The sequence below is a fragment of the Notolepis coatsorum genome (assembly GCF_963971535.1).
Source record: "Notolepis coatsorum genome assembly, chromosome: 1".
NCBI lineage: Eukaryota > Metazoa > Chordata > Actinopteri > Aulopiformes > Paralepididae > Notolepis > Notolepis coatsorum.
The window spans coordinates 212557501-212629589 of NC_140165.1; the positions used below are offsets into that span (position 1 = coordinate 212557501).

The window sequence follows — 72089 nt, forward strand, 5'->3', positions numbered from 1 at the left end:
GATCATTTTGGCCACAGTTTCCTTATAAAATGTTTGATGCAAAACTCTATTATCTAATTAATGTTTTAGGAGAAAGGATAACAGTTTGTTTTAATCTTACTTTGTCTTATAATTAATAATTCTTTATAGTTTCTGGAGTTTAGTCTTTTGCTTCTTAATCTAAATACTTAATCTCTACACAGCTGCGCTCAGCTATTTCCTCTTACGGCCCTGCTGACGGCCCTAAACGCCCTCCGACCTTCCTGTCTGTTGGTGCTTGTTAAGTAATGTGACCAGAAGGTTCCAACTGTAACAGGGGGGGAAGGTTTGCACAAATGCTCTGGTCTATCTTTTGAACTGATCACCCACAACCTTCAGTTCTATCATTAGCATATAGTGGAGGGACTTCGTTTATGACTTTAGCAAACCACTTTGTTGGATGTCCCAAGTCTATTATTAACCAGACTGTTTGCACACTGAATCCTATTTCCCTTAGAGATGCTGTCTCTTAAATTCATTACTTAGCACTATTGTACATTTTTGATTCAATTAATTTACGACACTTGCAATATATTTTTTCTTAGTTTATATGTACATAACAAACTGGGAAAGTTTCATAGTGATATCTATTTAAATATCTTTTGCCTATTAGGGGGTACTACACTGTACTACACTGTTTGTAGTCTGTGTGTAGTTCTGTTCAGTTCAATAACATCATTATTATTATTATTCAGTTATCAGGCATGTGTTTAGGTTGTCTATTACTAATGGTTTGATTAGATATTGTGTTTGTAAATATCCGTTTAAAAAAAAAGGTATGGCATTTTACAATACAGAACATTGAAGGCGTTTTCCCAAAAATGAGTTTTAAGAGTTTTTCCTCATACTCTGAGCCAGAAATCTCCACTTCAGTAGCACTCACATACACCAAACCTTCCAGTTCTATTCATATCTATGTTCTGAAGGTATTTACAGAAGGGTTTGTTGATATCGCATTCATACCCTGATTTATATCACATTTTATCCCTAAAAACATGGCGAAATATGGAATTTTACCATAAAAATGGACTGAATGGAGTATTTTCTGATTTATGGAGTGATAAAAAAGAGTTATCCAAAATCCCCTCTGTAATAACCTTTGGCTCTAATATGTCAACAAAATGAAACTATAATTTTGAAAATGGCTTTATCCAATGTTCAGATTTCTGTCCTGGAATTATATGCAAATTAGTGCATATTTAAGTAGATAATGCCTCATTTGCATATTTAAACATACAATTTCAGAAAACTTGTAATACAAAAAAGTCTTGTCTTAATATAAGTAATCAACTGGGGAATTTTCATTGTGATATCTATTAGTTAATTTCTTTACCCTATTCACCTGTAGTGTCTCCCCTTAAACCACTGTGTGATCGTGTGCACTGAGCGGCTCGGAGCGGAGGAGAGCTCTCTGACCCATTTTAAAACCCACTCCACGCTCACTTCAAAGTCCACCGCTCCGCTCCTCGCGCCGCTTGCCCTCCGCTCCGCTCACATGCTCTGGTTGGCTCGCCATCTTGTGTCGGTACGGCACACTGCCTCGTCCCGCGTGGGCACACGTGATGAGTGGTGGTCGGTCGGGACTTCTGGGAACTCTTCCCGGCGGTGGAATGGGGTGCTAGAAAAACCTGGCCTGCGTTATACAGGCATTCAGAAAATAAAAGCTATTTACCATCTTTCATTGCTTCATCATATTTTCATTGCTTTTAGAATGAATAATCAATCAGGCTACTTTTAGCTATGCTAAGCTAAAGTAGGCTACCTTATCACAGCACGTGGGAATAACCATCTGTCTTATGCTAAGTTCGGCTAAAGTGCACTAGCATATGCGAACATTCCTCACATTCCGTATTAAACTCTCAAAAGCAGTCAATGTATATAGACCATGTTCTTATCATACAGCATATCAATACAATTGATTGGTTTGTGCTACCGGGCAGTCCGGTAGAGAGAGAGGGAGAGGAGGAAATGGGATGACTCACCTGCTAGGGTGAATCATCATCATCATCATCATCATCATCATCATCATCATCCTCATCCTCATCCTCATCCTCATCCTCATCCTCATCCTCATCCTCCTCACTCATCTCAGTATATTAAACACGGTTCACTCAGCATTTGACGTGGTGTTGTTTGCGCATAATCATTGGTTATATAAAAGGGGGTGAAAATGTATTCAAATGATGTGAAGTGATTTTCTCAGGTTATTATAATTGGCGGTGCTGGTTTGAGAGCTCCAAATCAATTCATACTGTAAATGGATTTGGCCATTTTCAGTGGCGTGCATGTTAACTTCATGATCTTGATCTAAGGCCGTTGCTAAGTAACTCATGATTATTTCTTTACTTCAAGATACGGGCAACAACAAGGAGTTCATAGTATGGGGCCACCTGGCCAAACTAACCCTGTTAGTATTAAACACAGTATACACCTTTTACTAGGGATGTGTGTAGCTCAGACAACACATTAGGAGGTGAGAACGGCTCGGTTTGTTTCCCTTTTCAAAGGTCTTCATGCTGTGACCCAGAGCAACAGGTGGGACGCAGTGGGAGCCCGTTCCTTCCTCGCTGCCTAGCAGGTAATTATCGCCGCCGTCACCCAATTAGTGCTGTATTCAAATGGAAGGGAAATTGATATGTAGATTAGGCGCCGTGCCTGTCACTGTGCAATGTGCATGCACCCCGATTTGCCACGTGCGTGGAGATCCACAGACATGCACACTGTACACACACACAGTCACAAAAGCATGCAAATGCAGACACACATAGGCACAAAAGCATGCAAATGCACACAGTCACACACAGAAACAAACACTTCCATGTCCACCAATACCCTCTTCACCCAGGCTGATGGCAGTGCATTTGGATGCAGAGGGCGTCTATGGCTCATTTTATTATTAACGTATGCCATCACACTAGGAGGGGGGGGGGGGGGGGGGGGGTCAGCGTTGCTTAGCGGCGCGAAAGCCGCCTCTAGCTCTGTAAAAATTATTTATCAAATCAACGCTTCCTCCAGCTGCCTTTACTCCACACTCTGCCATTCTGCCAGTCCAGTCAACACTCAGCAATGTGCAGCGGGAGCTGTCTCAACTCTGAGCAACATCAAAATATTCTCTCAGGCCTACAGTTGTCTGTAGCAATCAACCGTTTAAACTTCAGGAATGTCATTTTCAATATTGTGAATAAAATGTGTTCTCATTTTAATGTCAAACCATGTTAAATGGTGTAACCTAGCTTGTCCTCTTTGGTTTAGCTAGCCAAAATCAATGAGGCTATTGCTATTTTTTAGTTTGCAACGGCTGTTGTCACATGTATCAATTAATTTAGCAATCACCTAAAATGAAGATGTGTCACAGTTTGTCATATTTCAATACAGTTGTTTACAATAACTGGCATTTTACTCCCCTCAGTTCTTAAAGCAAAATGTGATATGTTTACATGGTTACATAATAGTAAAATGACACAATTGAGATGGTACTCTCAGGGGCGGACCTAGCACATTTGGCGCCCTAGGCGAGGTTCACCACTGCACCCCCCCCAAAAATCAAAACATCGCTGCGCTACCAACCGGTTAACCCTTTTCACTGCAACAATACACAGAAGGTTAACCCTTTCACGACTGTCGGTTGTGTGATAGTAAAGGGTTAACCCTCCGTCGTGTGGCAGTGAAAGGGTTAACAGTTATACAGTAAAGGACTGCACCTTTATTTTTTACAAGCAAGAACAAGAGCTAAGAATAATGTAAAGTGCACACTAAAGAATTAAAACAAATAAACAACTTAGCCAACACACAATAATAATAATAATAATAATAATAATAATAATAATAATAATAATAATAATAATAATAATAATAATAATAATAATAATAATAATAATAATAATAATAATAATAATAATAATAACAATAACACATTTTAATGGAACCTACAACATGTGTGTCCATAACATTGCAGCCCTTTTTCATACTCATGTATTCTGTATCGTTGCCTGTATGATGAGGTTGGTTGGCCCTCTATTACAGAGAGGCGTGATACACATTGGTATTTGTTTATGTTCAAAGCTCTGGCAAAGATTGGTCAGCAACCTCCTTACATTACAACAATGTTGGATCAAACTTGCTAAAAAATTACTTGCTTATTGTTTAAGGCTGTTCCAATCTTGGAAAGACTGCCTTCTCCTTTTAGTGCTCAATACTCTTGGAACACCCTTCAATGCACTTTAAATATTGATATTCCTCCAACCATTTGGACAACTCAAAACTTTGATCACTAACCATTCTACCTTGTTGTGCATTTTGTAATAGTTTTTAGCCTGAATTTCTTGTTTCTTGTCTTATATTTGATATTTTTATCTTTTATCGTATCTATTAACTGTCTAGATACTAGACATCACTGTAAATGAGGGAACTCTCAGTGTCCACTTGAATAATAAAAAAACATTGAACATTTTTGATGTTTTGGACTACAATTATGCTGCATGGTCAAAATAGCCCCTCCTCTCTCTGCCATCACCACTGCCAACCGCCACCCTTAACAAACACATTGTGGGTGTTATCCTCCTCCTGCACCTTGTATCCTGCCACTCGGCTCGCCTGTTTCACCCCTCCAGAACATCCCTCCTCCTGGTGGTGTGTCAAGATCACTTTGAGTGGTAGTCATGGTTACACCACAAACCCCCAGAACTGTAAAGAGACACAGAAGATATTTGCAACGCTGCAGATGAATCCTCTCTGTGGTCATCCACTCAATTCTCTGTGTTTCCTCAACCTGTCACCCTTCTGTTTTCATTGGGGGGAAAGTAGTGACGCTTTTGGGATCAATGTGTGTGTGTGTTGGGGGGGAGGGAACTGGTTGTTTTAATGACTTGTCATATCATATGAAGAGAGCAGGGGGTGGAGGATATCGGATGCAACTGTATAGGCCTAAGCATTCAAGCAACAACAACCCTAATCAGGGCAACGGAGACTCGTTAGCCAGACACCGGGACCCCAAATTGGACATCCTAACTCCATGCCTAATGGGTGTCCGGTGGCCCGTGGCAAAGCCTCAGAGGCGGAGATACGCTGTGCCTCATATTCCCTGTATGCATTCCCTGTCACAGCTCTTCTCATGGTGGGGATTCAAATGCTGTAGGAGGATTAACACCGACGATCCTGACAGTATCCACATAAAGCACAACAGTATCCCTCTGGTGCTACAGTCAGGGCCGTAGCTACCACTGAGGTCACTGAGGTCGTGTCCTCAGTATTTTGCCCCATAATCCCGACGGATGCTCCAGTTTATTAGCATACTTTTGCATGCTCAAGGCGTGAGCCTAAACTGTAGTCTATTTGTAATCCAATTTTCATCTATATGTTGTCACTGACATTATTTGACTCCATTTAGAGGCTGCCAAAACCTACCATATTTCAGCACAGACGGCCAAACCTATTTAAACACCACAAATGGTATTCTATAGCTCTCCGGGCTGTAAAACCTATTTCACCAGGGTATTGAAGTGCTGCTGTCCACACTCCAGTACGTAATTTGGTTGCTTCGATGTGAACGGCACAGTTTTAGGACGGTTAGAATGGGATGTCTTGGAATTCTTTCCGATCGATGCACTGCACGTGGCATTGTTCGTCTTGGAAGCGATAGTGAGTGTCTGCATCATCGTTCTCACCCTTCTCCGGCTGTCCACACTAATCCCGGCTTTTGCGAACGGAAGATGGGATCGGCAGCGTCTTCCAATGTCTTCGGACCTCAAAAAACTCCCGTGGTTCTGTGGTTTATGACCAAAGCGTGTTAGTGTAAACAAGCTACAGTAGTAGTGGTGTCGGAAAGGAGGAGCCTTGGCTCCACGCCATCATGGACAACCACTCCCACCCACTATACACAGCCATCAGACTGTATAACGCCTCACTACATTTTATATTACTGTATATTTTTGGGACTGTATATTTTAGAATGTATATACATATTTATACATTCTGTATATGTATATCTCTGACTGTATTCTTGTTCTTATTTTTGACTACCTAAATGTTTATTGTGAGCGATCTGTGGTGCAAAATTCTCCTTGGTATCAATAAAGTTCTTCTATTCTATAGGGGATATGACAAGGATGGGACGCAGACTGTAGCTCTCTTCACCACAACAGAGGCAGGTCTGTTCTTTTAATGGGTGTTTATTTGTTGGGCGAGTCTTGTGGTTCATCCACACCTTCTCGTTCCTTCTCACTCGGTGATAACTATATTTGTGAATGAACACAGTACGCAATGCGTCAGCACATTATACAGTAGGCTACATAGTATGAAACAAATTGAATATGATGACGCTTAGCGTGCACATGAAACAAAATGGATTTCTCAAATAAAATTAAATAACTTGTTGGCTGCTTGTCATGAAAATAGGTTATTGAGTCCTTATGAGTCCTTGGAAAGTTCTTTGAATGTCTGCTTTGACTTCAGACATCAACAATTGTGGCTCAGGAGGTAGAGTGGTCGTCTGGTAATTGGAAGGCTCCCAGTTTGATTCCCGCTCCTCCCGGGCAGCGTGTTGAAGTGTCCTTGACACTTAACCCCTAATTGCTCCCGATGAGCAGGTTGGCACCTTGCATCGTTGTCTCCGCCCTCGGTGTGTGAATGTGTGAGTGAATAGGTGAATGTGAGGAACCAATTGTAAAGCTCTTTGGATAATAGTGCTATATAAATGCCCCATTTTCAATTTAAATATTGTGGAGCAGCATGAGACACACCTGCTCACCTGAATTCCATTAGAGAGAGAGATGCACTTCTGTCATTTCTGCTCTTAAATGTAACACACTCGTGGGATTTTGTGCCTTATTGCTTTTAACTGTTGACCAATGAATTTACTTTTGTATCACATTATTTATCTATTTATTACTTTGTACGTGAAATGTACAAATCAATGAATTATCATGAATATGGAGTATTTATGCAACACCACTTCAGAGACTTGTTTTACAACATGATTTGTCTCAAGGGGTAGACGCCATTTTCACTGACTCATCCTCATCACAGGATTCAAGAAAGTTACAATAGACTCTAGAGCAATAGAATTATAGAATATGACTAGATGTTGCCTGTAGGCTACTCTACTGTAAGCCATTTACATTTAGCTGACGCTTTCATCCAAAGCAATTTACAAATTGTGTACTATAAGTCAGCAGGAGGGGAACATCTCTGGCAGCTAAGGATAAGTGGTATTGTTCGTCAGTGCTGAACTTGAGTGCTACACTCATGAGTGCATAGTAGTATAAACATATTAGCATAGTAATTAGTAACATAGGCATAGTAGTATAGACATAGTAGAAAAGTATATAATAGTAAAAGACCGTACGAAGGTTAGTCAAGAGGCAATTTAATCAACATAATGCTAGACTATACAGATTACAGATAAACGCAGTATTATTAATCAAATCAGAATGTCATTTAAAGTTCATCAGGGTTGGGACAATATGTAAAATCAAATTGACATATCTCAAAACCTCCAAACGCCTGTAAAAAATGTATTCTAAAATGGAATACAACAAATACAATTTTGTAAAGAAATCTAGTTTGCTAGTTAAAGCATCTCAGCAGAAAATGTTGGTGAAAGAAAAATGTGTACAGAAGTGAAGACTGTCCCCTCGCCTCTCTAATACTCTAGGCAGAAAGGTTTAATGCAACTTCGCTCGCATGTTAAGTCTAATAATAAGGTGCCCACAGGCCTTGTGACATTTAAGTGTGTGTGTGCGCGCGTGTTTATGCGTGCGCATGTGTGTGTGACGCACCGTTCTCATAAATAGCCACTGTGTGAGGTTTGTTTGTGAAGGCAGAGTCACAGGAAGATCAAAGGCACAGAGGGAGGTTTCATTAAGAATAGAGCCAAAGGAAAACATTTTAGAGTGATAGGCTTTAAAGTAAACAAAGCGCCGCTTGAGAATCACAGGCGCATTCATTATTCAGTTTCGCTTCTTTCCCCCGAATGTACAGAATACACCCATTGCTTAGATACATAAAGCATTAAAACCGAAAGGAAAACAAGTGCACTATGTGGGCTTTTGATGGGAAGAGAACCATCAATTCAGCTGATTTATCATAAGTAGAATGAACAATGTATACATATATGTATTAATGTTAGATTCTTATCAGTAGGTCTGCTGCTCTGTCCCGCTCTGTCTCTTTCACCAACCGTACAAACACAAAAAACACACTTCCATCACACACAAATCATTAGTGGTGGGTCAGATTCAGGCGGGCAGTACCCTACTGCGAGGGGTAGATTGCTGCCTTCACTTCGGTCTGTTGCCAGAAAGCGTGGAAAACGTCTAGCTTGTTGACAGGGTCCAGTGCACCAATTACTTAGATCCACCCCCCCCCCCTGAGAAATAAATGGTTAAAGTTTCAAAGAACACTAAATTGTTTTCGCCTTGTCGACCACTTAAACTTTTCACCTTTCATTCTTCACAAACGACTTGTCAAAATCAGAAATAAAAACACAGATGCTTTGTTTTCTGCCATAACTATTGCCTTGTCCATTAGCTATGTTCAACCTGGCTGGGGCTAGCCATGGTATGGTATGGTTGGGTTTGTGTCTCCATTGCGTTTCTTGTAAACGTTCTAGTTGCTAGGCAACCTTTCCAAATTCACATCACCAACTGTGGTACACAAGCTAAAACATGATGATTACAACAGGTCTGGTCAGGTTGTGAAAGGTGGCTGTCTCAGTTGGGGTCCAGCCAGATTTGGCCAGGTTCTAAAGACAATGGAAATGCTCACTGTGTGCCAGACAGGCCACAGCACAGCTAAACCTGGCTAGTGGAGACAAGGCATTAGTAGGTTGAAATTAAACCAGGTCTTGGGGGAGGGGGGGGGGGGGGGGTATGAAAGCAAACTTTAGTTTCAAAGCATAATGTCCAAAGTGTAAATACTTAAAGAAATATAAAATCACTACAATGCCACATGATGGCTGTTGGGGGATAGGGGTGGGAATCACCAGTTTCATCACGATATGATACGATATCGATTCTTTGGACAATACGATATTTGCCGATATCCCAAAGTCTGCCACGATACGATGATTCAGGTGCCTGCGATCGATATGAGACTAGATTATATGCCCATTTTGTAACGACCCCAGGCCCAGCCCTTGGTGGGCCGGTTATGATAAAGACATTGGACATTCCCTACCTCCTGACAGTGGTCTCCTACCTGGTCTCCTACCTCCCTCTAGTGGCCAGATGAGCCAGATGGTGCAGGCGGCCATTTTGGTCTGGTTAAAAATAATAGAGTTAATTTCCACTTATTTGTTATCTTGGGCCATCTCATCGCCTTCCCTCACTACCCCATCAACCGTAACACATTTAACACAATCAGTAACATTTAGATCAACTCAAAAAAGGCAACGGAAATATCATTTGACATTTTTATTTTTGACCTCTTCACAATCTATTGTTTTTAATACAAATAGACCTCCTGTTCACTGTAAAGTGCCACGTTTTGATATATTGAGCTTTAAACTTTAAGTAAATTTTTTTGGAACTCACAACACCAACCTAAAACCCCTTCCTCTCCCAAACCGTTCCTGCAATTGTTTTATGTTGCATGATGATCATGAATACATTTATTATGTATTGTATTTGTTATGTTTAAATATCAACATTATCTGTCCATCCTCAGTACACTTACTATAAATATACTATACTTCATCTGTCTTTCCAAACGCACAGACACACACACAGACAGAAACAGAGAATTCCGCCCCCCCCTCCTCTCCAGTCCCCACTCTGCTGTTCTCTGTCTATGGCTCTGAACAGGGTTAGCTTGTTATTAGCTTACGCTAACGTAACGTTAATTTCGGTCTTTAACGCGACGTGGTCATAAAGGAATGGCGAGAATTGCAAAGCATGTTAGATGCATTTAACCCGTTGCGGAATAAAACAGCAGGGATTTGTTTTGGGTCACAAAATAGGCACACTAGCCTTGCTCTGTTTCAGACGCTACTGCTGTGTGCTGTTGAGCCGAGCGGATACGACTCCACGGGATTTTCAAAATAAGAGTATTGCAATATGAATCGATCTTTTTACGTTGCATCGATCCTATTGGATCATTGATAATAGATCGATATATCGATCTGGATCGATGTATCGTCCCACCCCTATTGGGGGATAGAGTGGTCGTCTGGTAATCGGAAGGTTCCCGGTTTGATCCCACTCCTCCCGGGCAGCGTGTCGAAGTGTCCTTGAGCAAGACACTTAACCCCTAATTGCTCCAGATGAGCAGGTTGGCACCTTGCATGATTGCCTCCGACGTTGGTATCTGAATGGGTGAGTGAATGGGTGAATTTGAGGAACTAAATTGTAAAGCACTTTGGATAAAAGCGCTATATAAATGCATCATTTACCATTTACTACTGTGAAAAATATTGCTACCCCATGTTCATGAGTTCTACATTTACAGGTGTTGGCTACTAATAGTTTGATAGACTCAACTACAGACACCATTGTGTGGGAATAATGGCATGTTCCATCCAAAGTTGGAGGTCAGAAGATCCCAATTGGAAAATCTGAATTAGGACCTCAATGTACTGACAGCAGCAAGGACTATCTCGCCTGTGTATCCTATTCTAAACACCCGTCTTGAGTGCACACCGAATGGCCGTTGCCTTGGTAATACACAGGTTTTTCTTGTACATGCCTTGGTTTTTCTTGTACATTAATATTGTCGCAGTGTCTGGAATTTATTGCAGCATGTGAGACAAGGCAACAACACCATGGTTAAGTCAAATTTACTTAATTGATTGTTTATTTCTGAATGTGCTGCTTTTAGACCCAACGGAGCGCTAGCTTGCAGGTCAAGCTAACCTTAATGTAATTTGAAGTCAATCACCATCATAATTGGATGATTCATACAATAATTAAAAAGTATTGTGATCCAAGTGGCGTTGTGGGACAGCTGTTTGTACATCTACCATACAGACCATACTATGAAAAAAGGTTGCTTTTGCCCAGCATTCCCAATATGTTTGGAGGTATTTATATTTACAGCATGTGTTTTTTATGGTCACCTGTCATGCCTATTAAGTCTCATCACTGAATTGTGTGGAAAAGTGGTGCAACAGAAACATAATGGGTCATTCAACTGACATTGGGCTTAATGCACACAATTCCTCAAGTTATTTCAACCACGATTTCACACTTGTAAGAAATACCCTGTTACACTGTTACAGCCACAGCCAGGGTCTCCCTCTCTCCTGACGTCACCAGCCTGTGTCATCACGGCGAGAGCCTTCTTCACCCCTCCTCCTCCTTCCTCACCATCACGGCGGAAGCTTCCCTCACCCCTCATCCTCTCACACCCTTATATGGGCAGCATCCGTTCCCCGGATTCCCACGCTGCCAGTACATCAATCAACACGGCTGTGACGGATTCCCTCATCAGCGAGAGGATACTTCAGCCCGCAGATCCTGCTCTACCCTCATCGGAGTGTTAACCTAACTTCCTAGGTACGACAACGAACCCTAGCCTTGCAACCCTGTCCTTGTTGTTATACCTTGTGTCGTATATTGGAGTAGTCAAAGGTAGTTAACTAACAGAGAATTTGGGTCAACACAGGGAAACAAATTATAATATTGTGCATTACATGGTTATCCAGACTGGTTTACATATTCACCCTGGTCCAGTGCAGTGACCTTACATTAATCTAGTCAACAAACAATTGTTCAATATATTCAGAAGCAAGTTTACTCATGTACAGCACAATCTCAAGATGGGAGGAAAGAGGTCCAGACTGGATGTCTGGCCTAACTTCTAATACTCTCAGATGTGGGCTTTATACTAGTTATGACATCATATACTGTAATCCTTGCCTGGCCAATCAAAGTTACATTCAAAACATTGTCTGCCTCCTGGTCAGGTCTTCCAAATATGGTCATGTCGTTTTCACCTCAGGGGGTCCAGCTCACAGACACTGTTGATGTCTTCTTATCAGAACCCTCTTTTTAACATTATGTTACAATAAAACATTTCTAGTGCGTATCTTTAGTGGAATGATCTATATGTATCCAGAATTAAAACAGAGTATTCATTAACTATAGTTCAATACTAAACATTCTATATGAGATAAAACTGTACCTGTATATAACAGACTGAAACTTACTGATACTGAAACTTACATTTTATACATAAATATTGAAAAGAGAAATAGAAAAGCATGTTCTATTATCTTTATAAACAGTTGAAATTCTAATGACATTCAAATATCCCTTTTTATCTAACAAGTCAGATTAATGTGATATAGTTGTGACAAATAATACTATGATTCTTGATATATTTTCAGAGCAAGTCTGGGGTCTCGGTCAGACCAGCTGTCTCTACTATAATCTAGTCACGCTGAGGTGTGACTTTTGGTCTTCTTTGTATTGGCGCTGATCACATTAACATTCTCCATTGTCTGTGTTACCCTGAGTATAGAGTCAGAAGAGATTCCCACGTTTCCCAGAGTGAAACTGCCCCTAGGCGCTAATATTCATACATTCTTGTCAAACAAAGTTACATTTTATATTACATCCAAGTCAATTTACTACACTTGTCCTAATCCGTGTTCTCTATATGCCCAGGACCTCCGCTCCAGTACACCTCCTACCTGGACATCCCGTGCTGCACAAGGAGTGCTCCTGCTCTCATCTACGGCACACTCCTGTACCTGTTGCCCCGTGCTACACAAGGAGTGCACCTGCTCTCACCTACTGTACATTCCTGTGTCTGTTGCCCCGTGCTGCACAAGCAGTGCTCCTGCTCTCGCCGATTATACATTCTTGTACCTGTTGCACATTTCTGCATTCTCTGTAACCTGTCTGCTTGGGGAATAACATTAAACCACCCTAAAATGCTCCATTCTCTCTCCTCCTGTGTTCTGCTATTGGGCTCCGCCAAACCCCATTCTAACAGCCTGGACGTAGCTTGGGATCACATGGAGTGACCTTCCTCTGTACATTTCACTATCAGCCTTGTCAATGCCTGGTACCTAATTAAACACCCTAAACCGCCTCATTCTCCTGTGTCTTGTGTTCTGCTCTTGGGTTCCAACCTAGACGCCATCCTAACACAACCACACATAATGATAATACTAATAATATTTGTTTGTATTCATAGAGCACACTTTAAATACAATGTCTCAAGGTGCTTTAACATGGCATACTAAATACAAATATGCATCATAATAAAACATTAAAAGCAAATAAATTAAAACAATAGAATGGCCAAGGAAAGCACATAAATAAAACAGATCAGGACCCTAGGGGAAAGCACTGTGGAAGAGATGTGTCTTACGTTTTGATTTAAAAACGGTAATATGAGGCCCTAATTGCTTCTGGGAGCTGAGTCTCCAGGACGAGGTTTGGGGTGTGAGAAGCTCATTGAAGGAAGTAGCTTGTTTTTTCAATGTGTATATAATGTAAATATCGGTGGATGACAGCATCTACTCATAGCCATCTCAGAGGAGGAGGACAACAGAGAGAGTGTGTGTTAGCAGCAGACTAATAGCAGCAGATGAGGATTTGGGCTGTGCTGTTAACATCAACAGCTGATAGCCACAGCGTCAAGGTTACTCGATCTTGAGAAAGTGCATTACCAAGCCACAGCGTTTGTTTTGGGGTAAGAGGTGCGGTAATATCAACCTCGCCGTTGCTATAGTGATTTGGGTCAAAAGTGCCGTTGCCATAGTAACAGTCACAAGAGAGAGGTCGACATCGCGAGACTTGAAGACGGTAAGCTGTGGGGTCTTCAGAAGACTAGCCAGACTAAGACACGACGTGGAATCGAGCAGACGCGCTGATCAGAGACTTGCCAGCACTGTTACAATGCTGTAAATGCCTTGTCACTTCTGAGAGTGCGTTCGTGAAGAATGTACAGTAAGTTATTAATAGCCTACATAACATTATGCCTGGGGTTTTATGTTAGATAAATGTTGTATTTACAGTAGTATGTTTTATTAAGTTGTTGTGACTTATATGTGACTATAACTTGGTTTCTACTACGTTGTGTTACTTCATGCTGCTAATTGAGCGAATGCTAGCTAGTTATGCTATATAGCATGTGTTTATTGTGTGTGTATGCTAAATACTAGCCGATTAGTAGGTATATTTACCTCTGGTAATTATTTTTATATTGTCTTATTCTGTTCTTAATGTTTTATCTGGCTAAATAAAGGTTAATAAATAATACCACTATTCTCATTTGTTCATGCAAATATTCAAATCTGAAAAATCACCTATATTTGGTTTATAAATACCAATAACTGTCCGCTGTGTCTGTGTTGCCGTTCTCGATGAAGTGGTTCCATCACAACAACATCACCGACATCATATTTCCAATAAGCAGTGACAAAGTGGACTCGGTGCATCCCTGCCTCCAGCTGCAGGCACAGTGTGGGGGGCCAGCCCCATGACAAACACTACACTACACAGTGTGGGGGGCCAGCCCCATGACAAACACTACACTACACAGTATGGGGGGCCAGCCCCATGACAAACACTACACTACACAGTGTGGGGGGCCAGCCCCATGACAAACACTACACTACACAGTATGGGGGGCCAGCCCCATGACAAACACTACACTACACAGCATGGGGGGCCAGCCCCATGACAAACACTACACTACACAGTATGGGGGGCCAGCCCCATGACAAACACTACACTACACAGTATGGGGGGCCAGCCCCATGACAAACACTACACTACACAGCATGGGGGGCCAGCCCCATGACAAACACTACACTACACAGTATGGGGGGCCAGCCCCATGACAAACACTACACTACACAGTATGGGGGGCCAGCCCCATGACAAACACTACACTACACAGTGTGGGGGGCCAGCCCCATGACAAACACTACACTACACAGTATGGGGGGCCAGCCCCATGACAAACACTACACTACACAGCATGGGGGGCCAGCCCCATGACAAACACTACACTACACAGTGTGGGGGGCCAGCCCCATAACAAACACTACACTACACAGTATGGGGGGCCAGCCCCATGACAAACACTACACTACACAGTGTGGGGGGCCAGCCCCATAACAAACACTACACTACACAGTATGGGGGGCCAGCCCCATGACAAACACTACACTACACAGTGTGGGGGGCCAGCCCCATGACAAACACTACACAGTATGGGGGCCAGCCTCATGACAAACACTACACTACACAGCATGGGGGGCCAGCCCCATGACAAACACTACACTACACAGTGTGGGGGGCCAGCCCCATGACAAACACTACACTACACAGTGTGGGGGGCCAGCCCCATGACAAACACTACACTACACAGTATGGGGGCCAGCCTCATGACAAACACTACACTACACAGCATGGGGGGCCAGCCCCATGACAAACACTACACTACACAGTGTGGGGGGCCAGCCCCATGACAAACACTACACTACACAGCATGCGGGGCCAGCGCCATGGCAAACACTACACTACACAGTGGGGGGGGGGGGGGCAGCCCCATGACAAACACTACACTACACAGCATGGGGGGCCAGCCCCATGACAAACACTACACTACACAGTATGGGGGGCCAGCCCCATGACAAACACTACACTACACAGTGTGGGGGGCCAGCCCCATGACAAACACTACACTACACAGTGTGGGGGGCCAGCCCCATGACAAACACTACACTACACAGCATGGGGGGCCAGCCCCATGACAAACACTACACTACACAGTATGGGGGCCAGCCCCATGACAGACACTACACTACACAGTGTGGGGGGCCAGCCCCATGACAAACACTACATTACACAGTGTGGGGGGCCAGCCCCATGACAAACACTACAATTCACAGTGTGGGGGGCCAGCCCCATGACAAACACTACACTACACAGCATGGGGGGCCAGCCCCATGACAAACACTACACTACACAGTGTGGGGGGCCAGCCCCATGACAAACACTACACTACACAGCAGTGACCCAGAGAGGGGCGAGGACGGCCACAGGTTGTCAAAACCTTAGGTAAAGCCTGCTTGTCACATGCTGATGGCCCATCCCTTTCCTCTTGCTCCAACCCCTGCACTTTAATCCCCACAGGAGTGTCCTGCAGACCCCTCCTGATTTAGCTTCACAGTTCAGTGGAGAGGGCTTTTACAAGGACTCATGTCACCTGCCTTTGCCAACAGAAAGCAAGAGCACAGAGTATAGTGTGTGTGTGTGTGTGTGTGTGTGTGTGTGTGTGTGTGTGTGTGTGTGTGTGTGTGTGTGTGTGTGTGTGTGTGTGTGTGTGTGTGTGTGTGTGTGTGTGTGTGTGTGTGTGTGTGTGTGTAGGTGTGTGTGTGTGTGTGTGCCTGATCTCAAACCTACCGAACCCTTTACCCTACTAACCTTACTGTCATGCACTTGTCCTAATATACTAACCTACACTGTAGCACTCAACACTTTGATGAACATTGTTATTCAGCTGATAGAGTTGTGCCCTTCCTGATGACTTGTCATACAGAACTTGTAATTCGCTTTGGAGAAAAGTGTCAGCTAAATGACTAAAGGAGAGTAAGAGGTGGATAGATTGGGTTGGGTATGAGGGGTGGGTGGGGGACACTGTACAACTGTACAAACAAAACTACATTGGAATATTGACAAGACCATACTTGGTAATTTACTGTACATTGGGGGGGGTTGTGTTCGGACATTTACAGGGGCCAGTTTCGTGTTTTTTGAGAGTGTTTTTGAAAGTGGGTAGTGATTCACATTCCTTTACAGCTTTGGGTAGGGCGTTCCACATTGATGTGGCATAATTGCGAAACGTGTTTAGTCCCTTGTTTGAGCCGAATCTGGGTTTAACATGATTTGTGGAGCTCCCTCTGGTGTTGTGATCGTGGTATTCACTGACCTTTGGGAAGTATTTTGACATGTACATGGGTACCTTGGTCGTGTAGTGTATCTTGTAGACCAGGCCCATTGCAAGTTGCTGTACTCTGTTGTCTACTCTAAGCCATCCTAGGTTGTCAAAGTGGGCAGGGGTGAGGTGGGTTCTAGGAGTAAGGTCAAGGAGTAGTCTGACCAGTTTGTTTTGAGATGTTTGTAATTTTGTTTTTAGCGCCTTTGAGGTGCTTTGCTACCATGATGCCCTCTCTGATTGCTGTGATCTGTTCTAACTGCTACTGTATGTCTGAGAGACTGGGCCCTAATCTCTGTATCCTGTTGGCAACAATGTAGGGGATTTTACTCTGTGGCTACAGCCGTGGAGAGAGAGGGAGAGAGAGGGAGGGGGGTGAGATGTGTATAATATATTATGTCGTGTGTGTATGGATTGGGGACAGGGGGTAATCTTAGAGGTTCACCAGGGGTAGTCAGGCGGGTCCAAGCCATCAAACCACAACTAGGAGTTGACGAATGTGCCTGCCAACACATTTTTATAACTCTCCCCTTGAGAGCGCAGTGACCTCATGGCAAGATTCTCTCTGTGACCTTTTCCACATTTGTTGTGGATGATGTGCCTTCAAGTAGAGGATGAGAGCAAACCTCCGTTGGATTAGTACACTGGAGTAAACGGATAAGGTGACAACATGGGTTAGGTTCATAAAGGTGGCGGTCTCATGTTTTATTTAGATTTTTTTCAGTATGGGTTCTTTTTTTTTGTCTCTTTGTTGTTGTGATTTGAAATGCTCTTATCATTCATGAAGCGATATAAGAACAGATTTAGTTTTTTTTTTAACTAGCATTTCCTCTTATTTAGTTCTTACCTGGGATTCAGCAATGTTTTCTTATTGTTGCTTTTGTTGCTTTTTATTTTCTCTCAGGCAAGACCAAATTCTAAGAGTGGTCGAGAGCACTCTTACCAAGAAACTCTTTTAAACATTTAAAAAAAAGCCTACCATTCATAATAATAATAATAATACATCAGATTTATATAGCGCTTTTCCTAATGCTCAAAGACACTTTACAAAACAAACAATATAATACAATACAGTTTTAGTAGATACAATAAAAATATTAGGGCTGTCAAAATTAATGCTTTAACTCTGGAGATTAATTTAAATTATTTAAAGCGTTAAATTTTTTTTACATTAACCTATGGAGTGAAACATTTTCAACGTTTTGAACATTCAGCAGTATATTTGCTTGTTCTTTTTTTTGCATTGACTCATGCACCTTTTTGAAAATCATCTGACATGAAGATGGAAGGAACACATTTCTGTTGTTAATATGATTTATATTACTGGTAGTTCATACAAGACATTATCGTCCTCTAAGCCAATCTGCACTTTAACATAGGCCTGGGTTGTTTTTATTTCTGTTAGCGCCGCAGATATAAGAAATCAGTCTAGCTGAGTAAATGTTGATGGTTTTGTTGAACATTTGTATTTCACAGGAGAGAAACTGTATTTAAAGAAAGCCATTAAAATAGTCTTCGAATCTAAATATACTTTATTTGTGTTGATTTTAATTAATTCCATGATTACATGTTACAAGCTTCGGTTTTATGTAGAAAAATGTGATTTTTAATCTAGATTAATTACAGAAATTGTGAGATTAATTAGTTACATTTTTTTTTATCTATTGACATCACTAAATATATATAAAAAGGTGAGAGAGTAAGGAGTTTATGGGTTGAAAGCAAACCATTGGTCAATTGGTCAATCTACTTCCTGCTTGCATGCTGTCGGACGCTTTTTTCTGTTGCTCTGTCCTATCGCTACCTTAACGTTATAATTAATGATTAATTATAACCCTTCAACTCTAAATACTCAGTACGTTAACTTCCAGTTCCTATGATGGTACTTCTCTGAACTTTTAATCTATATTACTCCAATTTATTACCATAGTGCATCGTCGAAAAGACTAGCGTAACAGGATCTCTCCGTGGGCGAAGGGAGACAAAGGGAGGTGAAGGGAGTCTCTGTCTTGTCTAAACACAAAATATTGTGTCTGCACCTGGAGAGAGGATTGCACTGCTGAAGGCGAGGATATTTCATAAAGAGACAGCCCTAGACCCCGGTTGTGAAGCGAAGGATAACAAGGCCCACCATCACCAGCTAAGTGTTTAGCCTAACCTAGCCGAGCCGAACACACACAGTATGTCTCCATGCCGAGACTGTTGTGGGCACCTAAAGAAGATTGCGCTGCTAGAAACGAGGATACGCTTCCAGAGTTCTGACTCGACAATCCAATGGACTCCGGTTGTGAAGCTACCAGCGAAGGACAACAATCCAACCAGCTAAGTGACACTGTCGGTAACGAAAATGCCCTCTGGAATAGGCATGGGGCAAAGCCGAAAAATAAATCTATCCCTGGCAGAATTACGATGCCTGAAACGGCAAATATCAAGCGCCCAGAAATAAACTCAGCAACTGACTGGCCCTCTTTATCAACAAGCCAACCAGCTAAAATGGCTAATGTAGCTAATGCTAATGCAAAAATATTGGAAAGGGACCCAGGCCTTGAACTGCGCCCTAAGAGAGGGAACCTCTCCCTGAGAGAGGGAGGTTTGGAACCTAGCCCTGAGAGAGGGAGGTTTTCCCTGAGAGAGGGAGGTTCGAAGGGTCAAAGTGACCTACTACTACTGCATGAACCTGCATGGATTATACCTGACCCCCCGGCCATCAACCTCACGCCACTCGGGAAGAACGAGGCGCTGTGGAACAGTGGACAAGCCACCACAGCTACTGGCTAATGATAAAGACACCAAAGCTAATGAACAACAAGCTAACGGTAGGAAATGCCCTGGCCATGAGGAAAAGAACAGGTCGCAGCACACTGACGAACAGGAAAACATTGTACCAACAACGCTGATAATAGGTGATTCTGCTGTAGGCTATATCAACAAAAAGAGAAATACAAAGATATACTGCTACCCTGATGAAACTGTTTGTGAAATAACAAAGCCCATTACAAAGATTCTATCGGAAAACACAACAGCCAGGACATGAATCATCCACGTAGGAGCAAATGACATCTCAAATCGACAGTCTGAAAATCTGAAATGTGATTTTATTGAATTGCTGAAAATGCTGGATTCCACAAACATCGAATCGCACATCAGTGGCCCCCTGCCAACAGTCTCTAAATTTACTGAAAGATTCAGCAGACTTCTCCAGCTAAACAAATGGCTCACAACTGCTTGTGTGCTACAAAATGTCAATTACATTGCAAACTTCGACATGTTTTGGAGACGTGAACAGTTGTTCCAAAGGAATGGATTTTCTCTGAACATATGGAGTTCCCACACTTCACACATGTTCTACTCCATCGACAACGGCCTTGCAACAAGCTCTAAGACAGACAGTACAATAACACAACCTAACTCTGATGACGTCAAGACAATATAATCGCTATCGGAGGACATACAGAGCAAGCTGATTGCTGAGGTGTCGGAACGACTGGATCGGGTCGTGGAGGACATCCACAGGATTACAGCAGAACTAACAGCGCTCCGCCCCAGCTCCCTCCGTATCGATGTCAAGGCAGTATATCGGCGATCACCGTCGCCCCTCCCCCCCAGCCGTTCCCCCCCTGTGTCACGCTCCTCCTCCCCCCTCCCTCTTGATCGGGGATCCCCCTCCCCATCAACAACCCTAAAACGCAGGGCGTCCCTCCCCCCGAGCCCCCCCCCCATCTTTCCTCCCTTGTGTCACTCTCCTCCTTCCCCCTCCCTCTTGATCGGGGATCCCCCTCCCCGTCAACAACCCTAAAACGCAGGGCACCCAGCCCCCCCCCCATCTTTCCTCCCTTGTGTCACTCTCCTCCTCGCCCCTCCCTCTTGCCATGTCATCACCAAATTACCAGGCACACTTTCCCCCCTCTCCCTCCTCACCCCTGTACCAAACCCCCCTCCCCCCTCATCCCTGCTACCCCCCCCTTCTCTCCCCCCCCCCCCCCCCCCCCTCATCTCCCCCCCACCTGCTCTTCACGCCAAAAATGGTCGAACTGGTAAATGCTGGTCGGATTTACAGCCAGGAATCTCCAAAACATCAAAAAAGAACTATTCCGCCATCTTTCCTCAACAGCCCGCAACTGCAACCTCCGAAACGTCCACCACGCCCCCCACCTCACACCCAAACTACTGCTATCAATTTGTTCCAATAACAAACCATGCTGTTCCTGTTCTCACTACTATCAGACTCAAAAAGAAATGCCTGACTCGTAATGTAACACTTAGCAACATCAGACCCATCACGCTCAGCCAATGCCGGCCACACCCCCCATCACAAAATCACTGACAATGGCCCTTCTGAATTTTAGATCGTTGAGCAACAAATCTTTCTTAATCAATGATCTGATAACTGAAAAGAATTTGCAATGCATGTTCCTAGTCGAGACCTGGCTAAATGATATTACTGGTGTGACAACGCTGATAGAAGCCTGCCCTCCAAATTATAAGTATTATCGATCGGTCAGACAAGATAGAAAAGGGGGAGGGCTTGCCGCTATTTTATCTACATCGTCTGTATGTAATGACATTGACATTGGTGAATTTACATCATTTGAATATCTTGCTATTGAGCTCAAAGCTGAACTGTCTTTGCTCATCATCACATTGTACCGGCCACCAAAATACTCATCAATATTTCTGCAGGAATTCTCAGAGCTAATCTCAGTCGGTATCCTTAGATGTGAAAGATTAATCATACATGGAGATCTGAATATTCAGCTTTGAGCTAATACAACATGTAAATTACCCCACTCACCAACATGGTATGTAACACCCTAGACCATAGGTGTCAAACGAACGGCCCGCGGGCCAAATGCGGCCCGCCACGTCATTTGATGTGGCCCCCCAAGAGCTCCAGTAAAAAAAAAAAAAAAAAAAAAAAAAAGAAAAAAACATTTACATTAATCTTGGGTTAAAAAATAGCGGTGTTAAAATAATTGTGGGTTAATGCGTTAATAAAGCTTTGACAGCCTTAGTTATTACACATTCTTACACATACATGTGTGTTGAACATCTGAGGTATTGATGAAGTAACAAAGGAAAAAAGCCAAAAGCACTTACTCCTCAGACACTCTTTGACAATTTTACAGCCCAAAATACAAAAAAGATCCAGGCGGAATAGGTAACAAAGGGTTGAAGAAATATTGTCTGAACTGTCAGATGCAAGCTGGCTGTGTGACATAACCGAGCATCTCGCTCAATTGAATAAGAAGCTGTAGGGACGCAAACAAGTCCCACCCAAAACTTGACCAATATAGTTGTGAACTGAGACAACCCTTATTTTGTTATTTTTGAGTACAGTTACAGTTGTGTGTTCATGCAGACACATAATAGCAATTTCATTACGAATTGAAAATGATGGGCCCTGATGTAAACAAGTCGAAAGTCTTTCTCTGGTCTGCATCCCCTTAACAATTGTGTGTATTGAGCTGTACTGTACTGTACCCATTCTGCAATCTGTTAATTAAAGTTAATTAAACTATCTTCCATTAGTTGGATGTATGGCCTCTGCAAGGTTGTGTGCAGCCATTTGTTTTTGTAACATCTGCTACATCTGTCCCACGTGTTCTTTGCAGCTCACAGGTGTTAGTTCTGCCCCTCTTGACTGTGACAAAAAGGTTTTGAACAAACTTAATGTCATAGCTTGTATTTGATGATATTCTTCTTTGTTATTTACTTGAATGGTTTGATCATTGATTGATGGAGTAATATGGGGTTCTGATAAACTAAAATTATTTGTTAAAATAACATAAGCTAACATATATTTTTACATCTATGCAAATGCATATGCAATATGTATAACTTGAATAAGTAATAAATACAGAAACAACATGTTTAACAATATGTAAATGAGTAGCTACATTTATTTTACATTACATTAACATTTATACGGTCTTTGGCCCTTTGAGGGCAACCATAATGCTGATGTGGCCCTCTGTGAAAATGAGTTTGACACCCCTGCCCTAGACTTAGTGATGACAACAAGGCTGAACATTGATACAGTATCAGTAATCGAATATATCTGACCATCACTCACTGTGTATTCTTCAATGCTAACCTAAACTTAACAGAGACAAAAAAGGTAACCATTGTAAAGCGAAGAGTAGATGACATCGCAGAAGAGAAGTTCTCAAACATCATGAGACAAACTGAACCATCCAGCCTGGACTGTTCTTTAAACTGCATGGTTGAAAATCTCAACAACACCCTATCATAATGGATGCTGCCGCTCCATTAAAGGCAAAAAAAAATCAAGTGACAAAATCTCCCCATGGTTAAATAATAGCAGTGTTGGTCAAACAAAGAGAATCTGTAGAGCTGCTGAACGAAAATGGAGGAAAACCAAGTTCACAGTCCACTGCGATATAAGGAAGCCATGACTGCCTATAACAAAGAAATACGAGTGTCAAGAAAGGACTATTTTTCTAAGATTATCACAGAGAATGTTGGAAACTCTAGAATATTATTCTCAGCCATCGACCAGCTACTCAACACTGCCCCCACCCCTCCACAGTCATCTGCATAGCATTATTCTTCAATAACAAAATAACTTCAATTAGAGCCAGCATTAGTCCTGATACAAACATGGACACCATCAGCAAACCCTTTTTTTTGGCTTGCATTACATCAACTGAGCTTTACTCCTCCACTTCCTGTATTGACCCTATACCCACAGCATTTTTAAGCGAATATTCGAGAGTATTGCAAGTCATGTCCTAAATATTATAAATACATTGCTTCTGACAGGTATTTTCCCAGACGCATTCAAAACAGCTGTCGTAAGACCCTTACTAAAGAAACCCAAACTAGACAGTAATGTACTAACCAACTATAGGCCAATATCCAACCTCCCATTCATCAAACTGGTCAACAAACTGGTCAAAAAAGCAAGCTCTGTGGTGGGAGCGGACCTAGACAGTCTGGAGGTGGTGGCAGAGGGGAGGACGAGGAGGAAGCTGCATGCTATCCTTGAGAACCCCTGCCACCCCCTCTATGATAAGCTGACCGCAATGCGGTCCACGTTTAGCCACAGACTCATCCCCCCCCGACATACCACAAAGCGCTTTGGGCAGTCCTTTGTGCCGGTGGCAATCAGGCTCCACAACCAGGCAGGGCCAGGACGGGCCAACTGCCGTGGACTGGAGGAGCTGGGTTGTGGACTGTAACAAATACATTTAATTATTTAACAACACATTCATGATTGGACTTGTTTCTTTTTCTTTTTCACCACTTTTTAGCTCTATTTTAGTCCTATTTTAGCTATTTTTATCCCTGTGCACTTGTCCATCTTATTTTTAACACATACTAATAAGTTTATGTTATGTATGTTTTAACTGTTTTTTAAATTGCTGTTTTTAAATTGCTGTTATGCTGTTTATGCTGTAAATGACATCTGAATCTCCCCTTGGGGATAAATAAAGGTTTTCAATTCAATTCAATCAGCAAGATACCTGAAAAAATTTCTCAATACAAATAAACTCCTTTCTCAAAAAAAACAACATCGTGGAGGAATTTCAATCAGGCTTCAGAACGCACCATAGCACTGAAACTGCTCTTACAAAAATAATTAGTGACCTCAGAATAAACTCTGATGCAAACAAAGTCTCAATTCTCGTACTATTAGATCTAAGCGCAGTGTAACTGAGGGGTTACAAAAACCCTGACTGTATTAAAGATTGTGATAGATTAAACCACTGCTAATTATTATTATTATTACTTGCCAGACAGTACAGTTATAATATGGCAGACACTCAGAATAAGACGGCACGGTGACAAAGAAATATCATTTATAGTATTTATTATTATGCAGTAATTGTACAGAATGGGAATTAATGGTCGCGCTTGTATGGCGAAGAATATGAATAAAGTCAGTGAGTAGCAAAGTCAGTTGGAATGAATAATTCCTAAGCTGGGATACTAGACTAAACGCCGCCTGGCGTGGGATGGCACTATAGGGGCAAAACGATGGTACCGCTGGAGACAGGGGGTATCCTCCCAGAGATGTAAGCTCTGGAGGAAGGAAGAATGTTCGGATACTCAGTCTGTTCACTTGAAGAAAAGGGGTTCTCGTATAGATCCAGTCCTTATAGTCCAAATGCTCAGCAGCAAAGCAATAGCTGTAATCCAATTGCTCGATAGCAATGATGATAGCCAGCTAGCTTCGGTCCTCGAAGCTAGCCCGAGGTAAGATCTTCAAGGTGGTTAAATCCAAACGACAGTGGGTATTAACGAGGCTCTTCTCCACGGTAGTACGTTCCACAATCACTATAATCCAACCAATACTGGTTCTGCAATCGCCGCAGTAGGTTCCAATATGCACATGTCCAGTAGGTCCACGACTAGGCCCTCCTCGTGTACTGGCACTAATTACTAAGTCCACGCACACTTGCTAAGGTTTTACACTAGTTACTAAACGAACGAACTGCTTGGTAATGCTGCACACCGAACGAACTGCTATAACACGATTCACACTAAATGACGACTCTTTACTTCACATTAAGCTAAGTCGAACTTGACGTTACTGCATTAGCTCTGACACTTTTACTTATTCACGTTAGGTTCACAACACTCTGTTTAGACGAACTGCTTGCACTAACACTGTTTCACCGAACTGCTACTGTTCGCGCCTTCCACGATATATATACTTAAGTGGCTTTCTAGTGCCAAGCCTCAGCTCTCGTCTGGAATCAATGCGCCGGCACCAGGCATGTCCCAACATGCCCAGACTCGCCTTTGAACCTGACTTCAGGGGCGCGGTGCCTGGCGCCGAGAACGTCAAGGGCATTATCCAATGAGGAAAGTGAATATTACTATGATTCAAACGCAGGCTTAAAGGGATATAGCTTATATATATGAATAATATACAAGTTATATAAAACAATAAAACGTAGATTCTCAGCTTTAATCTGGCCCTTCACAACACGCAGCGTTTGACACGATCGACCATGCTATCGTAATAAATCATCTAGAAAAGTTAGTTGGTCTTTCTGACTATGTATTAAACTGGTTCAGAACATATATCGAAGGGAGAAAATATTACGTCAGGCTTGGAGATTATTCTTCTGAGAAACATGACACCTACAGTACTTTGGAATTCCACAGGGGAGCTGCCTTGGTCCATTACTATTCTCACTATACATGCTGCCACTCAGAGACATCATTAGAAAACACAATGTATGTTTCCATAGTTACGCAGATGACACACAATTGTACATTTCCGCTGAACCAAATGATCACACAGCTATAAACTTAATTTCCGCCTGTCTCTTAGCAATACACAAATGGATGACGAACAACTTCCTAAAATTAAATGAGGGCAAAACTGAAATCCTACTAGTCAGTCCTATAACAAAAAGAGAAATGTTAATTTTTCCACCTTAGAAACATAGCTAAGGTACGGCCGTTTATAAATCAAAAATATGCTGAAAAACTGATCCATGCCTTTATCTCAAGCCGACTTGACTACTGTAATGCACTCCTCACTGGCCTCCCAAAAAAAAACACAGAACGACTCCAATTCATTCAAAACTCGGCAGCTAGGCTACTAACTAGAACCAAGAGGAGAGACCACATCAGTCCAGTATTAGCTAACCTACACTGGCTTCCGGTAACATTTAGAATTGATTTCAAGGTCCTCCTCCTTATATACAAAGCACTAAATGGAACAGGACCAAGCTACATTGCTAATTCTCTAGTCAACTATGTGCCTCCTAGAATATTGCGATCATCCACTACTGGTCTATTGAAGGTTCCAAGCCACAGTCTAAGGAAAATCGGGGATGCAGCCGTTGCAAACTATGCACCAAAGTTATGGAACACACTACCTATGGACATTAGGGAAGCTAGATCTCTTAATATTTAAAAAAAAATAAGCTAAAAACGTACCTCTTCACCATAGCCTTCTAATATACTCCGCTGTTGATTGTACTGTAGCACTATTTTACTCTGTCCATTCTATTGCATAATTTTACTATGTAAGAATCTGGTTGTTGGTGTGTGGACCCAGGCGCAATACAGGAATGAGAGAGAGGCAGGACACAAGCGGGGTGTAGTTGAGAAGAGGCTTTACTTCACTTCTTTGGAGTACAACTACAACAACAAAACAATAAAGACGAGTACCACAGCCTAAGCTGGCAGATAATGATTATATAACAAAGGGTACGAATTAGAGACAACACGGAAGGGTGCTGAATCACAACCACAATGGTATAATAATGTTCTGACAACAACGGACGACACAAGATATGCTTACAAACCGATAGGGAAGTAACAGGACAGCACAGAATATATAGGAGGACTAATCACACTGATTACTAAACAGGAACAGCTGGGGAAGAGAGGAACATGAATATGGATACACAGAGGGGACAAGACTAGACACTAACAATAACAGGGATAATAGGGACACATAATACAATGAATACAAGGACACTAGACTAATAGGCAGACATCTGAACATACTGGGGAGCACACAGGACCGATAACAAATACAAGGGGAACACATTAATACACACATTCAATAATCTCCAGAGTAGGCACTCCTGCAGTACCGCAAACAGAGCGCCAGAGGGTGGCAGAGTATTGTCTGTGTCCAGATAGTTCAGATTATGACATACTATCTATTCTATTCTACTATATTTTTGTATCTATTCTATTCTACAATTATATTGCACTGCACTATTGCACTATTTTACCAAGCGATGGGCTAATGATGGCGATGATGATGAGAGGACTACCGGAGCTGTACAAACCATTCACACTCCTGGTAACACATGGTTCAACGGACATGACGCTGGGACAGTTCAAGGCCAAGTTAAGAAACACCAGAGTGCGCGATACGCGCGCATGGACAAGATGACGGCCATGGACGAGACGGCGGCCATGGACAAAATGGCGGCTACGGACAAGATGGCGGCTATGGACAAGATGACGGCTGTGGACAGGGTGACGGCAGCGGACACGATGGCGGTGACGGTCGACGTGAGACGCAGTGGCGGCCGGTGGGTACTTCGCCACTAGGGGCGCTATACCAAACATGTACAGTACAGTACCACGCAACAGACTCATGGCAAGACGTGAGCGATTCGACTCACGCTCACGGCAATGAATCGGCTCTTATGAACGAGTCGCTCAGCTGTTACTACAACAACACACAACCAGTCAAATAAAGTATAGTCTAGACTCTAATTCACAACTTGAAACACAATATATAAATAGAAAAGTTAGAAACAAAACTCGCCCGTCTCCAAACACAGGCAAATCTCTCCCTCTCTCCTTCTCTCTCTCACACACAGCGCGCGATTATATACCAAGAATAACTTCAGTATGAGTACAGGGCTGTACACATATTTTGCATATTGTTAAACGAGCCAAGGCTAGCTATTAAACTATCGATATGAATCGAAAATCTGGGACCCTGATGTAAACAAGACAAACGTCTTTCTCTGGTCTGCATCCCCTTAACAATTGTGTGTATTGAGCCGTACTGTATTGTACCCATTCTGCAATCTGTTAATAAAGTTCTCATTCATTCATTCATTCAAACATAGACGATATTGAACAAGCCATAATCCACGTATTTTCAATCCGAGAGAGCTGCAGTAGTTAAATCAATGAGCCATCGACATAGTCAGTGTGGTAAGTAACGTTATTATTGCATCCAAGATTGATACACGGCTGGCTAGGCAGTTGGTAGTCATAGTCTTGTGTTATAAAATAAATAAACAATCAGCAATGTCTCGCTTCATGAATGACCAGCAGTAGCCTAACAGTACTGCTCCTAAAAAAAACTATTTACAAACGTTAACGTTAACCACAGAGAGAGAGAGAGAGAGAGAGAGAGAGAGAGAGCGAGAGAGAGAGAGAGAGAGAGAGAGAGAGAGAGAGAGAGAGAGAGAGAGAGAGAGACTCACTGTTTAGTTGAAACGTCCAGGGCAGGAGAGCTTGATAAACGTGTATAATCCGCCATATAGCTTGTTAGCCAAGTGTTAGCTCGTTAGCACAACACAAGTACATTCCTTTGTCCATTTCCGCTCGAACAGACTGCAAACTACCTGGCGTTCTATCGCCATCCTCTAAGACAAACTCTAACCTTAACCAACTTTGAAAGAGTGCCTAAGCTTAACAGTCTAAAGAACTTGCAGTCACGGCACGCTCTAAGACAAACAACCTAGGACCAACCTAGGAACCAACCTAGGAAGCTAGAAGCTAGAATTGGAACATTAGAAATTGGATTCGGCCAATCAGAGATCGTCTCTGTGAAATTCTGCTACGGAAAAAAATACTGGCGTCGGCCAATCAGAGAGCGTCTCCGCGAAATGCGGCTACAGATATTCTTGACGCTACTGGCTAGACCGCTTCAAATCGCGCCCGGATTCCAACATAATAGTCATATTTCAACGCACAACGCGTTATGCACTGATTGGCTGTGACGGATACAGCGATCAAACTGTGACGCGCACTCAGAGCGCTATCGCGTATAGCCCGGGCCGAGAAATACAAAAAAAAAAAAAAAAAAAAAAAAAACATGATGTCACTTCCTGCTCTGGAAAACGAGTTTTTTTTTATTGCGATAATAACGTTATATTGTGCATTGGAAATACAAACATACTTAAAATGAGTAAATATTATTCATTTTAAACATGTTTATATTATTTATAGGGCTATAAAACAAAAAACTAAAAACTTATTTTTCTTGTTCTCTCATATAACCAGGGTAGTTCCTGAGGGGGGGCGGCGCCCGAGCAACCCTAGTGGCGAGCCGCCACTGGTGAGACGGATTGAGACGACGCCCGGAGAATAATGGGACAAGAAGACTGCGCTTTCGGGGCGCGGACGGCGTGCATCGCCGGACCGGCCCAGCTGCAGCGGGCCCAGAGGAGGGGACTGATCGTGGACACAGGTGCGTCGTCCCATGTCATCAACGACAGGAGTCGGTTCAAGAACTTTGACGACACTTTCCACCCGGAGAGGCACAGCATGGAGCTGGCAGACGGGAGACGCACCTACGGATTGGCGCAAGAGAGAGGAGACGCACAGGTATGCCTCACGGACAGTAGGGGGCGCCGGCGTACGGTGACGTTAAAGAACGCTCTCTACGTACCATCGTTCCCACAAGGACTATTCTCTGTAATATCTGCTACTGCAAGCGGTGCCATGGTATTCTTCGATAAAGGTACACATTTTCTTGTAGAATCTGACGGTACACGGTTTGACATAAACATGTACCAGAGAATATATTATCTGCAAACGGAGTGTAATGACAACGACAAGTGTAATGATAATAATGATATGTGTAGCGTGACGGCCAGTCACGATATTCAGACATGGCACGAGATTATGGGTCATTGTAATTACGAGGATTTACCGAAACTGCAAGCAGTGACAGAAGGCATGCACATTGAAGGTGAAAAGCGTAGACCTGGGGAGCTCCAGTAGCTCACCGCGTACCTCGAACGCTATTTCGGCGTCGGGGACAACCGTGCGCGTCACGGATCTGGGGTAGCGAGTTCGACTCCCGGACAAGCCGTACTTTCTCAGAGTGTCTTTCCCCCGATCTACACCGCCATTCAACCTGTTTCTGTCGGTCATGCTTGACCAGAAAAAAGAGCGATAAACGCTAAAAGAACCAGCTGACTGGTCAAAGTTTAAAAAAAAGAAAAGCGTAGACCTGACAAAAATTTTGCAGTGTGCAAAACGGGGAAGTTTACTCAACCGAGATACAGAAATCCCACAGAAAAAGTAAGGGTACCACTTGCATTAGTTGACACGGACCTAGCCGGCCCAGTAAGCAACAAGTCCATAGGAGGCTTTAGATATGTACAGTCTTTTACAGATGTGTGCACAGGGGCAGTGTTTGTTTACTTTCTCAAAGCAAAGAGTGACACACTCCAGGCCACTGAGAAATTCCTGGCAGACGTAGCCCCTTATGGTAACGTAGGATGCTTGAGGTCCGACAACGAAACCGAGTTCACAAACAGAGAGTTCCAATCACTGTTGAGAAGGTACAAGATAAGACACGAGACGTCACGTCCATATCCCCCACACCAGAACGGAGTGGCAGAGAGGGAATGGCGCACCCTTTTCGAAATGGCTAGGTGTAAGCTAGTAGATAGTAACTTACCTAAGAGCCTATGGCATTATGCGGTGCAAGAAGCCGCTTACAGCAGAAACAGGTGCTTTAATAAGCACTCGCGCACCACCCCGTATACAGCACTGACAGGAAAGAAGTGCAATCTAGCCAGAATGCACCGATTTTGATCAGTGTGTTATGCGTACCTGCAGGACAGGGGAAAGCCCGAATCCAGATGTGTAAAAGGACTTTTTGTAGGACACGACAAGGAAAGCCCCGCTTTCCTAGTTTATCATCCCGGTAAAGGGAGAGTGCAGAAACACATGCTAGTCAAGTTTGTCACAAAGGCGACATGTGAGAGCGAGACACAGACAGAGGAGCCAGAGCTGGACTCCAGAGTAAGGTGTGTAGAAACAGAGACACATCAGCCAAGTGTACTTAGTACGGTCGTGCAGGCAGATAGTCAGCCACCCCCAGAGGGCGATGACGAGGAGCACTCGATGGTGACGTCAAGTGCCCCAAGCAGTGGGAGGTATCCCTCAAGGGAACACAAACCCCCAAAGTATCTGACAGACTATGCCCGGAAAGGGAGTGACGAGGAGGACAGTACACCTACGGACAATGATGTCCGATGTAGCTGATGAACCGTACAAATATGCTATCCTATTGAAGCACCTCAAGGTGCCCCGAGCGCACAATATAGCGCTGGCCTATGCCACCTCTACTACCCCATACACCGCGGCTCTAGCAGCACTCGACCAAAGATATGGACGCATATGGGACTACGTAATACAAGAGATAAGGCATATTCACCGCTTACCCCCAGCCACAGACAATCGCTCACTAGATGACCTGTCTATCAAGGTACAATCCCTGGTAGGGATGCTGGGGGCGCAAAGAGAAAAGGGTATGCACGAACTGTACGCGAACTCTAATGTCGAGAGGATTTTAGAGAAGCTTCCGCCCGCCCGACAAGAGCGCTTCGGGCGGCAAAGAGACCACCGTGATCCTAACGGTCCCGAGCCATCCCTCCTAGACCTAGCCGACTTCCTGGCGAGAGAAGTCAACAGCCTACCCCAAGCTCCAGAGAGGGACCTAGGAGAGCAAACGATGGCCGAAGATTGGTGACCGTCATGCACCAATCAGAATCAGTACCGAGCAGCAAGAACCACAGTACCCCCTCGATGAAAGAGAAGTGGAAGATGGTGTGCCCGTACTGCGAAAGGGAACACTGGTTGTCACAATGTGACACGTTCAAGAAGATGACCACCGACGAGGTGAGTCAATGGATAAAGTCCAACCGACGCTGTTACCGATGTGCGCGCAGTCACATGGCAGCCGATTGCCGCTTAAAGAAGAGGTGTAGTCGGTGTGACGGAGCCCACCTAGATGTCCTACACGACAGTAACAGAAGAAAGCCTGCACCCTCAAGCAGCACAAAGGCAAGTGTTATGTACATTGACCCTGCCAGCAGCGGGGGCGCCCGGGTGCTCTTAAAGGTGGTCCGCGTAACACTGAGTTACCAAGAAAAGGTCATGGACACTTACGCCGTCCTTGACGACGGGTCAGAGAAGACCCTTCTCCTCGCGTCCGCTGCGGCCCAGCTGGGGCTGCGGGGGAGCGAAAACCAGATGACGATTCGGACAATAAGAAGAGATCTAAAGACGATAAAGGGCGAGAATGTCTCCTTCACTATCGCAGCAAGCGGGCAGCCAGAGAGACGGTATAGGATTACTAACGCTTTCACCAGCCAAGAAATAGGCCTGTCGCAGTACACCTACCCCATCGCCAAGCTGATGGATAAATATGTGCACCTGCGTCAACTACCTATACCGCTCATAGACGGTGCCACCCCGACCCTGCTGATAGGCTCCGACCATGCAGACCTCATCGTCCCGATTGACCGGGCCCAGAGGCTGTCCTGCAGCAGTCGAGACCCGCCTAGGATGGACACTACAAGGCCCCCTCGCTAAGTCTCTTAACCGAACAGCAGCCACTAGCTGCCTCCACTCCAGAGTGACAGAAGAAGACACCACCCTCCTACAGCACGTCGAGAGGCTATGGACACTAGAGACAAGGCCCTTTAAGAATGAAAAGAAAGACATTCGTTCCAAGGAAGACATTTACGCTATAGCCCTCCTCGAGCAGGGGACAAAGAGAGTCAAAGTCAACGGAGTGATGAGATACGCAACTCAACTCCTGAGGCGAGAGGGTATGCCTACCTTCCACGCCCCAAAAGAAGCGACGGAGCGGTATCTATTGAACACAGAGCGGCGCCTAGCCAGAGACCCCGCTCAAGAGACGGTGTACCGCGCTGAGATTAACAAGCTAATCACAGCGGGACACATAAAGAAAATTGACATTAAAGAGGCCGATCAGACGACTGAATCATGGTACGTGCCGCACCACAAAGTCCACCACAACGGCAAGGATCGTATTGTGTTCAACTGCAGCTACCAGATCGGATCACAAATTCTGAATAAAGAGCTCTTGCCCGGCCCAACACTCGGCCCCTCTCTACTAGGCGTGTTACTACGTTTCCGCCAAGACAAGGTGGCCATCAGCGGCGACATCAAAGGGATGTTCCTGCAGGTGAGACTAGTGGAGGAGGACAAGCCCCTGCTGCGGTTCCTATGGAGAGAGAGGATCGGGGATGAGCAACCAGCCATCTATCAATGGGAAGTCCTCCCTTTCGGAACCACATGCAGCCCATGCTGTGCTACGTTTGCACTGCAAAAGCACGTCGCAGAGGACCCAGCAGCTGATGAAGAGGTCCGACAAAGTGTAGGAAATAGTTTCTACGTGGACAACTGTCTGCAAAGCGTCTCGACGCCAGAAGAAGCCGAGGCCCTTCTACTCAAGCTCCGCGCCTCCCTGATCAAAGGCGGCTTTGATCTCAGGCAGTGGGCCAGCAGCGACCCGCAAGTATTGCGCAGCCTCTCCCCCGAGGACAAGGCAGCAAGCAGCGAGACCTGGATGGCAACCATCCCAGGAGAAGCCCAAGAAATGACATTAGGACTAGTCTGGCGCTTCAAAACAGACTCGCTCCATTATAAACACACACCCCTGACCAAGGAGCAGGGAAGGTCGACTGCACTACCGACCACCAGACGGAGTGTATACAGAACACTCGCCAGACATTATGACCCGTTGGGATGTATTCTACCTTACACCACCAGGGCAAAGATGATTGTAAGAGCGTTATGGGACAAGGACCAGGGCTGGGACGACCCCATACCCGAACACCTTGCATCCACATGGAGAGAGTGGGAAACGGAACTCAGCTCACTCCCAGGTGTCAACATACGCCGCAGCTACTTCCCACCCACAGTGAGGCCGGAGACGTGCCAGATGGACCTGCACGTCTTCAGCGACGCCTCCGAAGTAGCCTACGGTTTGGTGGCCTACTTGCGTGCCCGAGAGGAGGGAGGAGAAATACATACTGCTTTCATCCTGGCTCGCTCAAGAATAGCCCCACGAAAGCAACAATCTATCCCACAATCTATCTATCTAGAGCTATGCGCAGCCCTAGCAGGAGCGCAACTCGCCACGTTAATCCAACGTGAACTCACCATTCCGGTGCAAAGAACAATCTTGTGGTCAGACTCCACGACAGTACTCACATGGATCCGGTCTGATTCGTGCAGATACAAGGTCTTCGTGGGAGTCAGAGTCACAGAGATTCAAGATTTAACAGAAGTAGCAAGCTGGAGGTATGTGGACACAAAACACAACCCAGCTGACGTCATCACCCGGGGAATGTCCCTGGATGACCTCACCCGTCACAACCTATACAGTGACGGGCCAGAGTTCCTCAAGCTCCCGGAAGAAGAGTGGCCTACACCCACCCCACGGGAAGCGAGTAAGGAGGAGGCCGAAAACAAGAAATCTATGTTCTGTGGATTGAACACACTCGTCTCCACAGACCCCGACATAGACGATTGCCTCACCCTAGAGAGTGCGCAGCTAAAGACATTCCTGTGGCACCACCCAGAGGTTCAGCTCACTACTGACATTACTGCAGCTGACTACGAAGAAGCAGAACTTCTTCTCCTACAACGAGCCCAGAGAGACTCGTTTCCCGATGAGCTAGACTGTCTACAGGGAGCAAAGCCCGTCCCATCAGACAGCAGATTGCTCCACCTAGCCCCCGAGAGCGACGCCCATGGTCTCATCAGAGTGGGTGGTCGTCTGCGGAGAGCTCCAGACTTACCGGATGACGTCAAGTACCCGATAGTCTTAAACAGCCGACACAAGGTCACAGAGCTGATCATAAAGAAATACGACGAGGATGTGCATCACGCCGGGGCAGAGAGAGTCTTCGCGGAGATCAGACGTCGTTATTGGATACTGCAAGGGAGAGAAGCAGTGCGGCGCTTCCAGCGACCCTGTCTAGACTGTCGTAAATGGCGAGCGCAGCCCAGTATACCCCGGATGGCTGACCTACCTCCCTGTCGCCTCCGACTCGGCGACAAGCCCTTTCACTCCACCGGTATGGACTGTTTCGGCCCGCTGTATATAAAGAAAGGAAGAGGAACCGAGAAGCGGTGGGGTATTGTATTCAAATGCATGACCACCCGAGCGATGCATATAGAACTCCTTCCAACCATGAGCACAGACTCATTCCTTATGGCCTTCCGAAGATTCACATCGTGGAAAGGCAAACCGTCTATATTATTGTCTGATCACGGGACAAACTTCAAAGGCGGAGAAAGAGAGCTGAGAGAGAGCTTCCAAGCTATGGGCCCAGAACTTAAGACCCACCTCGCTCCATCCCAGATTGACTTCCAGTTTAATCCCCCGAACGCACCTCACTTCGGTGGAACTTGGGAACGAGAAGTACGTTCAATAAAGACAGCCCTGTACGCCGTGCTTGGGGCCCAGACCGTGGCGGAAGAAGTCTTAATGACAGTCCTCACGGAGATCGAGAGAGTATTGAACTCAAAGCCCCTCGGTTACGTCTCAAGTGATGTAGCAGATGTCGACCCAGTCACCCCCAACACACTCTTGATGGGGCGGCTGGACCCCGCGCTACCACAGACAATGTACAGGCCTGAAGAAGCGAACGGCCGAAGAATGTGGAGGTACAGTCAAGTATTGGCTGACAAGTTTTGGAACAGCTTCCTACTCCACTATCTACCGTCTCTACAGACCCGCCAGAAATGGGTGAAAGAGAGAGACAATTTGACAGAAGGAACAGTCGTCATGATTATCGACCAGTCACTACCCCGAGCTATGTGGCCGGCTGGCCGCGTAAGCAAAGTGATCACCGGTGCCGACGGAAAGGTCCGAGCAGCCGAAGTGCTCGTCCAAGGACGGATCTACACCCGACCCGTGGCGAGGCTAATAGAACTGCCAAGGCTCCCCGATACTATCGATGACGACCATGACCCCATGACTTTGTGAACTGCCCGACCCCTCACAACAGACATTGAGTAGTGGACAGTGCGGTTAATCTGTCTCTGCTTAGCTAATTAGGTGGGACTAATTAGGAGGCGGCTGTTACAAAGGATCAGATTAAACCGAATATATATATTTATTGATTGATATATATTGCATAGTATTTGTATATCGTTTGATATCCCTTGTATATTCCTTGTACATATACACGGAATATCCCTTTAGCCTAGTACAGACTATAATATTTCATTCTCCTATTGGACAGCGGTCCACAGGCGCCAGGGCCATGCCTCCAGAGTCAGGTTCAAAGCCACCGTCAAGACATGTCTGTACATGCCCGGCCTTGCCCAAGAATACAAGACAGAAATGAGGCTGGCACTAGATTGTTCGCCGTGCATATAAATATGGCGCAGGTGAATACAGAAGCACTTAGTCAGAAGTCTTAGGAACTAAAGTTGAAGCCTCACCCACGATACTCCGTGCGGTGAAGTATGGCCTGTTTGGCCCCAAAGAGAGCATTGAGACCGCGTGCGAATTAATAACTGAAGTGTCAGAGTTTGGCGCTATACCGTAGAGTGCGACATATTTCTATTAAGTCAGTAATAGTCTATTTGTGTATAGTGTATCGTGCGGCTAAAGTTCTACAGTGACCAGCATCACCAACACTTCCTCGTACCAGCTAGAGTGCTTATCCAGGCTGGGCTGCTTTCATGGCGCTTTCACCCGAGGAGACCTAGACGAGGATCGTGTGGACATGTACACTGGATTAATCTACCCGACGACTGCATAGCCATTTACGGCTGGATTATATTTGTTTTGGTCCTGTGATTTATGGAGCGGAGAATCGCCGACGCCTACACATGTGTGGGATTTACCCTGTGAGGAGCCACGTCGAGTCTGCGCCTCAGAGAGCCTGAGGCAGGCTAGCTTTCTTCACTGTGGAGCTGTGGTCTCCTGTACTTGGAGTCTCCTTAGTCATCGTTGACCAGACTCTCTACTACCGACAGATCCTCTACCCCTGCTGGCTTACAACCGGGGGGACCCTTCAGTATCTCCCGCTATATATTACCAGTGCACCATAGATATAATTCCCTAAGATTCAGGTCGTATAATTACCTCCTGCGTAACCAGAGAATGGACATTCATTATTGATTTGCCTACGCACATTCCTTTGCCTTACAAGTGCATTCAAAGTATAATAGAGAAGTATATTATGTACCTTTTGCTGCAATAAATACTTAATTATAACTTTGTGTGGAACCGATTTATTGTGGGAAGTGTTCATCATATTTATATATCATGTACTGTATGGCCAGTAATTAAAGTACATAAAGCGGTAGTGGTTTAATGATACCATACTTATCAATACAGTCAGGGAATTGTACCCCTCAGTTACACCTACCCCCGTTGATTACTGCTACAGGGTAGTCAGTGGGGTAACCCCGACCTTTAAGAGGTCACATTGTCCCCAGAAGAGAGCAGACAGACAGTGGGAGGGAAATGGGTGTATTCAATCCAGGAGGGTATTGAAGGCCACAACAAATACAAAGTATGGTTCGTAGAAAATTGCTTAAATGCTGAAGGAGGGTACTCCAATGTTTAAATACTGAAGGAGGGTGGCTACACTGCTTAGATGCAGGAGGATGATACTCTAGGTTTAAATACGGGAGGAGTAGAATCCAGGTTTAAATACCTGATTAAGAGTCCATGTCTAAAAACTGAAATGGATCCTATGTTTAATTCCATGTTAAAGTACAGAGGTGTCCGTGTCTAAATACTGAAATGGATCCTACGTTTAATCCAGAGGTGGATGATTTACCATATTCTCAATGATGTAACTATGTGGGAAAGACCCTGAAACTGTTCTCAATGATGTAACTATGTGGGAAAGACCCTGAAACATTTAGACATGTAAGAATGTAGATCAAGGGAAACACCATGTGATCAAAAACTAGACTATCAGGAGGATGCTCAGAAACTGACAGATGTAAAAATGTACAGAGAATCTGTGGGTAGCCTCATTTATTTAACAATGTGTACCCGCCCCCTGACCGATGGTTTGTAGTGAGTAGACTGTCACAGCATTTTGCTGACCCCACAGAGGAGCATTTGGATTGTCTTTTGTTATCTTAAAGGTACAGCAGATAAACAACTGTGTTTCAGAAAGAGCAGCGAGGGTCTAGGACTTAAAGCCCACAGTGATGCAGACTGGGCAGCTGACACCACATGTAGAATGAGTACCACAGGATATTGTGTGAGTTTGAACACAGACAGCTCACTGGTTTCGTGGAAAACAAAGAAGCAGCCCACAGTGGCACTATCAACTTGTGAAGCCGAATATATGGTTATGACCATACAGGAGTGTATTTATCCAGAACAACTGCTAGAAGTGATGGAGATAAGATTATGAGTATATTGCTTAATATGTAATAGGTAATTGGAATGTATCCTCTATACCAAATATGGTGGTTTTTGAAGATGAGGGGCGTTTTGTCAACATCATTTAAAAATGATGGACACTGTGTATATATGAAGGCTGTTGTTTATGAGGGCAACCAGGGAACCATTGTGATTGCTAGGAACCCAGTGTGTCAACATAGATGTAAACATGTCAATATAGAAAATATCATCTCATCAGATCTGTCATCAGAGAAGAAAGAATGACACTGGTTTACTGTCCAACGGACGACAGGGTAGCAGATATGAAAATTTGCGGCCGATACCGATACCGATTGTTCAACTTGTTGAAGTTAGAGGTTCTATGTAGGATTGCAAGTAACTGTCTAACTGCATATATAACTGTTTCCACTAGAGGGCGCTCTAGGCGGAGCCACTCATGATACCACCAGGTGGCGAGTATATAAAGAGATGTCTCCTCCCCCTCTACCTCTCTTCCACCTGCCTCTCAGTGAGAGGAGAACTCTAGAACTGCTGTTTAACATGTGAATGAATAAACCACGCCAAAGGCTAAAGATAGAAACCATGCCTCTTGACCACATTATTGTCGCCCCATAGCCAGATTCTGTCAAAAGGTTATGGGCCCAGATCACGCCGGGGCGAAATAATAAGGGTAGCAAGCTTAGCTAAAGTATAGGCTAGATTAGCACCGGGAGCACCGCGTGGCTAGACGCTAGGCCAACAAGAGCTAAAGCTACGCCTACCATCAACCAAGAGGATGGCGACCAAGGGAAGGAGCAAATGTCCAATGTCCCTCATTCAATGGAAAAGCAGAGGACTACGAGCTCTGGAAGAGCGCATGTTATGCTGCATGCACGGTGCGGGACTGAAGACGACGATCTTGACAGCCCCCACGGGACCACTGACGGCGGAAGAACAAGCCCTGGACAACCAGCACAACGCAGACACGTACTGTGAGTTAGCGCCACTGCTCAACAACACCAGCTTGGGGCTGATATTCCGCGACACTAAAGACAAAGGCAGAGAAAGCCTGGGGGTGTTGAGAGAGCATTACATCGGGCAAGGAAGACCCCGAGTCGTGGTCCTCTACATAACACTAACTGGACTGAGGAAGGGGCACACCGAGACGGTGACAGAATATGTCATCAGAGCTGAGCAGGCCATGACGGCATTGAAGAGTGCAGGAGAAGCACCAAGCGATGGGCTAATGATGGCGATGGTGATGAGAGGACTACCGGAGCTGTACAAACCGTTCACACTCCTGGTAACACACGGTTCAGCGGACATGACGCTGGTAAAGTTCAAGGCCAAGTTAAGAAACTTCGAGGCCTCATAAGATACCCACCCAGGCGCCGCGGAGGCGGGAGAGAGGGTGCTGAAGGCCCGAGCGATGCCAAGGGAGAGGACCAGGACCATGGCGGAGCTGGCGTGTTGGAGATGCGGAGAGAAAGGCCATCGGAGAGGCGACTGCACAAAGACTGTCTGGTGTAGCTTCTGCAAATCCACGGGGCACAATGGATCCCATGTTTGGATCCCATGTTTAAATACAGAGGTGGATGATTTACCATGTTCTAAATGATTTAATTATGTGGAAAAGATCCTGAAATGTTTTGACTGATGTAAGAGATGTATAGAGAAGCTGTGGGTAGCCTCAGTTGTTTGACAACCTGTACTCGCCCTGACCTATGTTTTGTAGTGAGTAAAAAAAAATTCACAGCATTTTGCTGACCCCACAAAGAAGCATTGAACTACGTCAAAAACATGTTTTTCGTTATCCCAAAGGTACAGCAGACGAACAGCTGTGTTTCAGAAAGGGCAGCGAGGGTTTAGGGCTTAAAGCCCACAGTGATACTATCAACCTGTGAAGCCGAGTGTATGTTTCTAGCTATGACAATGCAGAAATGTGTTTATCTAGAACAACTGCTCGAAGTGATGGACACCTATGTATATATGAAGACTGTTGTTTATGAGGGCAACCAGGGAACCATTGTGATTGCTAGGAACCCAGTGTGCCGACATAGATGTAAACATGTCGATATAAAATATCATCTCATCAGATCTGTCATCAGAGAAGAAAGAATGACACAGATTTATTGTCCAACGGACGACATGGTAGCAGACACTATGAGTAAACCTGAAATTGAAGAGATTTGCAGAGGTCATGTTTAACGTGTAAATATTGACTGCCATATTATTTTGATGTTTTGGATTGTATTATTTTCTTTGTAAAATATTTTTGGAGAAGTTATCCAGTGTGCTAAACAACCCTAAGTGGGAGTGTTGCAGTTAGAGGTTCTATGTAGGATTGCAAGTAACTGTCTAACTGCATATATAACTGTTTCCACTAGAGGGCGCTCTAGGCGGAGCCACTCATGATACCACCAGGTGGCGAGTATATAAAGAGATGTCTCCTCCCCCTCTACCTCTCTTCCACCTGCCTCTCAGTGAGAGGAGAACTCTAGAACTGCTGTTTAACATGTGAATGAATAAACCACGCCAAAGGCTAAAGATAGAAACCATGCCTCTTGACCACATTATTGTCACCCCATAGCCAGATTCTGTCAACACAACTAACACAATCGGCCGATACCGATACTGATATTTGTGGCAAACATTTTTAAATAAATTTTTTTTATATGTGATTTTTATTTTTATGAAACTACTGTATATTTTTATGTCTCTAAATGTTTTGATGAATTGAAAATGGAGGACCCTTATGTAAAAAAGCCGAAAGTCTTTTTCTGGTCTTCATCCTCCAGTCTTAGCACTGTTGTTGTATTGAGCTGTACTGTATTGTACCCATTCTGCAATCTGTTAATAAAGTTTTCAATCAAACAATCAGACAAATGTATAGAAAAGCTTTTATTATAACCATATAACAAAAAATTATATTATTGTTTATGAAAATGTTTTAGCCCTATGCTTGACTATTATTTTAGTCATGGCAACAAATAAAATAATAATAATAAAATGAATAAATAAAATATTAAATAAATAAATAAATAGGCTACACGTCTCTCTTTTTGTGTTACAAATTGTGCTCACCGATATGAACATAAGCCTCTTTACTTACTTAAAAAAGGAAAAATCAAGAAATATGTTTATGGTATTCCATCATGCCATGTGTGTTTTTTATATATTTTATAATGCTCATGATTATTGCTGAAGTCTGAGTCATACAATATACCCACTGGCTTTCATAACCTAACAGACTAACTTGACTAAAAAGACTAAAACGTGTATGAGTTTTAAGAGTTTAAGAGGACAGCACTCACTGTATCTCTCTCAAACAAAGCTCCATGTTCTCCAGTAATATCTCCATAATCTGAGTTTGCAATGCATGTGTCGTGTCAGGTACAACAGAACAATTTTGATTGACAGTCGATTCTGCCAATTACGTCACACCGCTTGCACCCACCTCCTGCTGTTCTTACCACCAATCGGCAAGCGCTTATTCGTTTTTTACTTCCGGGAAGTCCGCCATTGATCTGCACGAGAGAACCACAACAAACTTACCGTAGCTAATAACGTTAGCTCCCCGCGGCCCACGAGTATAGGCTACCAGCGCTCCACAGGAGTACTAAACGAGGCATAATGATTTTACTGCAACAAATGTTATAATAAAAGCTTTTCTATACATTTGTCTGATTGAAAACTTTATTAACAGATTGCAGAATGGGTACAATTCAGTACGGGCTCTCTGAGCAAAGGAAGGAAGTGAGAGATATGAATGAGTAATGCTTGCTATGGTCGGGTAAATAATATGCTGATGTTATTGAACGTAACGTTAATGCCACAAAACGAAAGCCTTTGTTAATCATAAGCAACTTTGATGCAGTAGCGTGTGTGTGTGGGGGCGGGGTTGTGCAGGTCGCTTGACTGAAACTTTTTTCAAAGTTTGAATGTGTGGACCAGATTGACGCGACACAAATTGACGGATATTTATCGGCCACTGCCATCGGCAAATTTGAGCTTATCGGCCGAAAGGCCGATGGCAGTCAACAAGGCACTTATCGGCCGATACCGATACCCGACCAATATATTGGTGCACCCCTAGTTCTTGACAAGCGCGCAGTCGTACAGTATTGACAAAGCCTACTTTTCTGGAACGATTTATTTCGCACTATACAGTACGTATACGTATAAGTACAAGTATAAGTCTTTATTTGTCATCAGATTAACACACACACATGCGATGAGCGACCCACAGGAACACACACACACATGCACTGAGTTGCGAGTCGTGAGACGTGTGTGTGTCATTTTGAGATCAGTCGCAAATCGCTTCCTGTTGAATGGATCAGACAGGGATCAGATGCCGAACCATGGCTGTTTTACACATGCCTCATTCGCCTTATAAGGAGATGGCGGGTGTGTCTGTATGCAAATAATAGTGTTCCATAAATCATGAGCCGCGCGACAGATTGTGTAGCGGAGAACACCACGAAATGTCCACTGACGTGCTTTCTAAACCCACGTTACTCTCCAGCTCTCGAGACGCAGAACACGTGTTTGACACATTATCACATGTCCTTCCTCACAACAGAACTATAGGATTAAGATGAACATAACCCTACCCACTTATTTTCCTTACCTTAACCATCAGGTCTCCTATTTGAGTCCCGAAATGTCAACATAGTTCCTATAACATGCTGCACAACCATACTTTTCACTTTGAAGGTCACCAACGGTTTCACAGTGAAAACGTCTCAGATAGGGGTCGGTGGGGCTGAACGTGGATAAATACGTCCTCTGCACGTGGACACTTTGCTCTGCTCCTCTCACCTGTGTTCAGGTGCTGTAGCTACAGATGTACAGTGAACCAGAAGGGCAGGTCAGGCAAACAGATTGAGGGAGGGTCGAGGAGAGCGGCGGTGAGATTATATAGCGGAGGGGCTGGTTGGCTGAAAGGTGCAGGGAAGTCAAAACTGGCTTACACGGTGTGATCCGAAGTAAGCCGGTGGGCTGACCCCATCCACCATTCATTCCGGCTTCCATCTTACAATCCCACTATTGATTCCATGGGAACTAATGAGTTCTTCGGGCCGGGTCGAATTTCCGTCTGGCTGCCTTCCATTCGCTGTTTGTCTTTTCTTGATGAGAGAGAGAAAGAGAGAGAGGGGGAGGAGGTGTTTTCCCTGCCCTGTGCTTATTGGTGTTTTTAACCCCTCCACACAAAGCCTCCTAGCCGAGGTTACATGAGAACGTTAAGTCGATCTATAACCCTTGCACTGTGAGCCGATGTTTCAATTTGGTGCAATGTTTTCATTTTCTGACACGCTGGCCTTGGTATGACCTCAGCATCAGCCACCCGTGGATCATGCCGTCTTCATTGGTATGCGTCTATTTTTCTTGCCTCTAATTACGAACAAGCTAAATTACTTAAAGAAAAACACAACATCGAACATTAAAACATAAAAAAAATCTTCGTTGCCCACTTTGTGTTAGAACAATGTCATCATTCATTCATTTCTACATACTTTAGTTTGTGCGCTATTCCACGCTAAACATCGCCCCTTTTCAAAATAAACCAATTTTTTTCTAGAATGCGAGATATAACATGTTATATGCATATGCGCAAATCGTTCGGGTTGCTCGCCTGAAACCTATATTATTTCCAAATCAAATGTATATACCATATATGTGTCTTCACAATTTCGTTTTACAAAGCTGCGATCATTACCAAAAGCATGTTATAGGTTCGGTAAAATACGACGCTGTAATCAATACAAAAGCATGTTTTAGGTTCAGTAAAATAGACCTTACCTATAGAGCCATATGAAATCCGTTTAATTTTTTTCCAAATTCCATTTAATTTTTTTCCAAATTCCGTTTTTTCCGTTTTAATATTTCAGAATTCTGTATTTTGCTTTGTACGCTCATTTTACCATCAGAAATAGTGTCTAATAAGTGGGAATTAATAAATGTACACAATTTAATAAGATATAACAGTCCATTTAATAGGGCTGTCTTAAATACTTCGATGGGCATGGGATTCGAATATGAAAATAAAATGTGATTATTAAAAAATATAAAAATATAAATGATATATATATATTTATTTTTTTGTAAAATCAACTCTGCCTCTCTTTGTTAATTACAACAAGCAATGCTGTTTGTTATTTAAGATGAGGTCAGACTCGGCACTGACAGATTTGTGTTCATTGTGCTGCTTTTATAAAGCCTCAAATGACGGCTTACAATATTTCATGAAAACAAAGTGTTTTGTTTGTCTAAGATTTAAAAAGGTTTAAACTTTACAGCACTGACAAAGTTGAACAAAGTGCTGTACAAGTCCCACAACACTAACACACACTTTTTTTTACAGTTGATTCCATTTTTATTGCTTAATTCCGCGATTCCGTGATCGCGGATTTCATATGGCTCTACCTTACCTTTGTAAGAAGGTACTCCAAAATCACTAACTTCCCACCTCAGTCACGACAGCTGAAACCCAGCCAATTGTCAGCCGTTGACTAAAACACACCTCCTCAAACAATATCTGAAATAATATCTGAAAAGAATAAAATAAAATAAACTTACTTACTATCTATTTGCTATTATGTACCCTACTACTATGCTACTATTCTTATATTACTACCCAGGGCCAGACTGGGGAAATAATTCATACCGGGAGATATAGCGCGAAATATAGCCCCAATCAGGCCACTTTTTAAGCAGGGGGTCTGGGGGTCCCCCACCCGGAAGATTTTAGTTACAATAACTTAATTTCCTGCATTCTGGTGAATTTTAGTGCATGTGAATCACAAACTAATGAGCCAACAATTGCTTAGTACAATGTACTGTTATGAACCTCAAATAAAACTGTTGTGGCACTAGCAATGGTACTCTCTCCACCTTCAAAAAGAAAAAAGCAAGAGCACAACATATTTTTCTATTTACTATTATAATACAGTTAACCACTCTCTCCACTAGGCATGGGCGGTATGACGGTATTAAGGTATACCGGGGTATTTAGAGATACCGACGGTATTGAAAATCAATACCGTCAAAATCACAGATCCATTTCAGTTTATATTACAGTGAAACAGAGTTTTAACAGTGGTTGGTTGTAGTGCACTGCACACACGCGCCAGCAGAGGGCGAGACCAGTCCTCGAGTCACTAGTGGAGCGAGGCAGCGAGCCGCAGAGCTGGTTTTCTATACACAGGAGGAGTACACAGGAGGAGGAGGGGAAACCCCGCTTCACTGGAAATTAAATGAGAGTCGAGACACGCTTACCGTTGCTGCCTGGTGCTGCGGGCTAACTGGCTGTTCTGAGAGCTAACTGTTGTGTATGTGTATCACAATGGTGGTCACGCTTTACGGTAATGTTGCGACAGTGCTGTGAAAATACCGTAAAACGTTGTGGTAACGAGAGTGTGTGTTGTTGTGGACTGGTGGAACAAGCAAATAAACGGTAAAACGTTACGTCGCAGTCCGGTGTGTTTTTGAATACACAATACTAACGTTACTAGTACTAGGCTGCTGCGGGGCTCCTGGCTACCATTCTGAGAGTTAACGTTAGTATTACTAGGATGCTGCGGCAGTGGCGGCTGCTACATTCTTTCCATGGGGGGGCGCTATACCAAACATTTTGCAAACATTGGCCGACTATATATGGATGCAGTGTGGAGGGACATGCATGGACAATGGACATCAACACAGTCTGGACAATGGAGTGGATATACTTTATCAAGCCCTTCTGCCTGCTGTAAACTTAACAACAAGGTAGATTTGCGATCTCTCTCTCTCTCTCTCTCTCTCTCTCTCTCTCTCTCTCTCTCTCTCTCTCTCTCTCTCTCTCTCTCTCTCTCTCTCTCGCTCGCGCTGTAACAAGCTTGATAATAATAAACAAACCTGTTCAGCTATAAAGAATGAGAGTACTGGAACAGTGTTAAATTCAAAGTGTTGTATTAACCAAAAAGAGGATCAAAATAAATGGGGCACCCCATAGCAACGTATGGTACAACATATTTGATATATTAACGTTATATTGTGCATTGGAAACACAAACATACTTAAAATGAGTAAATATTATTAATTTTAAACATGTTTATATTATTTATAGGGCTATAAAACAAAAAACAAAACAAATAATATTTTTTCTTCTTCTCTCATTTAACAGGTGGGTCGGCGCCCTAGCGCCCCCGGTGGCCAGCCGCCACTGTGCTGCGGGCTTCTGGCTAGTGGCTCCATTCTGAGAGCTAATGATAGTAGCACTCGGATGCTGCGGGCTAACTGGCCATCTCCGCAACTTGTTTACCTGGTAACGCGGGTTGCCACTCCCCCCCCCCCCCCCCCCGCTGATGAAAATGAAAGTCATACCGTTCAATACCGTACACGGGGTATTATATAATCAAGGTATAACGGTACGAAAAAAGTGATACCGCCCAAGCCTACTCTCCACCTATTCAAACAAGTCAAGAGCACAATACCATATTCACTTTACTGATGCACTACCCATCGACAGTTAAAATAGCCCTTTACACAAACAAATTAAATAAATAACAGACCTTTCATTACAATACTATAATAACAGTAGCCACTGCCAGAATAGTGACACATGTATCACGTGTGGTGAGCACACGCATGCATGCACAACGAAGACAGAAGATTGCGTTGTCTCAATCATTTTAACTATAAAATTAGCTCAAAGTATGAGCTCACTGACTGAAATTTCCAACAAAAAGCATCAATTGTCAAATAATATTGATCACATTAACTAGACTAGATGTTTTTGAGGAAATTAGAAAGGGAACAACAACTTAACCCTTGTGTCTGATCAGATTCTTATTTGTTTGATAACTTTGCAGTGATTATGTTTGTAGCCAATGTGGCAAAGGTGTGTAATCTTTGAATTATCTTGGAATTATTTTGAATCTCTTTCATAAATTGTTTATTCAACTTCAGCCCCAATCATAACCACCACATATTGTTTTTTGTAATGTCAGATTTAACAACTCCTTTTGGGAGTGTGCCATCTGCCATTCCATTCGCCGCCTCCACTGTCAATCAGTTGTATCACCTGGTCCCGCCTCCACCAATCACAAGCGGCAGCACGGCTCCATTGTGTGTGTGTGTGTGTCCGCGTGAGGGAGAGAGAGTCAGATAGTTCTCCAACTCTGTCGCAGACAGTGAAATCCTGGTTGTTCCCCACCCACCTGGTTATCTAAAAACTATCGCGCCGCGCCGCCGCCACAACTAGAAACAATGGCCTGGCAAAAAAATTAATAAAAAATTAAAATAAAAACATATATATATTTTTTTTATATAATATTTTTTTTTTTATATCTGTGCAGGCCAGGCCACCGGGAAAACACCTGGTGCTCCCGATGGCCAGTCCGGGCCTGTTACTACCTATTGCTAATATGTCTATACTACTATATACTCAGAGTGTAACACAGATGTACCCCTCCTTGTTTGGATAAAAGTGTCAGCTAAATTACTAAATTGTCAATTGTAGGGTTTTAAATTAAGATTGATGTATGCAGATCATTGGAAAGTGAATGACATCACTAAAGACTTTAGTAGGGCTGACCCCTATTAGTCGATTAGTCGACTAATCGGTAGAAAGGAGCCGTAGTCGACTAGCCAACCTCTTAGTCGAATACAAAAAATAAAATAAAAGATTAATAATTTTTTTGTAAAATTTTTTTAATCATTCTTTCCAAAAGAAAAGAGGCCTAGAAGCGTGGCTAACGCTAATGGAACGCATACCAGAGGCTAACTGCCTACGAAAACAGGCACAGAGGCACTGAAAGAGGATTTCACCCATCTAATGAACACACTAGACTAGACAAATATCAAGATGTATCCATCAGTGGACCAATTGCATGCTTTTGCACAGGACAAGAAGCCTTCAGTCGACTCCTTCAGACATTAAGCACCCCCCACAGCCCAAATGGAATGATAAAAAAAAGTTAAAAATAGAAAAATGTAATTAAAAAAAAATATGTATATATATTATTTTCTTTGTCGACCAATAGTCGACTAACGGCAAATTTTGGCCAATCATAGTCGACCATCCAAATCCTTAGTCGGGGACAGCCCTAGACTTTAGATTGGTTACTGTTAACTCTTTCTGCGCCAAACACAAGAATTCTCGTGTTTCAAATCCTACCGTTGAGCGCCAAAAACAAGAAAACTCGTTTTTAGAAATTTTCTTTCGATTTTCCCATTCTAAACACTTGCACAGACATGCCTGTGTCTCCCTGGCACTGCTGCCTATGTTAAAATTGCAATCACGATCGAATCCCGACAGGTGGTAGTATCGCCTACCTTTTGAACTTGGTCTCTAAGGTGTCTCTCAGTGCCTCTGGCTGCAGGAATCCCCTCCCCCTCAAAGTGAAGCAGTACACAGCCATCTGTCGCGGATTTGCTCGCCTGAAACCTATTGTTTTCCGTATTCTAGCCAGGCTCAATGCACACCGGTAATGACGATCGCGATAGAACTACTGGGATTATTCATTTTGGAGTACCGTCTTACAAAGGTAAGGTCTATTTTAGGTCTATTTGACTGAACCTAAAACATGCTTTTGTATTGATCACAGCGTCGTATTTTACCGAACCTATAACATGCTTTTGGTAAAGATCGCAGCTTTGTAAAACGAACCCCCCCTTGATGACTTTGTGACACATCTATATGGTATATTCCTTTGATTTGGAAATAATATAGGTTTCAGGCGAGCAACCCGAACGATTTGCGCATATGCATATAACACGATATATCTCGCGATCTAGAATATTTTTTTATTCTTTTGAAAAGGGGCGATGTGGGGTGCTCCAGTAGCACACCATGTTACCGCGCTGCGTCGCGGGACTCCGTGCTGCGTCACGGATCTGGTTGACTCCGAGTTCGATTCCCGGACTCGCCGTCATTTGCCGAATGTCTCCCCCTGCTCTCTCTCCCGTTTCACCCTACAACTGTCGGTCATGCTTGACCAGAAAAGCGATAAACGCTAAAAAATAAAGTTTAAAAAAAGAAAAGGGGCGATGTTTAGCGTGAAATAGCGCACAAATGAAAGTATGTAGAAATTAACTGGTTTGTCAGTGTTGGACTATAAATAGTGCCTGTCAAATGAGCCATACTATTGTCTTCATAGCTATAATATAGAATATATGATGGGTCCGCAAACATCGTGAAAATGGTCAATAACGCTGGCACCAGGGAGTAAAGATGGGAAAACAGTGTGCCAGTCAATGAGTTAATGGACCTACACTGACACTAGAAATGCTATACCAAGGTCTCCCACCTTAAGCTCAATCGACCCGACCGCTTAAGGCCTGGTACCGGTACAAAATTTATTTCACATCATAAATACAGTCCGTATTAAGTAATGTTGCGTTTCTTTTTTAAATGTAGCCAAGAGTAAAGACCCTATCAAAACAGCAGTCAAAGTGTATATTTTCCGCACTACATTTGTTTACCAATTATTTTTACTAGGGATGTCCGATATTATTGGCCTACCGATATTATCGGCCGATATTGGCATTAAAATGTAATATTGGAAATGATCAGTAGGCCTATCGGTTTTCAAAAAATATATATGTTTTTTTGGTTTACATTTATTTAACCTTTATTTACCCAGGCAAGCAAGTAAGAACAAATTCTTATTTTATTTATTGTGAAAAGTATGCATAATGTTGTGTTTTTTTGGGGGGAAACCCTGCATATATCGGTATGGGTTGATATCGGTATCGGAAATTAAGAGTTGGAGAATATCGGTATATCGGATATCGGTAAAAAAGCCAATATCGAACATCCCTAATGTTTACCAATGTTATTAGTGAAATATGAGCTTATAAGAATATCTGCGCATTGCACCGGAAAACGGACGATTATTTTAGACGCAAGAAGAAGAAGCACTCATGAAATCATTGTAGTCCTAAGAAAGAGAAGACAGAGGGCTTTCGATGGACATCGAAATTTCATAAAACTACACTACCCAGCTCACACCAGCCACCGGCAACGGTAATTTTTCTGACGTGATTTTCATGTTTATATCCAGTGTTGGGCAAGTTACCTTTAAAAAGTAACTAGTTACAGTTAAGTTTCAAGTTTCTTTAATAGTTGTCATACAGAAGTACAGAATACTTTCATACAAAATGCTTCTTACTGTTACGCTCCAGAGACTGTGCTAGACAATTAAATAACATAGTATAGCATGTAATTTAGAAGAAGAAAATGAGGACACAGTGTTCGGTATAGACATATGTACAATGTTCTGAGTTACCATATAATATACAATACTATGCAGTGTACTAATGTACAGTACTATATAGTGCAAAGCAGAAATGGGATGAGGTACAATTTAGGTACAATTTACTAGTTACTTCTTCCAAAAAGTAACTAAATTACTTACTCAGTTACAAATTATAAAAGTAACTAGTTACTTCAGAAAGTAACTATTGCGTTACTTTCAGGTAACATTTTTACATAAACAACATACACAAATCTAAACTATTTTAATGTTGCTGTGGGACAAAGTGAGACTAGCCTCCAATCAAATGCCATGTATGTAGATATTATAATTACAACATTAAATTATGCTTGTTAAGCACTATACCAAAAATAAATAACAAATATATACTGATTGATTGAACATTTTAATGAACAGATTTCAGAATGGGTACAGTACAGCAGTGGCGGCTCTACCACTAGGGGCGCTAGGGCGCCGACCCACCTGCTGGCCAGCTGCTGTTAAATCAGAGAAGAAGACAATAAAACTTTTTCGTTTTTGTGTTTTATAGCCCTATAAATAATATAAACATGTTTAAAATTAATAATATTTACTCATTTTAAGTATGTTTGTATTTCCAATGCACAATATAACGTTATTATCTAAATTAAAAAAACATCGTTTTTCAGAGCAGGAAGTGACATCACGTTTTTTTTTTTTTTATATATTTCTCGGCCCGGGCTATACGCGATAGCGCTCTGAGTGCGCGTCACAGTTTGATCGCTGTCTCCGTCACAGCCAATCAGTGCATACGGCGTTGTGCGTTGAAATATGACTATTATGTTGGAATCCGAGCGCGATTTGAAGCGGTCTAGAAAGCAGCGTGAACTTCCGTGAGAATTTCCATAGCCGCATTTCGCGGAGACGCTCTCTGATTGGCCGACGCCAGTATTTTTTTCCATGGCAGAATTTCACAGAGACGATCTCTGATTGGCCGAATCCAATTTCTAATGTTCCAATTCTAGCTTGGTTCCTAGGTTGGTCGGTGGAGATAGTTGTGTTGTTGTGAGATGCATGCAGCTGTTTGTCTTAGACGAGCGTGCCGTGACTGCAAGTTCTTTAGACTGTTAAGCTTAGGCACTCTTTCAAAGTTGGTTAAGGTTAGAGTTTGTCTTAGAGCATGGCGATAGAACGCCAGGTAGTTTGCAGTCTGTTCGAGCGGAAATGGACAAAGGAATGTACTTGTTGAGTGTTGTGCTAACGAGCTCAGCTAACACTTGGCTAACAAGCTATATGGCGGATTATACACGTTTATCAAGCTCTCCTGCCCTGGACGTTTCAACTAAACAGTGAGTCTCTCTCTCTCTCTCTCTCTAACATTAGTAGTACTAGGCTGGTGCGGGCTAACTGGCTATCGTTCTGGCAGCTAACGTTAGTAGTACTAGGCTGGTGCGGGCTAACTGGCTATCGTTCTGGCAGCTAACGTTAGTAGTACTAGGCTGGTGCGGGCTAACTGGCTATTGTTCTGGCAGCTAACGTTAGTAGTACTAGGCTGGTGCGGGCTAACTGGCTATCGTTCTGGCAGCTAACGTTAGTAGTACTAGGCTGGTGCGGGCTAACTGGCTATCGTTCTGGCAGCTAACGTTAGTAGTACTAGGCTGGTGCGGGCTAACTGGCTATCGTTCTGGGAGCTAACGTTAGTAGTACTAGGCTATCGTTCCGTGATTTGTTTACTTGGTAACACGGGTTGCTAAGGAATTTAGGTTCGAGGTTGAAGAAATCTCTCTCTCTCTCTCTCTCTCTCTCTCTCTCTCTCTCTCTCTCTCTCTCTCTCTCTCTCTGCTTAACGTTAACGTTTGTAAATCGTTTTTTTTAGGAGCAGTACTCTTAGGCTACTGCTGGCCATTCATGAAGCGAGACATTGCTGATTGTTTATTTATTTTATAACACAAGACTATGACTACCAACTGCCTAGACTATGTTGATGGCTCATTGATTTAACTACTGCAGCTCTCTCGGATTGAAAATACGTGGATTATGGCTTGTTCAATATCGTCTATGTTTGAATGAATGAATGAATGAGAACTTTATTAACAGATTGCAGAATGGGTACAATACAGTACGGCTCAATACACACAATTGTTAAGGGGATGCAGACCAGAGAAAGACGTTTGTCTTGTTTACATCAGGGTCCCAGATTTTCGATTCATATCGATAGTTTAATAGCTAGCCTTGGCTCGTTTAACAATATGCAAAATATGTGTACAGCCCTGTACTCATACTGAAGTTATTCTTGGTATATAATAGGTCTGATTGTGTAACGAATCGATTCCACGTCACGCTGTGTGTGAGAGAGAGAAGGAGAGAGGGAGAGATCTGCCTGTGTTTGTAGACGGGCGAGTTTTGTTTCTAACTTTTCTATTTATATATTGTGTTTCAAGTTGTGAATTAGAGTCTAGACTATACTTTATTTGACTGGTTGTGTGTTGTTGTAGTAACAGCTGAGCGACTCGTTCATAAGAGCCGATTCATTGCCGTGAGCGTGAGTCGAATCGCTCACGTCTTGCCATGAGTGTTGCGTGGTACTGTACTGTACATGTTTGCATTTTGCAAAATGTTTGGTATAGCGCCCCTAGTGGCGAAGTACCCACCGGCCGCCACTGCAGTACAGTACAGCTCAATACACACAATTGTTAACACATCTTGCACCATTCACGTCATACAATGGGTTTCAAGTTCATGCAAATTCTGCGAATAACGGCGTACGACGTGTTTCAAGTTCATATTTCATATTTTCATCATGGTATTCATATTTCACTCACGGAGCCTTGTCATATGCTGCGGGAGCCATCACAACTCTGAACGCTTCAATACTGCCACCTGGTGGCTGATCGGCGAGTTGCAACCGGAAGTGGATCTCTTGTGATACCGGTGCGTCTCCCTATTCCGTCCGGCCACTCATTTATCGTCCCTGGACTCAAGACACACACCGTGGATATGAATCTTTGCCACAACTCAATAATCCAAATGATTTGGGCGTATATTAGTATTATACAAACCGGAACTGGATCGCATCAATCCACATCACATAACTGGGATCTGTTTGCTCCACTCTCATCGCTCAACGCTAAGAGGAAGCTGCCGTGAGTTTCAGCGTTTTTCTTTATCATTTTCGATACAAACTGCTCTGATCTATATATCACCCATACTACATAAATCATTTAACGTCGGTCACAGAATTATAAACGACCCCCCCCCCCCTCCGTTCACCCGCGGATGATCAGTCATAACACTTAGGACCATGTACAGTTGAAATTTTTTATATAACGTTGATCGGTATCAAACTGCATTTGATAATCTAATATATGCATTTATGTCTATATCTCACGTTCTAGGAAATACTGCAGAAAACGATAAAACATATTTATACGGTATTTTCGTATGAATGTGTGAATGAAAAAGTAAAATGTTCCTACATCCTGAACGATAGCTAATCGATGTTGAATGGGCCATAGTAATGTCAATTTAGCAATACAATTTAAAAAGTTATAGCCCTGCAAAGAAGGTGAACATCTCCATAGACTTACAGTACTGGCAGAGAATGGTTTAGGATGATCAAAGTGGTGGCAGAGAATGTGTTAAGGGGATGCAGACCAGAGAAAGACTTTCATCTTGTTTACATCAGGGTCCCCCATTTTCAATTCATGACATTTATGACATACACAACATACAGATATAAGAATCTAATCTAATCATCTAAACCAGTGGTTCTCAAACTTTTTACACCAAGTACCACTTGAGAATGTAGCTGGCTCTCCAAGTACCACCATATGGCCGACGTTAAAATACAGTCTATTCAGCTATGCACAGTTCACACAGGAGGCAAAACCAATTTTAAACCAATAAATACAAAAACACCTGTTCTCTGTATTTTAAATATATCTCTCTCTCACACACAGCATGTTGTTATCCATTGACAACTAACATACGCCCAGGGCCGCCTCAGGGGGTGTGCGAGCAGTGCGGTCGCACAGGGCTACGCGGGAAGGGGGGCCTCGCACAAAAAAAAAAAAAATAAATAAAAATAAAATATTTTTTATTTATTGTTTTTTAAATTGTTTTTAAAAAAATTTGAACCGACTCATTGCCAGACGTGAGCGATTCGACTCACGCTCACGGCAATGAATCGGCTCTTATGAACGAGTCGCTCATGACCGACCCATCACTAGCGTCTGACTATTTCGCGCGTGCAGCATTGGAGCCAAGCTTATGCCAGCCAAGATGAAGAGGACATCGTTCGGCAGATGGACTGAAGATGAAAGTTGTTGCATGTTAGACAGTTCAGTCAGGCTAGCCATCCCGGCTAAAGACAGGGACAGCTAGTTAGCTTTAGCTACGTTATAATATTAAGTGTGGTTCAGTCGGGATATAGCCATGATGATGTCGGCTAGTAGCTAGCTTAGCTAAAGGCTAACTAGCGTTAGCTAACCTAGAGACAGCGCGTGCAGCATTGTTATGCCAAGATGAAGAGGATGGTCGTTCGGCAGATGAACTTCGTCAACTCCACGCGGTTGTCTCCATCCTCTTGGACGTTTGGTGAGTTTTTAATGCACTCTGTTTTATTCCCGCCGTGGATATCTCTCTCGCTCTCTCTCTGGAGCCAAACTGGCCGACTAGCTGTTGTAGTACTAGTAGCTAACGGTGTGTGGCCTGGTGTCAGCACCTGTATTGCTTTTCTCATGTTGTACAGTTTTTCAGTGGTAGCCGCATAGCTAGCTTCTGCGTTAGCTAATGGTTAGCGATAGCCGGGTTGAACTAACTGTTAGCCAGTTAGCTGTTTAGCTACGACGTTAGCTGCCGGCTGCGCTCGGCTGGGAACGTTAGTTTGATGCTATCAGTTAGCCTAGAGTTAGCTGTTAGCTTGTGCTACGACCATTGACATTAGCCGTGAGAATAGCAGGGGGTTCTGGCACTCTGACTACGACATCATCTTTGACAGAAGATGTAGTCGGGCCTGCACCATGACAAGGCGCCGGCCATAGCTTCTTTTTGTCCCGCCAGCGAGAGGCCTTTCGTCAACGTGGAGACCTGTGTTGCGGCCTTTCGCCCTGCGTTCCTCGTGCAGGTAAGATGTCATGACATTACCCCACTCTTCCTTCCTTCCCCTCCTGAATGTTTTGTTAATAACGATGTTTTTTTTCCAGGCAAAACATATGTTACTTCACAACATTTGGAGATACGACATGTGCTGTGTGTAAATTGTCTTGGTCGTTTGTGTAGCTTGGGTAGCGTTGGGCCGTTGGCCAAAGCTGTGTGTGGCCTGGTGTCAGTACCTGGCTAGCCTATTTAGCTGAATGCTGTTTAGCTGTTTTCTCTGGTATAGACCCTCTTCTCTTTGGATTTAAGTGTTGATCTTTGTCCTTTTGGATCTATGTATATTCATGTTGCCTTTGTGAAGTTATCTTTTCCTTCTGTTTTGTTCTTCCATTAAAAGTTGAATATCCTTTTAGGGCCTCATCTTTGCTTATCTCTCTCATACATGTTCTCTCTCTAACACACACACACACGACAAACACACATGCTCTCTCTCTCTCTTTCTAACACACACAGTCTGCCTATGGCTGCCTTTCTCGATGGCTAGGCTGTGCTCGCTGAGTCTGTACCTAGTCAAGGATCTTCAGTCACAGTGCTCAGGTATTCTGCTACTGTGTACTCTCTGTTTAGGGCCAAATAGCATTTCAATTTATTTCCAATGTGTCTCTCTCTCTCTCTCTCTGTACACTGTATATTGACTGTAGAACGGGAGCTCTCTCTCGCTCGCTCTCTTGCTATATGTTGACTGTATCATGCCCAGCCTCGGGCAGCGCTATTATTTAAGAATATGTTGACTGTATGAAAAAAAATTAAAATTATATATATATATATATATATATATATATATATATATATATATATATATATATATATATATATATATATATATTTTGTTTTACCTTTTGGGGGGGGCAGCATTCAGCCTGCTTCTGTATTTTGTTTTGATGACAACAAGTGAAGAGAAGCCTTTCTTGCACAGATATGTGGTCGCAAAAGGAAGGAGAAAGTGCACAGCGTTGTCAGACAGGGCAGGGTATTCTCTGTGTTGTTTTGTCCAAAAGTCCAACAAAGACTGCTTTCTGAAAGCAGGCTTCAGTGTTTCATCACAAGACAACTCTATTAAACTCTCCTGCTCAGCCACAGTTATATTAGTCGTACTGGCGAATCGCGTCCTGCTCTTCGCCATCGAGATATACCTCATCTCCAGTACCTAGTGTACTCCATCAACGAATAAAAACAATACACCCAGCACCTGCCAGGCCCCGCCCCAGTGCTACGTACTATATAGCACTAGGCGTGGTCACCACTCGCTCTTCCTCTATTTTCGTTTTCCATCATAGCGGATGCGTGCACCCTATGCAACTAGTTGTCATGAAAAGTTTAGAGAAATTGCGTAATATTGAGTGCTTACCGGAGATTTGCTTACCCCTGGAATCTTCGCGGCATGTTCCAACGACACGTCGGGTCTATCCTGATGTTTCCTCGTCTTGTGGCAGCAGATCGAGGGACAGCGTGCAAGGTTTGGCTATCGAGCCGGCTCGTACACAGGTAGGCCCTGTGTTATCAGGCATTAATGCTAGTGTTAGTAATGCTGGTTGTTTTGTTACACAACCGAGTTGTGTGTCGGCGCCAGGGGTGGGATGTTTTGGTGAACATTCCCCTGAAGTGGATGGTTTCCAAGCGATCCTGGAGCGCGCTGCTAACACTAATGCTATAATGCTGGGTCACTGTTCCCCGCCGTGGGATGTTGCCGCTTTTCCCTCCTCTTAACCGGTTCATTGATGAAGGTCAGTCGGTAGCTAATGTGGGGGGTTTTGCTGAGTTCTATTTACCCTTTTTAGGGGTGAATGGGTTGACAACAGGGTGCAGGGCGGGTGTGCCGTGGCTAGGTAGCCAGGTAGCATCGATCCTGTGCCCCGGCGGGGTTGAACGGTGTCCCACCCGGAAGCCGACGCTTGAGAGCGAGTCGGCCCGGCGGGTGGCAGTATGGACTGATGAGAGTTATACTGCTACAGGATGGAATTTAGCGGCGGCCAGTGTTGTGGCTCAGCTGACTGTTTTTCTGTCCACATTAGCGTCGGGTAGTGGGGCTACAGGACCAGCCGACGCTGAAAACATTTAGCATGTTTTTGGTGTTATAGAGATCTTGAATCAGTCGCAAGCTATAACTGCGGGGATGATTAGGATGCTATCAACGCTTGTTAATAGGCATTTCTGGTTGGAGCAATCTCCTCTTGGGGAAGAGGAAAGGTTTTCTCTCCTCACGGCTCCTTTTTCCACAGAAGGGCTATTTGGTCGTTCTGCGGAGACGCAGGCGGTTGTTGACCTAGGTCCCACACCGCCTCACGCTATGCAGCCAGAGGTTGGAGCACGGCCTCGTCCCCGATCACTTTTTTCCCTGTCACCAGCGGAAGAGGGGCTCTGATCGTTTTCCTTTGGCTGCGGGCCGCAAACCTTCTTTGAAGCGCATGCGGCCCCACGTTTCGCTTCTCATGGGGACAGGGGCTGACACCCAGTTGATGGCTGAGCCTGGGTCTGTCCGTGAGAATGTTGTGCTGTCACATGGCTCGCGCGCCGCACGTTGTGTGATTGGTGAGCCTGGTGTTACGGCTGCCACTATTTACAGTGGTCAGCAGGGGGACTCAAGGCCTCTTCGTATGAATGCTCAGCACGAGTTACCCCGACCTCGCCTTCACCAGGGTGGGGTATCGCGTTGACACCTCCCACTCCCGCGAGATCGGCAGTGGTCTGCAAAGAAGAGGCGCGCGTGATTTGGGTGGTAGCAATATCACTGCAGGGCTACGGTGTGTAGGAACCCATGTCTAGCTGCGGAACAACTCCTCAGCATGCTGTTTAGTGGGGGAGCGTGTGTCAACTAGTTTGATGGCAGCTTCTCCCGTATCAAACCTTCTGTCGGGGTCCCCCCTTGGGTGCGACCACCCTGTCCGCTTTGGCGGGTTCAGAGGCTACGCACAGCGGGAGGGACCGGGCCACCTATCTGCTGTTCCTTGCGGCCCAGCGTCAGTTTATCACATATGGCGACAAGAATGCCGTTTGGGGGGATGGATGGAGAGAATGTTGAGGCTGGGGCTTGTTTTGCAGTTCGCACGACCCCACCCTCCGTTCTCAGGTTTGGTGCAGACCCTATTGTCAGGGTCAGCAGCAGTGACAGCTCTGGCCGACAAGATCCAATCTCTGTTGGCGAAGCAGGCCGTAGTCGTGGTCCCGAGAGAGGACGCGATGTCAGGCATCTACTCCCGTTATTTTCTGGTGCCCAAAAAAACGGGGGGGGGTCAGACCTATACTGGATCTGTCCGTGTTCAATCGTCTGATTGTGGTGAGACCATTCAGAATGTTGACGTCAAACACCTGCTACTTGCTGTCAGGGTGGGAGCTGGTTCACCTCCTACGGTTCCTATTTCAGGGCGTAGCGTACGAATACCAGAGGTTGCCGTTCGGCTATTCTCTGGCTCCCCGCACATTCACCAAGTGCATAGAGACTGCGCTGGAGCCTCTACGTCATCAGGGGATACGAATTCTATTCTATCTCGACGACATTCTGCTCCTCAGCCGGTCGGAGGAGGTCGCCAGGTCTCATACCAGGCTGGTGGTGGAATTCCTCACCAAGCTGGGTTTTGCTGTGAACTGGAAGAAGAGTACGCCTCTTCCCAGTCAACAGGTGGAGTACTTGGGCTTGACACTGAGGTCAAGACCCATGATTGTAACCCTCTTGGAGCAACGGAGGGTGTCTATCCTCCACGCGCTCGGGGGTTTCCGTCCTGGGAAGACGGTCACGGCGCTGCAAGTGATGCGCCTGCTCGGTATGATGGCATCTGCTCACACGGTGGTCCCTCTTGGCCTCCTCTTCATGAGGAGGATACAGAGGTGGTTCTCCAGTATGAGAATAGACTCGGTGAGAGACAAATGGAAACGGTTGACGGTTCCTTTGTCAATATGGGGGGATCTCGCCCATTGGAGAAGGCCTGGTATCCTCACCAATGGGGTCCCCATGGGCAGAAGGCACTCACACGTCACGGTCTTCACCGACGCTTCCCTCACGGGTTGGGGAGGGACGTGTCGGACCAACGCAGTGGGGGGCAGCTGGACGATCCATGCTGCCCGGTCTACCCTGCACATCAATGTGTTGGAATTGAGGGCGGTCCTCCTGGTCCTCAGACGGCTCGCCCACCTGGTGGTAGGCGAGCACGTTCTGGTCAGAACGGACAGTATGACGGCAGCGGCGTATATCAACAGGCAGGGTGGAACACGTTCCACCCGTCTGCACCGGGCGGCGGTCGAACTCTGGCTATGGGCAGCTCGCAGTCTGCGCAGTCTGACGGCGCTCCACATCCCTGGCAAGGACAATGTGGGCGCGGATGTGATGTCTCGGGGCGGTCCTCGTCCCGGCAAGTGGGAACTGAGCCCAGACATAGTCAGGCAGATCTGGGATCGCTTCGGGGAAGCGTCAGTGGATCTGTTTGCGAGCAGACAAGCTCACAAGTGCCCCTTGTGGTTCTCGGTCAGTCGGGAAGACAATCCTCCCTTGGGGGTGGATGCCTTCTCGATGTATCCATGGCAGCCCGGGCTTCTGTACGCCTTTCCCCCCATACATCTGTTGAGTCACTTGTTGGAGAGGATACGGAGGGAGCGCAGGACCGTGATCCTGGTTGCGCCGGACCGGGGCACAGCTGTGTGGTTCCCGGTCCTGATCCAGCTACTGGTAGCCCCGCCGTGGCCTGTTCCTTGGTTGGCGAGGGCCCTCTCTCAAGCGTACGGGTCGCTGTTTCAGCTCCCGGTGATACGCCAACCTCTGATGGTTTGGCTGGTGAGAGGGTAAGTCTGGAGAGGATGGACCCTTCTGTGGTTGACACCATCCGGAATGCGCGTGCTCCCTCCACTATCGCGATTTACGCGGGTAGGTGGCGTATGTTCCAAGAGTGGTGTAAGGCTGGGGCAGGGACCCGGTGTCCTGCCCCCTGGATGCTGTCCTTATTTTCCTTCAGTCTCTCCTTGATAGACTGTCGGCTTTGACGGTGAGGGTATATGCGGCGGCTATATCCTCTTATCATGAGGGGTTTGAGGGTGTTGTATTGTTCAGCCACCCTCTTGTGAAGCGTTTCCTGCTTGGCGTTCGCCGCCTTAAGCCGGTGAAACGCTCTTTGGCTCCGAGCTGGGATCTTCAATTGGTCCTTGTCGGTTGTCCTTGGCCCCGTTTGAGCCTCTTGAGCAAGCGCCGTTGGAACAGCTGTCGTTCAAGACTGCGTTCTTGCTGGCCATCACCTCCGCTAAACGCGTGGGTGAGCTTTGTGCTCTCTCGGTACGGCCTGAGTGTCTGTCTATTCGTTCCGATAGCGGTGCCACTCTGCGGCCTAATCCAGCCTTCGTGCCAAAAAATATCCGGAGTTCTTTCCGCTCCAGGGATATTATGGTTCAGGCGTTTCATCCGCCTCCTCACGCTAGTGAGTTGGAGGCGGGCCTTCACCTGTCATGTCCGGTCCGGGCTTTGGGGATTTACCTCAGCCGTACTTAGGGCCTCAGGGCTACCGATCAGCTTTTTGTCTGTTACGGTGGCTCTCTTGCTGGTAAGGCACTGTCGAAACAGCGCCTGTCCCATTGGTTGTGCGAGGGCATTGCCCTTTGCTACACGTTGGCCGGGCTGGCTCCCACTGGGGGCGTCAGGGCGCACTCCACTCTACTCCCCGCCCTACTGGGTGGGGCCTCGGTGGAGGACATCTGTGCTGCGGCTTCATGGTCCTCACCGGGTTCCTTCGTAAGGTTTTACCTCATGGACATGACCGGGGGTTCTGTCACCCAGGCGGTTCTGAGGTCTGAGACCTCTCCTGCTTCCCGTCCTTTGGTGGGGTAGCAGGAGTGTGTGGGTGTGGGCCACAATGTGTTGTGTCACATGTGGTTCCGCCTGTGCTGTGCGTTCAAGAGGTTCTAGTTCCCTCTTGTTCGCACTCGGGTGGAGTTGACTGCCGCACCCTCTTCATTAGGAAGGATGGGGTGACGGGACTCCCCTCCCCCCTGATGTGGGCTTTAGGGTCCTCAGGGGGTGCATTTATCGGTCCTCGCATCTGCTCTGTCCCCATATCTTGATAGCGAAGAGCAGGACGCGATTCGCCAGTACGACTAATATAACGATAGGTTATGTATATAACCTAGTTATATGAGTACTGGCTGAGCGTCCTGCTCTTAGCTTGCCCTGAGGTCCCTTGGAGTAACTTTTCTTGGGAAACGTTTTTTTCCGAGGAAGAGTGAGTGGTGACCACGCCTAGTGCTATATAGTACGTAGCACTGGGGCGGGGCCTGGCAGGTGCTGGGTGTATTGTTTTTATTCGTTGATGGAGTACACTAGGTACTGGAGATGAGGTATATCTCGATGGCGAAGAGCAGGACGCTCAGCCAGTACTCATATAACTCGTTAAGTCCTTTGGCATTTCAGAGGCTTCCATGCTGAATGGGCTTCTCATCCAGCTGTTGGCTTTGGTCATACTGGCGAAACTGTTGTCTGAGCGAGACAAGGTGTGCAACCATGTTGTCCCTCACTCCATAATCAAGGGCCAGCTCGTTGTCAGACAGAAAACTCTCTAAAGCGGGGAAAGCTGAAACATCACATACCTTGACATTGTATTCAAAGAACTCCAACTTTGTCAGCATTGTGTTGATTTTGTCCTGCACATCAAACACATTGATGGAGAGTCCCTGTAGTCCCAAATTCAGGTCGTTTAAACAGGAGAAAATGTCTGACAAGTATGCCAGCTGACTGAGCCACACTGTATCATCAAACACATCTGATAAGGGGAAGTGTTTGTCCTGTAAGAACATTTGGACCTCTTTGTGCAATTCAAAAAGCCTCGAAAGCACTTTTCCTCTTGATAGCCATCTTACTTCTGTATGAAGCAAGAGTTGGACATGCGTGCTGCCCATCTCATCACAGAGCACTTGAAATAGGCGAGACTGCATCGGTCGGGACTTTATGAAGTTCACAGTCTTCACAGCAGAGTCCAGCACAGACTTCAAGTCATCTGGCATCTTCTTTACCGCCAGCGCCTCACGGTGGATGCTGCAGTGACTCCATCGCATCTCTGGTGCCACCTGTTGAACACACAGTGAGAACATTAATAACCAACCAACTTTGGAAAAAATTTGCCAACCTGGCTAAACTGGCATATTTACAGTAAATGTTCCTTAATATGCACTGTCTCTGTATTTTAAACCAATAAATACAAAAGATGTCTCACACAGCAAATGAGAACATTATGAAAGAATGAACAACTGTACAGTATTTCATCCAAACACACACTCTCTATCTCTCCCTCGCTCTCTCCTCTCTCTCTCACACACACACACACACACACACACACACACACACACACACACACACACACACACACACACACACACACACACACACACACACATTAACATTAATAATATAATAATAACCAACCAACTTTGGAAAAATTTGCCAACCTGGCTAAACTGGCATACGCCCACTGGCGGGGATATAGACGTGGCAGCCGAGGCAGCTCCATTCAGCCCGGGACTGAATGGAGTTCCCGTTCGTGGGACTGGATCGACAGACTGTTTGTTTTGATTGTAGGCTCCTACTGTGGTACGACTGATATCGTGTGGTTTAGGAACAGGGCGTTTTACACAAATCCAGCGCTCCCTTTCTTGGCTGTGACGTAGCCACGTAAGTTTCTTGTGCCGCGTTCACGTTACGTGGGAAGAAACGGAAGAACCAGCTTCCGACTGGGAAAAACCATTCACGTCAGCCTCCTAGTGGTAATTCCTACTAGGACATATGGGATTTTTTTATAGACCCCGATATCTCCCACTTCGCGTCACGAATTGCGGAAGTATGGATGTGGGCGTTTCATCGAGTCAATGCGTGAAAACTTTGTTGTAGCAACGAGATGTCCTCTGGTTCTTCCGCTTCTTCCCACGTAACGTGAACGCGGCACAAGCAGTGCGGACATAAACAACAAAGATGGCGTCGGTTACGAATAGTTTCAAAGGAAAAAGATCGCTTGCTATTTGTAATAAATGCAATGCAGAAGTTCCACGAGGAGGGAAAGGGGCAACACGCTATAATAAGCTGCCGGCGGGACATTTACTGAGGACCAGCACAAAGTGTGGATATTATGATTTAACAAGTCCATCTGTCCAGGACGATGACACCATTATTGCAGGTAAGCAGGCAGCCTAGCCGTTTCTAACTTTTTTATAATAATGCAGGACCTGTTGCAGAGGTCTTTATTCGGCATGCAACGACACTCAATGTTTTAGTGGTACACACAGCGGTTAGTTTAGCACACACACCGGAACACACACGCATGCATCGTCTCTTTAGGATCGCAGATGCGATTTGTCTCTGCGATTAACTACTAACGTTATCACGCTAGCTTGGATGCTAACTAATGTAATGTCATGGTGAATGAATGAAAACTTTATTTAACAGATTGCAGAATGGGTACAATACAGTACAGCTCAATACATACAATTGTTAAGGGGATGCAGACCAGAGAATGACTTGTCTTGTTTACATCAGGGTCCCCCATTTTCAATTCATCATAACATAATGACATACATGACATACAGATAGACAGTAGTGCTACCAGTGGCGGCTCGCCACTAGGGGCGCTCGGGCGCCGCCCCCCCTCAGGAACTACCCTGGTTATATGAGAGAACAAGAAAAATAAGTTTTTAGTTTTTTGTTTTATAGCCCTATAAATAATATAAACATGTTTAAAATGAATAATATTTACTCATTTTAAGTATGTTTGTATTTCCAATGCACAATATAACGTTATTATCGCAATAAAAAAACACTCGTTTTCCAGAGCAGGAAGTGACATCACGTTTTTTTTATTTTTTTTATTTTTTCGTATTTCTCGGCCCGGGCTATACGCGATAGCGCTCTGAGTGCGCGTCACAGTTTGATCGCTGTATCCGTCACAGCCAATCAGTGCATAGCGCGTTGTGCGTTGAAATATGACTATTATGTTGGAATCCGGGCGCGATTTGAAGCGGTCTAGCCAGTAGCGTCAAGAATATCTGTAGCCGCATTTCGCGGAGACGCTCTCTGATTGGCCGACGCCAGTATTTTTTTCTGTAGCAGAATTTCACAGAGACGATCTCTGATTGGCCGAATCCAATTTCTAATGTTCCAATTCTAGGTTATTCCTAGGTTGGTCGGTGGAGATAGTTGTCTTGTTGTGAGAATGATGCAGGCAGCTGTTTGTCTTAGACGAGCGTGCCGTGACTGCAAGTTCTTTAGACTGTTAAGCTTAGGCACTCTTTCAAAGTTGGTTAAGGTTAGAGTTTGTCTTAGAGCATGGCGATAGAACGCCAGGTAGTTTGCAGTCTGTTCGAGCGGAAATGGACAAAGGAATGTACTTGTGTTGTGCTAACGAGCTAACACTTGGCTAACAAGCTATATGGCGGAGCAGTCTGGAGACAGACTACAGTGGACAGTGGTCTGGAATACATCATCAGTGGATTATACACGTTTATCAAGCTCTCCTGCCCTGGACGTTTCAACTAAACAGTGAGTCTCTCTCTCTCTCTCTCTCTCTCTCTCTCTCTCTCTCTCTCTCTCTCTCTCTCTCTCTCTCTCTCTCTCTCTCTCTGTGGTTAACGTTAACGTTTGTAAATAGTTTTTTTTAGGAGCAGTACTGTTAGGCTACTGCTGGCCATTCATGAAGCGAGACATTGCTGATTGTTTATTTATTTTATAACACAAGACTATGACTACCAACTGCCTAGCCAGCCGTGTATCAATCTTGGATGCAATAATAACGTTACCACACTGACTATGTCGATGGCTCATTGATTTAACTACTGCAGCTCTCTCGGATTGAAAATACGTGGATTATGGCTTGTTCAATATCGTCTATGTTTGAATGAATGAATGAATGAGAACTTTATTAACAGATTGCAGAATGGGTACAATACAGTACGGCTCAATACACACAATTGTTAAGGGGATGCAGACCAGAGAAAGACGTTTGTCTTGTTTACATCAGGGTCCCAGATTTTCGATTCATATCGATAGTTTAATAGCTAGCCTTGGCTCGTTTAACAATATGCAAAATATGTGTACAGCCCTGTACTCATACTGAAGTTATTCTTGGTATATAATAGGTCTGATTGTGTAACGAATCGATTCCACGTCGCGCTGTGTGTGAGAGAGAGAAGGAGAGAGGGAGAGATCTGCCTGTGTTTGGAGACGGGCGAGTTTTGTTTCTAACTTTTCTATTTATATATTGTGTTTCAAGTTGTGAATTAGAGTCTAGACTATACTTTATTTGACTGGTTGTGTGTTGTTGTAGTAACAGCTGAGCGACTCGTTCATAAGAGCCGATTCATTGCCGTGAGCGTGAGTCGTATCGCTCACGTCTTGCCATGAGTCTGTTGCGTGGTACTGTACTGTACATGTTTGCAAAATGTTTTGTATAGCGCCCCTAGTGGCGAAGTACCCACCGGCCGCCACTGAGTGCTACATCTATACATGGCAAGCTATAACACTGACAAAGGAATATGTAATTCCGAAACATGTTTGTTTCAGGCTGCCATTAAATACTTGAACCTGAGAGTGCTGGTCTAGCTTCACTGCTTCTTTTTTACATCTATACATGACATACCAGATTTGCAAATACAGTACTGTTTGTGATACGAAAAGAGTCCAGAAAAGAGTCATATATACATTTGACGTATTATTATTGTATTGTGATATGTTTTGTTTCATGTTGAAAAAAATAAAAAATAAAAAATTTATATATATTTTTTAATAATACAATTAATATCGGTGGGGGGGGGGGGGGGGGGGCCCGAGCTGTCAATCTCGCCTCAGGGCCCGTGGGGCATTCCAACCGCCACTGCATACGCCTACCTGTTGAATCCGAGCTGCTACTCCGCTGTGGCGGCCTGTCATAGCCCTCGCGCCGTCCGTGCAGACTCCAACACACCTTCTCCATTCAAGCCCATTCTCTTGCACAAACGCGTCCAGGAGCTGGAATATGTGCTCGGCTGTAGTTCTGGTCTCCAGTGGTTGACAGAACAGAATGTCCTCCTGAGCTGCACCATCATGTTCATATCGAACGTAAACCATCAAATTGGCCAAATCTGCAACAACCTTAGTCTCGTCCAACTAGATGGAATAATAGCGACTACTTTTAATGCGCTCAATCAGTGTATGTTTAACGTCATCTGCCATGGCTCCTATTCTCCGTGACACCGTGTCGTTTGAAAGCGGCACCAAGTTTAACAGTTTGGCAGCCTTCTCACCACACATGATTTGTGTAATTTCTTTGGCTAATGGTAGACACAATTGTTCACCAATAGAGTGTGGCTTACCAGCTTTCGCTATGCGGAGACTGGCACGATACGAGGCATCTTGTGCTTTGGCTATGGGTGTAGAGCAGGATATAATCGTGGCCTTGCGCTTATTCAGGCCATCCCGGCTTCTTATGAAGAAGTCTTCGGATCTGTCATTCAGCAAGGCGTGTTTGGTTGTAAGGTGCCGTTGAAGGTGCGATGGTTTCATGGATTCATTGCTAAGCACTTCACCACAAATAACGCACTGTGGCCTGGGCTCTTCCTCCGTCCCACCGCAGTTGAATCCAAATTTTATGTAACTGGAGTTGTATTTGCGTACTGTTTTGTACCGTTTGTTTGTGGATTTCCCACATGTGCTGTCGACGGAGCCACTAGCTGCACTGGTAGCACATTCAGCGCTGGAACGTGCTGTGGATACCGCAGCTGCCCCTGCACTGCTGGCGGAGCCTGTGCTTGTGCTCGGTAACGGTTCACTGTCATCCTCTTCGTTCACTTGTTGAACTGCATTGCTACTGGAAATATTCTCCTCCACAGCCCACTTTTGAGTGTCTCCCGTCTTGAGCCACTTTCGCAACATCCCTCCCTCATCACCAATAGCCTGATCTGATGTAACGTTAGCTAATCATGCACGTGACACAGGTGAAGTGTCCATCTGACTCCGTCTGAAACAAACATTTATTTTGTTCCTAAATCTAAAAACAACTAAATAAATGTAGAACTTATTTTAAACCCCAATTTCAATTATCTCAAGCTCATTCGTTGTAGTATTTTGCTAGTATTACTGTACAACATATGTTTTACAATTGATTTTATTTCATTTTTGAAAAACATGCTATTTCAGGGACCCCTCCGAGTACCATCAGCAGGGGACCCAAGTACCACTAGTGGTACGCGTACCACAGTTTGAGAACCACTGATCTAAACTAATCTAATCATGACATTAAAGACATGCATGACATACAGATATATATATATCTCTGAGTGGTGAGCACCTGAAGACTGTGCTATTAAACCAGGAAGTGCAGCACTGTTGATAAGGCTGTAGCCTCCACTACTGTGTAGTGCCCTGCACTGCAACACAACTAACAGAAGTTGACTGCTCGCTTGTGTTGGTCGTTGGATTAGTTTTGGATTATTTGGGCTCGCCAAACCAACTATCAAAACGTACACGGACCGCGGTCTCACGTTGACTGAACTGTCGCTGTGTGTCAGACCTTGGATGCTTTCAAACACCCGCCCACCTCTACCTCTGATTGGCTTACCATGACATTTTACTCAACCTCAGCCAATCGCGCACTGTCCACTAATCAAGGAAAAAAAGTATTGCTTCTCGGCGCAGAGATCCGTCTGATGAAAAAAACAGATTCAATCATAGTAACGTGCCGCATTTTTTGGCAGTAACGGTAACAGCGTTATTAAGATTGGAAGAGAGATTACTCGCTACTGAAAAAACGAACGCTGTTAGTAACGCCGTTACTTATAACGCCGTTATTCCCATCACTGTTTACATCTCACGGGGTCGAACAAATGTCAATGTTATTGCCGTAAAATACAACGTATATTGTTTCTTTACCTTTCTGTGAACGTCTAGGAAAATAATTTGTCGCAATATGGTGAAAAATGGCAGAGCTATGGACTTTATACAAAAGTAACTGTACTTACAGTAGATTTCATTCACGGTCTTTGTTGGCCTGTAACGGGCTCCTGGTGGTACTAAATCCAGATTTAGCCATTGGAAAGAGGGGATTTGGCCCGATCCATACATGTATGACTTGGCCATAATAAGGTAATATATTGGCCTGATATTCTATATTCATATTTCAAATTGCATGTGTCCGAATGGCAAAATGCAGTACTGTATCTACACACCCCCCTGTAAATCATCTGCCCTTTATGAATTTTCTTAGATTTTCTAGATCTTAACTCTTTGCCCACCAAACCCGAGAAAAGTCTGGTTATCTCACCAACTGTTGAGCACCAGAAACCTGATCCTTTTTTATCCCCGTTCTATACGGTCAGCCGGAGCCCTCTAGGTGTCTCTGATTCATCTGCCTACGTTGAAATTGCAATGACGATCGAATCTCACCAGGTGGCAGTATCGCCTACTTTTTGAACTGGAATGGCTTGGTTTTTTTGTTGCACAGCGATCACCTCGAGATTTTGTTGCCTGAAGCCTATTTCCCATAGACATAGACATATGTAACGGATGGTATCGTGAAGCGCAGTCAAGAAGGGCTGGGGTGAGTAGCGGTGCTATGGGTTAAACTCACTCTCACATCCTCAAAAGACGCATAGACCCAGTATTTAGAAGTGGATTCACCTCTTGGTATAGCGGTCTGTGTTGCTGCCTGCTGTGTGGGAGACCTGGGTTTGACTCCCACTCTGGGCATAGAAGTTTGAGGTGACGTTGTCACAACCGTTACAATGGTGCCGTGACCCGGATGCCTTGGGTGGAGTGGAGTGAGTTTGAGAGGGTGAGTGTAACGGATGGTATCTTGAAGCGCAGTTAAGAAGGGCTGGGGTGAGTAGCGGTGCTATGGGTTAAACTCACTCACATCCTCAAAAGACGCATAGACCCAGTACTTAGAAGTGGATTCACCTCTTGGTATAGCGGTCTGTGTTGCTGCCTGCGGTGTGGGAGACCGGGGTTCGACTCCCACTCGGGGCATCGAAGTTTGAGGTGACATTGTCACAACCGTTACACATATACACAGGTAATCGCGATGCCGATGCGATCGCTGGGAATTATTCTTTTTGGAATACCTTCTGGCTAAGGTAAGGTATATTCTATGTCTATTTTACCGAACCTGAAACATGTTTCTGTAACGATCACAGTGTTGTATCTTACCGGACCTAAACCAAGCTCTTTGTAACGATCGCATTTTCAGGGGAAGACTAGTAATGGACTTTGAATAATGCCTGTAAAATGAGCCATACTATTGTCTCCATAGCTATAATACAGAACACATCATGGGTCTGCAAACATCGCTAAAATGGTCAATAACGCTGGCGCCATTTAGTAAAGATGACGAAAGCTGGTGGCAGTCAAAGAGTTAAGAAGGTGCTAAATGAGCTCAGTGGCAATTTATCATGTCTGGACAATGTTAGCATGGGGTTATTCACCGTCAAAGATGGAAAAAAACAAGAACCAAGAACATGCAAATTGCCTGGTAGAAGTGGAGCATCTTCCATTAATCTTCCATTTGGGTATGTACCTTATAGGCACATTTTCAGAAATTATGGCTAGGGCTTAAGAGGTTTAAGACGTTAAAGGTAGAATCAATAATGCAGTCAAACAGCGACCTCTATAGGCCTAAAGAGCCTACTCTATTGTATTGGTCTGACCCCTCCCCTATCCCCACTCAACTCCAACCCACACATCAGAAAATGTAAACAAAGCACAATACCAAGCGGGGTTCTTTTGCTTAGAGGTCGCCGCTTTGACGACATTACATATCCTAGCTTTAAAGACATATAAATACAGGCATTAACCAATGCAACACACCCATGACCTTTTTACGTATCCCATTGTGCTCAGAATTCTCTGATTGATAGTGTGTTTCCTGCCTTTGGCTTGATGTATGAATCACTGCTGAAACTCGCTCTGAGGCCAAATGGAACATTATCTGCTGGAGGCGCAGGATATCATTCTAGTGGGGGCACATCATTATGTCATCATTGCCGGAAGATGACGACAGCGTGTGTGCAACTTTGTAGTTACATGTATGTGTGTGTGTGCGTGCGCATGTGTGTTTTTGTGTGTACCTAAATTGAGTATTGTGCTTTATCTGTGTTAACGTTCCCGGGTTGGAAGACAAACGACACATTTTTACCTGCTGTAGGTCAAATTGCTACAGGTTTCATCATTTCATATTGTTCGCCTTAGACAGAACGGAACTCTTGTGAGAACTGGGAAGGGTGGTCTTCTGATACTTCATCTGTAATAAGAGGAGGAACCTGTCCTATTACCCCATGTTTCTGTCTGTCTGTCTGATTGCCTCTCAGTCTGTTATCTCTCCATCTGCTTGATCCGTCAGTTTTGTTTACCATTACTCACTCAGAATGGTCCTACTGCCCTCTTTTGATACCAACAGGTATAAAGAGGAGAGGAGAGGAGGAGTAAAGAAAAATGTTGGTTGAGGCTGTTGTTGCTGCTAATTACTTGAATGCCTCATTAAGCAGAAGCCACTCACGAGAGAGGGAGAGAGAGAGAGAGAGAGAGAGAGAGAGAGAGAGAGAGAGAGAGAGAGAGAGAGAGAGAGAGAGAGAGAGAGAGAGAGAGAGAGAGAGAGAGAGAGAGAGAGAGAGAGAGAGAGAGAGAGAGAGAGAGACCTTCATTCCTCCTCTCAATTGAGTCGTGAGCAGGCAGCAGCAGCCTTTTTGACGCTGTGTTAGTCCTCAGGTCACGGCCAATGGGCCAGAGGGCGGGGCCTATCCCCCATCTGAGCGATTTGCTTAAGAAGTGACTCCAGTCCATTAAGCTCCTCCCGCCTGTCAGCTCCAGTGCTAAAAGCCTACCTCTGTGACCCGCTCCGCCCATTAAGCCATAGACTTTACCATCGGCCCGATATTTACTGCGAAGGCACAGTATTAAATTCAGAGAACACATCCTAGCTATAGCACTTAAATGG

At 44.5% G+C, this 72089-nt stretch overlaps 1 long non-coding RNA gene across 1 annotated transcript; it reads right to left on the reverse strand.

Moving 5' to 3' along the window:
• Positions 1–1517: 1517 nt before the first annotated feature.
• Positions 1518–5771, reverse strand: LOC311241396. Its single transcript, XR_014620534.1, has 3 exons — positions 5682–5771; positions 4588–4701; positions 1518–1651 (listed from the first exon to the last, which is right to left on the reverse strand). It is a non-coding gene; the product is annotated as an uncharacterized lncRNA (long non-coding RNA).
• Positions 5772–72089: the final 66318 nt, after the last annotated feature.